Raw genomic sequence first — 72089 nt, 5'->3', positions numbered from 1 at the left:
TATGACATCCAAGAACTAAAATATGCCCAATCTTATATCCTCAATTATAATAATAACAGTTAAATATGTAAAAAGACATCCAAACTTAAAGACCAGCAATTTTGGGGTTAAGTGTTTTGCTCAAGGACACATCGACATGCTCCTAGCAGAGCGGGGGATCGAACCGCCGCTCCTCTGATTGAAGGGCGGCCCTGCACTCCACTTAGAATCAGAATCAGAACCGTTTATTGCCAAGCTGTTTTTCACCTGCAAGGAATTTGTCGTGGCGGAAGGTGCATAACATTCAACAATAAACAATAACATTTAACTATCGAATAACATTTAACGATCAAAAACAGTCAGTTCTAGACTATGGCTGTGTGGCATATACATTGACGTCTAAAATCTTGTTGGGAAAACTGGGTGTTATACAAGTGTCAAGAATATGTAGTGGGGTCTTTAAAACAACATCTGTGCCGGCATTGTAGGTAGAAATGGGGGAAATGCCATTGGAGTTGAGAAGAATCCAGATCATGATGACATATTGGGTCAGTTTACAAGGACATAACAACCATCCAACAATAAGTGCAATTGAGCCATGCTGGGAACATGACAACAGGCCAACAAAGAGCTTTGGTTGGGTTGTTCAGAAGTGAATTAGGTTATAGGAGTTATTCTCCAGCTGTGGTTAGCTGTTCCTCTTTGGTTACTGCCACAGCCTGAAATTGATCTTGGCCTCCTTGAACTGATGAGAGATGAACGTGGGGGAAACTGTGAGATCTTCAAGTCATACCTCAGTTACCACAATTAAATACAGATTTATGGATCTAAAGACCCTAAAACTGGTAGAATAGCAGCAGCAGTAATCCCAGAATTCCATTTGGAGTGTGGGAAGAGACTCTGTGATGATTTATCTGTGTTTACATGTGAGATGATGGCCATATAGATATTGCGTTACAGTGGGTAGAGGAGGTCAGGCCAGAGAGAGGTGATTGCATCAGACTCATTTGCAGTGCTAATGAGTTTGACATTTTGCCACTCCAGAAGCAGAGAGGATTTACTGTTTGAAATATTACAATCACTTTTAAGAATCCATCAAGTGTGGGTCCATGTTGAAGTCTATGGCAATGAGAAGGCGGATAAAGCAGCAAAAAGGGCTTTGAAGAGTAGGAAAAATAACGTTAATGTAAATATCAGTAAGTCAGAAGCTAAAGTGGTGATTAAGGGACAAATCAAAAAGATATGTCAGAACGAATAAAGGGAGATATGTTTAAAATAAACCATTGGTTGAGAGGACAGGATCTAGTGGACGAACTAGAAAAGAGATGATTATGACAAGACTAAGGAATGGCCATACTAGTCTGAACAGTTCCTATGTTATTAGAAAGCATATTAATGGAAAGTGTAAATTTTGTGGAGAAGAAGAAACCGTGGACCATGTTTTATTGTCCCGTCAGAGGTACGAGTCAGCGAGAGAAGTTTTGAAAAAAGGTCTAATGCTGCGTTCACACCGGTCGCGTTGATTTTTTGACGCGCGTCGAGATTACATACAAAGTCTATGCACAGACGCGATGAGACTGGCGCGCCGCGATGGCACGGCGCGTTGGACGCGTTATTGCAGTGCGGTGGACGCGGTGGACGCCGCAAAATCGGCAACGCGCGAGTTGAAATTTTTCAACTTCAGCGACATAATCGCGTGACGCTGTGGCGCGATAGCCTATCAGCGTTGAGTTGCTCCCCCTATCATCACTGGCTTCCTGCCGTTGTTGAAATCAGGAAATAAATCCTGTAGCCGTCTGTGTTCACCCAGAGCTCTACGATACCTCATATCAACAGAGACCGGACCAAACTATGTGTATGCATGTGTGTGTGTAAACCATACGGTACAAACAATGAATAGACGCTGCCGTATTTACGTCTACGTGACGTTATTGAGTGCTGGTGGAGCTGCTACGATGTTAGCATAGCCTAGCACCGATCCATCAGAGCTCCATTGAGAAGACCAGTAGCCTACAAATCGGTATCATTACGTAGTTATTTCGGAGTCCCTTTTTGTCGGAGAAGACAAGTACAAATCGGCATCATTACGTAGTTATTTCGGAGTCCCTTTTTGTCGGTTTATTGCCGTTGAATCACAGCCAAATCAGTTTATTTTGTGTTCCTACAGCTGTAGTAAACAGCGACCGGTGGCTTGCTAGACAGTGAATACAGCTCGATACAATCCACGGAGCTCCTCTGAACAATATTATGAACCAGACATGACGGCGTTTGGCTTTCCGATGTTTGAGGGACTTCCACAACACGTACAAAGCAGCAATTGTCCTTATTCCTTTCATGGTTGACAGCGGAAAGAAATGGCGGCCAGGTGAACGGCTTCCAGGACGATAAACCACGCCCCTTCTCCGGCACTACGAGATTTTGCGGCGTTTGGTGTGAACACGACCGGCGGCGCGTTGGACGCGATTGTGCAGTGCGTCAAAAAATCAACGCGACCGGTGTGAACGCAGCATAAGTGTTATGATGTGGTGTGTTCATGGACCCGAATGCAGACTCAGACAGCAGAGTTCTATTTCAAAACCACGATAATTTATTTCTCTCAGTCAAGGTAAAAGACAGGAAATGGACAAAGTCAATAGGAGGCGTCTCCACGCCTCCGCACGGTTCCAAGCCGAAAAGTGGCAAATCCTGCTGAGCAGCAGACGAAGCCGACAGAAAAACTGTCAAACGTCAGTACGGAGGCGCGTCCTTGCGCTCCGCTCGGATCTTAGCCGGGAAGTGGCCGGTCCGCGTCCGCGGCCGGCAGGCAGGCTGGATCGTCTGTGTGACACCCAAGGCTCGACACAGGAACGCCAAGACTACACAGTTGATCTCCGTGCAACTAACTGGAAGGCTTCTTCGTACAGGTGAAAACCCGAGGCTCGACACTGTACGGCAGGCAAGTTGAAAAAATGAAATGCATCGTTAGTAGCGGAGCTTCAGAGAGTGAACAAACGGACTACTCACGGGTCGGAATACCAGGTAGGTAAACGGACGGACTGACAACTGGAATGAGAGTGCCAGGAGTATTTATGTCAGCTGGAGGCGATCACAGGAGATGAGGCACAGCTGTGCCTACGGAGAGAGGCGCGGCAGTGGGCGGGACTCTTAGGAGGACACTACTGAGGGAAATACAGCAGAGCTAGACACAAATCCTCACACTAAGAGAGATTGGAGAGGAAGCTTTAGTGACAAATGTTGGAAACTTTTTCTGGAATATTTAGAGTCAAAAACACTAATGAATAGAATTTGAGAAAGAAATATATTATTATTTATTTTTTCAATTTTATTATTTAATTTTTTCTATATGTATATATATATATCTTTATTTATTTACACACGTATATGTATGTGTGTGTATAATATATGTATATGTATTTCTTTTCGTTTGGTTGTCGTATTAGAGTCCTTAGTCCAGATCAGTGGGAGGCGGTAATGCACCCGAAAGTTGTTTGTTTGCCAACCGCCAAAAAAAGCAAAAGAAAGAAGAAGCAGGCTGAAAACGGTCTGATTTGAACGCAGTTTTTTTTCAACGCCCCTTTCTATGTCCGCCTGCTCTCCATCTGCTTTCCAGGCGAGGCGCAGTTCAAATCGAACGAGCATAGCAGTACAAAAACATCGAAAATTATCCGTTTTAGCGGTACCGTCATGGACGCCAAGTGCTTCCTGTTTACAGCCGAGCTGTTTCTTGTGGAAGGGGGGTCAACCCACCTCGGGCCAGGGGTCAGACTTTCGGCCAATATAATTTTACGCTCGTTGATACGCGGCACTTCTTGCAACGTTACTCGCTGAAACTTCTGTCAATCAACACCAGCTTCTGCTACAATTACCCCACATCCTGCTACAATTATTAAAATAGAGCTTGTAGTTACAGAACTGTGGTCTCCTTAGTATGGGTATGCTATTTTCGAGCAGAGGCCTACAAATAGGGGCCGAGCTTAAGTTTAACAACTGTGAACCCTGAATGCACATATCCTACTATTGAACAATGCCAATTCATTGGTTGATGTAATTTGCCTTTTTTTTTAAAGTATGTTGTTTGTGCTTTTATGTAAAACAGTTTGAGCTGTAGCCTTGGCTTGGTTTTACTGAAAGGGGGATTTTAAACCTCAGTGGGTAATATATCCTGGAAAAACAGAGGTTGAATAAGAAAATAAGAAAAAAATGTACACACCCACCATTTTTGTGGGTATTGTCTGTGGGGACAAACTCATTATTTCCTGTGTTATTTTCCTCTCTTCTCGTTTCAGATCAATTCACTTCCTATTAGCCCATCGCTGCTCTTTCCTGTCCCGTAAACTCTCTTCAGCGGAGTCAAATTACGGCGTGGGTAACCGGGAACTGTTGGCTGTGAGGGGACCCTATTCTGTCCCCAGCATCCTGCCGTCCTCCGAGGAGCCCCTACTTGGGATGTCGAGGAGAAGGTCAGGTGGGCCTTAAGAGACACTCGGGTGGCGGAGGCCTGCCAGCCCAGTCATCGGTTTGTCCCCGTCTCTCTCCACTGCCAGGTTATCATTGGGCTCACACTTCCCTCATCTCTGTCATCCTGGCGTTCCTGTGAGCTGGATTTGTCATCTAACATTTCTGGTGGCCCACTATAGAGAAGGAAGTGGGGGAGTATGTGGCTGCCTGTCCAGTATGTGACTGCTACAAACCTCAGAAGATAACACTGCCATCCTCAGGGTAGTGGACAGATTCTCTAAGATGGTGCATTTCATTCCTCTACCCAAGTAGCCCTCTGTCACAGATAGATAGATAGATAGACTTTATTTCAGACTCGGGGTCCATACAGACAGATACATAAAAAGCCAGACACAAACAATAAAAGTACGGAGGCCTAGCAATGCCTTACAAAGAGACAGCTGTACCAATGTCGCTACAGCTGGGACTGGTAGCGTGTGGTGCTAAACCTTATGTTGGTTAAAACAAGTATGATCCCATTTACAGAGTCATTCAGTCGACAGATGAATTTGTACATGAAATTTCTTAAAACTGTTTGGAAAGTGTTGACTCGTGCAGCCACAAACATTTCACGAGCACTACTCCATCTCGGTCTCTTTAAAAGTATTCTCATGGCGTCATTGTATACTTGAAGTCTCTGTAAACTCTTTTTTTTGTAGTTTGACCACAAGTGTGCAGTGTAGAGTGGTGTACAATATGCTCTGAACAGAGACATCTTCACTCCATCTGTACACAGACCAAACTTGCGTGAGAGACTGTTTGCGTGTGCATACATCATACGACATTGCCTGGAAATGTCGTTATCATCAGACATGTGTTCTGTTAAAAAATTACCAAGATATTTTACTTCACTACAGACACCAAGATTATTGTCAGACAAGTTTAGACATTTGTCCTCTTTAGTTCGACAGATCAGGATAGCACTCTTACTGGCGTTGTATTTGATGTCATGTTCCACACCATACACAGTACATATAGTGAGGAGCTGCTGAAGACCAGCGCTAGAAGGACTAAAGATCACCAGATCATCTGCATACATGATGTGATTAACCAGAGTATTTCCAATCATGCACCCAGTATTACAGGCTTTCAGATGGCGGAGGCTATGTTGTGTCATGTCTTCCGTATCCATGGTTTCCCTATAGGGATGTGGTGTCGGACCAGGGTCCTCACTTCATCTCCCAATTCGACAAGGTTTTCTGCTCTCTTCTCGGCGTCTCTCATCCGGATACCACCCAGAATCTAACGGACACACCTAGTGGCTCAATCAGGAGCTGGAGACCTGCCTGCGCTGCTTCATCTCCCAGACCCATGCATCTTGGCGCAAGCACCTCATATGGGTGGAGTACGCATATAACACCATGCCCTGTTCTGTTTCTGGTCTCTCCTCTTTCCAGCGTGCCTATGGCTACCAGTCTTCACTGTTCCCAGACCTGGAGGCCGAGGTGGGCGTTCCTTTGGCTGTCCTGTCTCTTCAGTTATGTTTTACTTATTTCATCATTTATCAGTATTTCCTGTTTTGTTTTGTTACTTACCTCTCTTCTCATTTCAGATGACTTAATTTCCTGACTTTGTGTGTTTTCCCGCCACTGTGATTGTCTGCCCTGCCCCTGATTGATCCAACCTGTGTCTTGTCACCTATACCTCCCAGTGCATTGAGACCCTTTGTGACCATGTCTCTGTGCCAGTTCGTCTTCGTCCTGTGTCAAGCTTTCCAGTGATTTCCTAGTGTTTTGTTCCTGGTTTTGATATGTCTGCCAGTTTTTCTTTTACCATGTTTTTGCCTGATTTGTGTGCCTGTTCTGACTCCCTATGTAGGCCTACCGACCATCTGCAAAGTAAAGACCTACGCCTTTTCCTGGTCGCACAATTGAGTCCTGTTTTTTTCCCTGTGGTTCACCAGTTGGTACAAACCACAGACCATGACGTTTTTTAAAAATTCTTTTTTTTATAAAGACTTCTGAGAATCTGAGATCTGGGCAGCAATATAGAGGTCTGGAACCAGTGTTGCTTACTCTCTGAACTTTGAAGATTTTCCTTTTCTTTACTGACACACAAGTCATTGAATCTCTGCATTGCTTTTGAAATTATTGATTCTAAATATGGGAACCCAACAGAAGCTGAATTAGCAGCAGTAGGTCCAGTCAGCTTCTACAGATCTGTTACTGCTGTGTGCTGTGGTTTCTGAGCTCCACAGTGAACCAGACTTAACTCCTTACAGTTCTGTAAATTATAGAGGGCTGCTAATGGCATTGCCCACACTGTGTCCTCATAGTACAGAATGCAGTTTGGTTTTTGACACATTACGCTCCACTCTCAAGGGAATCCAACATTTACAGGCAGATTCTGGGATTTTCTTGAAGAACAATTATGTCCTCTTCTGACACAGGGTACCATGACTAACACCGAAGAGTTACAAAACTTGGTGTCAAATGGTTTTAGCTACTCAGTGAGTAGCAGGAGTCATGTGAGCCTTTTAAATTCATATAAAAAGTGCATTAGGGGCAATCAAAAAACATGAAACCAGATGGTTAGTTTCAGCATCTGCTGCTGTTAACGTGTGTAATTCACCCCTCTCTAAGCCCCGCCCCTCTGCTGCAACTCAGGGTACATCCCAAGTCTCTTAATTGCATCCACGTTTCCATCACTTGCGTCCTTTCCTTGCGTTATAGTCCCTCCCAACAGGGATGCATGGAGACAATGAGAGGAGAGAGGAAATGTTTTTTAAGAGATATGAGACGTCCTTTCCTTTGTATCGTCACGTGAAGCGACGTCTGTTTCTGATGACGGCGGCTCTGATCACAGCTGTCAGTAGGCTTTAACAGCTGGAGAGACTTTTGAGAAGTTTGTGTCTGTACACATGATCACTGTACTTAACTTAACTAATGACACTAATAACTAATAAAGACACACAGTAATCATCACTGTCAGAGTAGAGGTGTTTTCTCGCTGTAGCCTGTTACCTCTTTAACAAACTGTGTTCTGTGTTTCCGTTTATAAGCGCAGGATCGCTTTCTACCGGCAGAATGCATTTTACTTATTTATAAATTATTTCTGTCTGTACGTTTTGAAATTGTGACTGTCACGTCATTATTAAATAACCCAGAATATGATTATGGTTTCTCTTAAATTATACAATATATAGGTTGTTTGTGGTCGTTTTGTGGTTCAGACCTACAATGAACATATATTTAAACCAGATGGTGAATCAGAAAACATATCAAATATAAAACTAGAGTTTAATCTGTGATCCGTCTTCACTGTTTACATGTTGAAAAAAATCGTATCAGTCCGATCGGCTGCAGCGTCCAATCACATAACTGATGAACAATGAGGGGGCGTGTCACCTGGCCATCGAGACAATGCAAACATGGAATTCCGGTATTTTTAAACTTGGGCCCAAAGTTGACATTTGAATGTGTAAATAGCTAATAACACTATGACTACTACTACTAATAATAATATGTACAACATTTTTTGGAATTGGCCCACTAGAACATCTCAGCCAGCAGCCAGGCCATGAGCCGCAATGTAGGCGAATGTTTGGGGCAACTTTGACCATCAAATTACATCACAAAGTGCTTGTTTTGCCACTGACAGGCACAGATTGTTATCATAGGTGTCGGTCAACATTATGGAAAGGAGTCTACAGAGACAGATATTTTTGTCAGATAGTAATACCCCTTTTGTTTAGCCAAGCAAAAAAGATTTTCCTCTTGGTAACACTTTATAATAACCACATAATATGAAGCATTAGTTAAGTATGAGTAAACACTTAATTCATCATTTACAAAGCATTGTTCCTACATTAATAATTAATTAGTATGCAATTCAGTTATAAATGTTTTATTCTTGATTAATAAGCTTGTCTATTATGTTTCATACTTTATAAATGATGGATTCCCCATTTGTAAATGAAGTATTATATATGTTACAAATCAATTATTAATGAACCAATAACTAAACTAAACAAACAAAACAAAGCAGCAGCCTTGTCAGCCAAACAAGAGTCAGAGAGAGGAGACTGGGTTTTGAGGCAGCGATGGCCTTTCAGTGTCATTTATAAATGCTTTGTAAGGCATAGATAGTCCTCACTTTAAATGAGGTCATGCAAAACACTTTACTAACGAGTAGTAACTACCTTAATTAATCATGAATTAACCATGAATTGCAGTATTAATATGCGTTTATACAGCATATATTAACATAGTCCCTAACCATTAGTGCATATCTAAATCATTATATATATATATATATATATATATAAATGGATGAATAATGTACATCTAAATACGTTCTTAATCATTTACTTACACTTTATAAATGTGTATTTATTACTTTTAACTCGTTTTGTCTCCCTTCATGTTATGACACTCTTGTTAGAAGATGAGAAAATATAATATTGTGGCTTTTTTGATCGACATCACTTCACAGCTGAATGAACTGAATTTAAAGCTGCAGGGCAAGTCAGTGAAATTCATTTTTCTAAAATGAATTACTTATATTTTTCAACCGCTTTCTGTAATTCTTTAATCCAGCCATTATTTTACTTGAAATGAGAAGATATGTGTAATATTTATGTATTTCTATGTAGTATTTATAATCCATCCAGTTACATTTCAAAACTGAGAATAATAATTGTTAAAATATAATTGATGTGTACTTTCTTTATTTGATTTGACAGTTTGACAGTTGTTGACACAGAGATGTTGTTACTACTGCTAGGCTTCTTGAATATATATATATATATATATATTCTGTATATATATACATTATATTATATATATGTATCTTCACAGTAACAGCCCAACCGATGGAAAGCAGGAAATGGGAAGCGGGAAATGGTCGGTTTAATAACTTTAAACAGTAAAGCTCCAAAAGTGATGAATAAACAGTGAGGCTGATGGATGAAGGTACAAATAAGAACAGAGGAGCGAAAATAAAACTCCAGTTACAAGTTACAGACGTACTAGGTGAACACAGATGTCTGAAAACCCACACACAGCTGGAGTCCCTGCTTCGGTTTCGGAGAAGAGAGTGTCTCAGTTTGGCCCCAGACCTGGCTAGTGCTATGAGCGCAACATTCTCAGTGCTATGTCAGATACCAGAACACCCTTCTGCTCCTGACAAAGCAGAGCTAGCTCAACAACTCGTCAAAAAAGATAAGAAGTTCAAAAAAAGAATGTTCTTACTTGCACTGGAGCAGACTGGCATCTGAGCTTCTGAGGAGAGAAAAGAAAGAACACACTGATGAATACAATATTTTCATAATACAATTATAGGACTCATCTTTTAACGAATACTCGACTGATGTTTTGAATATTGGTCAGTTTAGATTCACAGCAGTTACAATAAATTCCAATGGTGATCTTCTTTCACAGCAAATAAAACATTCATGAAGACTTCTCAAACCACCACTCCGCTGTGCAGTCACATGCTCAGTTTGTTCCTCATAGTTTTTGTCAAAATATGGCTATAATCAGCTCTCTAGATTAGTTATGAGTGTGTCAGTAAGTCTGTGTTTCCTGTTAATTACTTAGACTGTGGCCCACAATAGTCGATTTTACTCCACCAGAGTACTTACATTTGAGTACCAGCCGATACCAAGTACCGGTATGAGTACCATTACAGTTCTGACTTTGTTGTTGACATTTTAACATTCAACATTATTTTCCTAATACAAACAGAGCATAAATAACTGCTTCACTATGCTATTAGTTAAACAGTAAAAATAAATATTTAATATATGTAAGCAGACAGAGTTGTTGCTAACTTCAGGGCTAACCCCCGACAGGAAGGTAGCTTGTGTCTCCTCCATAGATTGTATAGAAGTAGTGAAAGAAGTCATCGTGACGTCACGTGCTTTGTGGACCGCCGTTTGTAGGCCTCCAGTTCAGCATTTTGGCCGTCGCCATCTTGGATTATGGCAGTTGCCATCTTGGCTTTTTGCAACCGATGAATGGAACTGACGATATTTGAATGCAGAGGAATGGCATGGAGACTCTGGTAGGGTATCAACCTGTCAATCGCAAGGTAGCCCCGCCCTAAAGCACACCCTGCTTTATGATCTATTTGACTCTAAATGGACCCTAATTTACTGAATGAACATCATGCTGTATTGAAGAAGACTTGAAACTAGAGATTGAGACCATAAACTCATGTTTACAATGTTTACTGAGGTAATACATCAAGTGAGAAGGAGAGTAATTTTCTCAAATACTTCTATACAACCAGAGGAGTCGCCCCCTGATGGTCAGTAGAGAGAATGCAGCTTCAAGACACTTCCGCATCGGCTTCACTCTTCAGAACCGGAGGTTGCCGCCTGTTCTCCTCAGTCTTGAAGAGTTGTAGCATTTAATCACCAACAAATAAGCTGTACACACCCTAAAATGCTATGATAACAGCTGTAACGTTGCTGACTTCATACTCACCATCAAGCTCTCGCTACCTCTGACACTCGCTAACGTTGCGTCATGCTTGAAATACGGAGGAAGCCCTGACAGAGTGTACCAGGCAGACACACAGCTGACAACATCACCGCTAAACTAATTGATGTAACTTTTCTGGGCAAGTGAATTGAGGACTGTCAGTTCTGATGGATTTAACCAGTTTGTGTTTGGTTTTCGTTACAGCTGGCCGGCTCATCAGGCTCAACTGACGAGAGCTTAACGTCACATTGTGGTAGTGGTATCAGGTGCAGTTGTATCGGTCCAGTGCTGAGAGTACCAGTATGACTACATAAACAAAGTATTGTTGGGATCTGGCGACACCTCCTGGCTGATGTAGGTAAATGTAGTTAAAGTCATCTGCCCAGATGCCACCTTAGTCATCAGCCCAGATACCAATGAACTCTGAACTCTATGAACTCTGAACTCAATGACCACTGAACACTGACTGTCTAACCTCTTCAGGTTCTCAGGAATACATGGACAGTGCTCCCCACCACATGGATGCACGTGCCAGCCCTTGGTTTGCTCTAAAGACCGTGGCCAGCACCCCGCTCTTCAGACCAAAGGGGGGATGTTGGGATCTGGCGACACCTCCTGGCTGGCTGAGTAGCTCACATGCATTTTCAAGCACCGGAGCGTCCATCTTTTCCTTCCTTTCAACAAACGCCTGACCTGGGATCTGCCAGAAACTCCACCCAGGATGACCACACCCCCAGCTCCGGTCAAAACCTGATGCTGGGCCTTCATTGGCCAAGACAGGGCCACCCCACTGTTTGTGCCGACCTGGTTTATAAGCGCTCTCACGGCGAGAATCACTCTCTTCACCCTGGATTCGTCCTGGGACAAAAAGACCCACAAGCCTCTTCCCTCCAGCATCACGCTGGCAACAGAAGACCCACGAGGAGCCGCGGCCTCATCAAATCCTGTCAGGTCACATGTTACATTCGCTGGTCGAAAGCAGACTGTGTTTTATTTTGAGTTCTGGATCCTACTGCGAGAACGGATAGCTTCCATGCCCCGTACCTCCACCCTTTTTGTGTACACAGCCGGCAGAAAGACGATTAACCCTCTTTCCTCGCCGAAGATTGCCGGGAGGAACGAACCGACTACGTGCCTCAGCCGAAGTTAAATAGCCCTCTCTGCAGAGAGGAGATCGAGTCTGCGTCCACTCCTGAGAGCCACGCCACCGCCCCCCAGTCTGCGCCCGCTACGACAGCCGCGCTGCAGAGTCAACACTCGAGGACTGACCGATTCCCACCACGGGAAACGGGCCCCACCGAACGAAGCTTCTACAAGTAAGAGTTATGGTATCTGGGCCTAGCTTAGCATTAGCTTAATTTAGCCTATTCATTGATGTGTTGTTATGCCCGTATCTTGTTGTGTTGTGTTGTTGAGTGAGGTGTAGAGCCGTGGCTATCGCTGCATAAGCGCCGTCAGTTCAGAACGACGACAGTAGACTTGTGCAGGATAAGACCAGCTGTTCTCACTCTCACTACGACATCGCACGCAGAGCTTGATTTCACTCTCTTTTTCTCTCTCTCTCTCTTAACCTGCACACACATAGTTAGAGCCTCTGATTTTGGGTGAACCCCTCGCAATCTATTGTCCCTACCCACATGGTGCGCCGTCCCATGGGGTCACACGCAGCCACCTCTCAGCCACTTTGTCTAGGTCCCAAGGGTCCGCCATCTTGGCTTGTAGGTCACACGCAGCCACCTCTCAGCCATTTTGTCTCGGCCCCTAGAGTCCGCCATCTTGGTTTGTAGTTCTAGTTTGCCCCCTTTCTAGATTGCCCTCCTCCTCTTTTCATCACTGATGGAATAGGTTACACCCCCTCGTTTCACACACAGATTCTCTCACACACACACACACACGCACACACACATATATATCCTTACCCCATTTTATTCATTTGACTTTAGGTATTAGACACATAAAATTGTATGATAGTGTTTGTTGGTTGTAATATTACTTGATTTGATCATTTATTATTTTGATATAATAAACTGTTATATTTTAAAGAGCAGTCGTCTGTGATTACTTGTGCATATGTGTGTAATAATAACTGGATGTAGTACCCTGTGCTCAAACTTAAACCTTCACTTTCACTCTGAATGTGTAATTGTACTCAGACTTTTGACATTATGAGTGACCACTAATTATGAGACTTAGTTTATCGTTTGGTTATTGGTCCCTGTTCGCAGGGTGGTGCCCCGTTATTATTAACAATCATTAATAATTGTTACTTACATTAATAATTCTATTGATGTCAAGAATTCAGTTTCTTAGATGCTGATAACCCAAACACGCTCCTCTACGTTCCCAACAGTATCACATTAGAAGAGTATCGGGCTCGATGCCAACTGTATAACGGCCTTCTCTCCATGTTGAGGTTGTGATGAAGGTACCAGATAGACCAGCACTGAGAGGCTCCAGAAGAGTTTCTAGCCTCAGGCCACTAAACCCCAACCCAACTAGTTTTAATGCACAAAGTGAAGAAACTGGTGGGACTGCATTTTACTGGACTTGTACCATATATGATAACATGTGACAAATAGGATTGATTGATTGATTGACACCTGCTACGTTTCTCATTACTCCTGCCTTTCACTTAACCCGTGCCTGGTCTGGTGCATAGTGTCTTTAAAATGAATAAAAAAATAACATTTAATAACAATTAAGAAATCAAAAAAGCTAATGAAATATCTCCCAATGGTGTTGGACTCATGAAACAAATGTAACGATTATCAGAAGGTCGGGTTCAGAATGTAAGCTGTCCCACACAATGGGTGTGGGGAAGAGATTTAAGACTGCTCTGCAATGACATGCCGTATGGTTCATTTCAAACATACTGACACCTTTATTTTTCTACAAGGTGAAAACAGGAAGCGAGGCAAAAGGATTTGAATATAATCCAACTTTTTCATTCCAACTCAAAAAGAAAGAAGACAAGTTGGCAGACTGCATGTGTGCAGACGTCCATTAACGGAGACTTGGAAGCCTTAGGTGTGTAGAGGTGGATCAGTCCGTCCGGATGTGAGCCACTAGACCTTTGGAGCTGCTGAGCAGAGAGGAGCAAGATTCAAGACATGACTTTGCGTCCCTGCAGTCAGCGCCGCAAAGACAAGACCATGAACCGAGTTGATGGACATTTACCAGCTTGGGGGTCGACCTTCTTCCTGACACACCCTTGTCTTTATTTTAATAAGCTTGCTAATGGTTTTGTCAAGTCAATGTGCAGTGAGTCATGACAGACTGTCACTACAGGTCACGCCTTCATGCCTCTTCTCCTGTATGATGTCAGGACTAATACTGCATCCCCTAAAATTACAAATACAAGCAACTATTTTTCATTAGCATATATCACACAAAATTTATAAATGCACATCTGCAAAATGGAATTAATTTTGTACGGGTCACAAAACAAAACGTTTAGGAGCCTGCTCTACACCTTCCTCCACCAGTACACTGGTTTCTATAATCATCTCTTCCACCCAGCTGCCATGGCATCTGGTACTGTTTTTATTATTACCCTACATATTAGTCATTACATCATAGTTGTGAATATTACTAAGTTCCTTGCTTTAGATTTGTCTACTTATTTAGGGAATATTCAAGGTTGAAACTTTCCATAGGAATTAACAGGAATTTATGGGAAATATCAAGGATCAACCTTATTGTACGGTTCTGAATGCTGGAGAATGACACAAGAAGACCTCAACAGACCCTCAACCTTCCACACCAAGAGTTTAAGACGAATACTGCACATTTTCTGGCCAAACACCATTTCAAATGAAGACCTGTATGACAAATGCTAACACGAAAGCATGGAGACCATCCTAATGAGAAGAAGATGGGGATGGATAGGACATGTGTTGAGAAAAGATCTTGCTGATATCACAAGAACAACTTTACATTGGACACCAGAAGGGACAAGAAAAAGAGGCCGACCAAGAAACACATGGAGAAGAACTGTGGAGAAGGAGATGCAGAGCCTGAACCACTCATGGGGCACCATCCAGCGACTCGCCCAGGACAGACAGGAGGGGAAGACTTGTTGCTGCCCTACATGCCAAGAGGCATGAAGGGAAATGATGATGATGATCAAGGATGAAAAGGAAATAGGGATTATTTGCCTTGTCATATGCAGATAGAAGCAAACCTTTTACCACATCATGATCAGAAATAAATGTAAACTCTTGTCTTGTGTAATGTGATGCTGCTAAATGATCTGTACATGTGATGGAGTGTGCACTACGAATGCAGCGCATCGTTACAATTCAATTAAATGGGCATACTTTTAACCAAAACATGCAAGACCTAGTATTGCTTTTATGTATATTCCCCCAAAATATGTTCACTATTGAAAGGTAAGATTGTATATTGACATTTGGAAGAAAAATATTTCCACACACTTTCCTCTTCACTGGCAGTCAGACATGGTTAATATTACCAATGCTATGACACACAGGTAATTGAACAAGACAAAAGGAGGAAATACCTTAAATAGACATGGACCATTCAGGCACACTACAACCTGACATCACTCAGTCAATCAATTGAAATTGATTCTAGTGAGGAAAAAGGTTCTCTAGAAAACATTTTAGTCAAGCTCCAACCAACAGTTTGAGTAACATGTTGGTATAGCACGATGGGCATTTGAGCTATTTAACATACAATTTCTGGAAGAATATATGAGTTTATATATGTGGTGAGACATGAAGACTGATTGAGTAATGTCAGTTGGTAGTGTGACCTGATTGGTCTGTGTTGCTCTCCTTTATCTGGTAAAAAACCTGATGATGGTCTGTGGACTGAAACATTGTTCTAATGAAATATCTCTGAGAGCCATTGAAGATGACAGTGCGCTGGAGTCTTTTTGTTCTATGTTGTTGACCTATGGTCTTCTCCCACCTACCTGTCGACTTGTGCATACATTTCTGCTCTTTTGATTTAAAATTTCAAAATTCCCAAGCTTCAGTTCTCTTGGAAAATGACTACCCAGCTCCGGACCCTCCAGAAGCAGCTGTATGACATCACGTCTCTAAACAACCCGCTGCACCAGTGGTGATGAGGTTGATTATAGCAGAAAGGATGAATATAATTATTTTGTGTTTTTTATGTATGGGCCATGTGTTCACCCCACTCATCTAGTCACATTATTGGTCTGATCTGGCCTCTACAGCTCATCTGTTCCAAACAGGTTTCTCCACTGAAAACACCAACAGTCAGAAACAACGATCTCATGTACAACTATAATCATTCCTTCTAAAGCCACAACATGCTGTTTCATATACTGTCAAGTATTCCCAACATCTGAAAAACTATTTACAGCGGCTAAGCTTTTCATATTTCTAATCCTGGATGATCCACATTCATTCAGTGTTGATGCATGTTTTTCAGTTCTGACTTTGCACAAAATAGCGCATGGCAATTATACAGTATGTTTGCTGATCCAAACCAATCAGTCGAGGTTCACATAACTTATAACTTCTTCAACAACTGGAATGTGGACAGTAAGTGATGCTGAATGTAATCATGGAATCATTTGATGACTGTTATCAAATGATACAAAGTGCTTGTGACACTAAACGAATTGTGAGAATTTATTGATGCCATACAGTCCAAATGATCATTTATGTATGTGTTTTTCCCCAAATAGCAGAATGTCTACTCCTATTTCAGCATTAGCACTGGGCATTTTGGTTGTAATTAATCTGTACCGACATGAACTACTTCATTCATCAGCCAGGACTCGAAGCAGACTACAACAGCTCCCTTCTTGTTACAATTTACAACAAATGATCACTGCGTATGATCTATAATAATGAATACATATGAGTCTGATTCAACTCATCAAAAAGGACTCTTCCAGATCAGTTTGTCTTCACCTCGTCTCGAGCCCAGTTCAGCCTCCTTAAAACTAAATATTCTCACCTGGAACCACCTGAGCAGAGCCCAGCAGAGTAGGTGCGCCGCCAGGCTGAACTTGGCGGTCCGGTATCTCTCCGGTAGACAGCTGAGATCCAGAGAGCAGTCTCCGCTGCTGGACTCCTTTCTGCGGGCAGACCCGCTGCTCTCTGCGGCCGAGTCTGTGTCACTACCTCCATTTTCCATGGTTGTTCCCCGCCGGTGTGAGGCTGTATGCGGCTCAGGAGAAGTTCACAGATCGCCTAGATGTATGTCGGCCTTGTCTCAGAGCTCTGTCTAGTCCTGCGCAGAACGTCTCCCACACTGTCAACCTTTCTTTCACACATGCGATGATGCCACGTCACGCGCTCGTCGGATATTTAACTGACCCGCAACTAGAATCTGGAAAACGTAAAGTCCAAACCGGACTGCTTGTGCTGCCATTCAGTTTACTGGTTGCTCAACAGCGCCACCTGTTGGCCGAACCTTTTAACACGTTCACACACTTACAGCTACTTGTACAGCGCTTTTGTCATCATTCACACATTGATAGCAAGGCAAGTTTATTTGTATAGCACATTTCAACAACAAGGTAATTCAAAGTGCTTCACATAAAACCATTAAAACATAAGGCAAATTAAAGGATATTTAAAAACAATTATTCATTACATTCATTAAAACACAAAAAAGCAGTGTACGAAATAAAATACAGTAGAGAAATCTTTAAAATACCAAAATAAAGTTCAGTTCACTTTGTAAAAGACAATAGATCTGGAGGTGGAGTAACTGTTTATTCATGGTGACTATGAATTCAAAATTAGGGATGATCTATCTTTGAAGTCAGATAGGGATGAGGTGGAATCTGTCTTTTTAGAGCTCTTTGGTGGAAAGAATGTTAATGTTGGTGCTATTTATCGCCCACCTACCACAGATTTCAATGAAAGTCTGTTCAGTTCTCTTGACCTGATAAACAATGAGGATACACTTTGTTACATTTTAGGAGATTTCAATATAAACCTTTTTTTTTTAAATGGACTACATACTCCTACTGGGGATTTTCTCAATATCCGAGTTACTTTTCCCCTCTTATTCATAAAGCAACACGAGTTACAGAACATCCAGTGACTTTAATTGATACCATCTTAGCTAATTATTTGAGTGAAGGAACCAAATCTGGAGTCTTGTATTCAGACTTGTCATTCCCATTTTTCAGTACTCTGTTAATTAATAGAGCTAAACATACTCAGAAAATAATGCACAATAGAATTATGAGCAAGTCAAATATTTCAAAATTTAAAGATATTCTTACCAGTATTTCATGGGATGATCTACATATATGTGGAAAATAATGTTGATTTGGTATATCAGAAGTTTATGAAAGTTATTAACTTTAGTTTCAATGATTGTTTTCCAATTTGTAGTTCCACCATGATTCGAGTAAGCCCTGGTTTACAATACATTTACTGAAGCTGCTGAGGAAAGAAAACTACAGAAAATATGTTTCAAATCCCAGTCCTACTCATGGTGCTTATAAATCCTATATAAATAAATACACCCATACCATTAGATCTGCAAAAAAATTAATATTTCAGTGAATTCTTTGTAAATACTGGTCATGAATTAGCTAACAATATTCCTGCTTGTCATGGGAATCCACTGGATTTCATTCCAACAAATGTCCCTATTATCTCTAATTTTATGTCCCCTAATATTTAAGAAATGAGTGATTGCTGACTTTTGTGTATAAAACACTTGATGTACCATACAAAAGAACCTTACAATTACCAAAACAACAAACAATGACATATATGAACATATCCTATGGCAGGCTCCAAAAGTTTATATAAAAAAAAAAAAGTGCAGTAACATGTACAGTATTTTTAAAAACAAGCAGATTTAGTTTTTACTCTAGAGCAGGGGTCTTCAACACTTTTCAGGCCAAGGACCCCCAAACTGATAGAGAGATGGAGCAGGGACCCCCAACTATATATATATATATATTGTATAAAATTGCGTTTTATATTAAATGGGCCTAGTACCGTGTAAACCTCTTTATTGTGCATTTAATACTAAGCTATTCAAATAATACACAGGTTCATATATTCATGTCTTTATTTTAAACATGTGTAAGGTACAGTGAGCAGGGAGGCCGTGCCACTGCCACTTATAAACATACCTTGTCAGCTGATACCAATATCAACATTGTCTGTTAATTGCATGATAATCATGAAAGATATTCAAATTGATGTTTTAATTTTAAACGTGGAAACGAAAAATGAGTGATGGCCTATTAGTACTACTGCCATGCATAAAGATACCCGTTATCTTTCATACAATACTGAACTATTAAAATAATGGACACATTCATGTTTAGAGAAAGAATTTTTTTATTTTCTAATCAACCAAAAATTTCACGGACCCCCTCGGGGCCGCGGACCCCCTGTTGAAGACCTCTGCTCTAGAGGGCTAGCTTGCTCAACCAATCAGCTAGAACGTCTTTTAATGATAAAAGTAGCTTTTAACAACCACAAAATACAAGATTCTGATTATCCACTGCTGTTAATATGATACATTAGATGTTATTCCATTTGTTGAAATGGTGTATTTGACACTCCTGATAATGAATATCAAACTCTCAACTTTAAGCAAAAGAAAAAAATGACATTAATCACTTCACCACCACAATGAGTGTTGATACAAATGCAGTGCATCATGTTAGAATACATACCAGCACTAGTACAAATACTACACTGCATATTGCTGCAACTTTTTTACATTTTCATATGACATTAAATGTAATTTTATTCATCAATCTTTAAAAATTTGATTACGTATTATTTGAATGTTTATGCAGTTCTAATTTGTTGTCCTTGTTTTATATATTTTTTGTTTATTTGTATATTCTGTGTGTATATTCTCCAGTGTCGGTAGCTGCTGAACTCCAATCCACCTGGGCATGCAATGAATTTGCCACCTTTTTTACTGACAAAATTCAGAAAGCAGTCAGTGCCTCCACACCAACCACAGGATATGTGTTGTCCCGATCTCTGAATAACATCCATTCAAATATCATGACACAATTTCATTCAATCGACCGTAGAAGCCTAGAAGACATTATACAACATCTGAAGTCATCCTCCTGCTGCTTGGATATTCTACCAACACACTTTTTCAAAAATATTTCAAACTGCATGACCACTGATCTTTTACAAATTGTAAACACATCCCTTCTCTCAGGTGTATTCCCACAAGCCCTAAAAACTGCAGTTATTAAACCACTCCTAAAGAAGGTTAGTTTAGACTCCGCAACAATGAAAAATGATAGGCCAATATCAAACCTCCCATTTTTAAGTAAAATAATTGAAAAAGCGGTTTTCCAACAGCTGACCAACTTCTTGGCCGTAAATAACTGCTTTGATGCTTTCGACAGCATCGAAACTGCTCTTGTTAAGGTTTTCAACGACATCCACTTAAACATAGACAATGGCAGAAGTTCAGTCTTAGTGTTACTAGATCTCAGTGCTGCATTCGACACGGTCGACCATGCCATACTCCTAGAAAGACTAAAAATCTGGGTGGGACTCTCTGTCACAGCACTTAACTGGTTTGAATCCTACTTGAAGGACCGACAATACTTTGTGTCTGTAGCTGATTACACATTAGAGCTGACTAAAATGACATGTGGTGTTCCCCAAGGTTCAATACTGGGGCCTCCTCTGTTCAACATCTACATGCTTCCACAACTCAGATTATGGAAAACAACAAAGTGTGTTATCATAATTATGCAGACGACACACAAATCTACATAACTATGTCACCAGGGGACTATAATCCCATACAAGGGCTGGGTAACTGCATTTAACAAATCAACAACTGGATGTGCCAGAATTTTCTTCAATTAAACAAAGATAAAACAGAAGTAATTGTTTTTGGTACCAAGGATGAACAATTGAAAATCACCACTCAGCTTCAGTCACTGATGTTAAAACCCACAAACCAAGCCAGAAATCTAGGTGTAGTTATGGATTCAGACCTCAACCTGAACAGCCATATCAAGAAAATTACAAAATCAGCCTACTATCACCTGAAGAATATATCAAGGATTAGAGGACTTATGTCTCAACAGGATTTGGAAAAACTTGTCCACGCATTTATCTTCAGCAGACTGGACTACTGTAACGGTGTGTTTACAGGTCTCTGTAAAAAGTCCGTCAGAAAGCTGCAGCTGATTCAGAACGCTGCAGCTCGAGTCCTCACTAAGACCAGGAGGGTGGATCACATCACTCCAGTTCTGAGGTCTTTGCACTGGCTTCCTGTCCAACAAAGAATTGACTTTAAAATCCTGCTGTTGGTTTACAAAGCACTGAATGGTTTAGGGCCAAAATACATCTCTGATCTGCTGCTACCTTATGAACCATCCCGACCCCTCAGGTCGTCTGGGACCGGTCTACTTTCTGTTCCCAGAGTCAGAACTAAACATGGAGAAGCAGCATTCAGTTTGTCTGCTCCACATATCTGGAACAAAGTCCCAGAAAGCTGCAGGTCTGCTGAGACCCTCAGCTCATTTAAAGCAAGATTGAAGACCTTTCTGTTTGCTGCTGCCTTTAATTGAACCACATTCAATTACTATATTAATCAATTTCCTGCATTTTATTTCTTACAGTTTTTAAATTGTTTTTGAAATCTCCTTTTCTTTTGCCTTGTGTTTTGATGCTTTTAATAGTTTTATGTGAAGCACTTTGAATTACCTTGTTGTTGAAATGTGCTATACAAATAAACTTGCCTTGCCTTGTGTACATTGAGAGTAACGTACACACTGTAATGTCATGAAAGGTCAATATAGCAGGCAAGGGTGGGGTGGTGCAAGGTAATTCACAAAAACATCAAGATTCACAGAAAAAGGTGACATTTTATTCTGCTGTTACAGGTAACTCAGGTACTTCTCTTTATCAAACTGAAAAAAGTCAAAAATAAACAAAAAGCGTCCAAGAGGAGATAAAGCTTCGTTCCACGGAACAGTATAACAAAAACTCAACTTAGGGTGTCGTCGGTTTCACCGGCCACCTGGTCTTCTGCCCTTCAATCCTCCTCAGTATGGCTGTGTCCTTTCCTTTACGGCAGTGGTCACCAAACTACGGCCCGTCAGCACATTTGGCCCGGCCCTCTGAACAATACCAGAGACGCTATCGGATTTTTTTCCTATTTGGCCTTCAGAAAAAAAATCCTAGGCCCGGCCCTGTCAAAGAGAGAACGGAATAATGGCGAAAAGGTTAGGTAAGAGAAAAATTGATTCAGAATGCAGGGTATTTAACCTGCAGTGGACAAACGATTATTTTTTTGTTCAATGCAAAGAAAAGGCTGTTTGTCTCATCTGTCAAGAGGCGGTGGCGGTATTCAAAGAATACAATCTTCGCCGACACTATGAATCCCGTCACAAAGACAAGTACGATAGCTTGCAAGGCCAAATACGAGCAGACAAACTCTCAAAGCTAAAAAGTGGACTACTATCTCAGCAGAATACATTTGTACGCCAAGCTCAGCTGAACCAGGCATCCGTTCGGGCCAGCTTTCGGGTTGCTAAACTGATAGCAAGCAGCGGTAAGCCTTTCACTGACGGAGAGTTTGTTAAGAAATGTATGGATGCTGTCGCGGAGGAGGTGTGTCCCGAGAAGAAAGATGCATTTAATGCCGTAAGTCTGTCGGCGAGTACAATCACCAGACGCGTTGAAGAAATCGGGAGTAATGTATATGCCCAGCTGCAGCAGAAGACGAAAGAATTTGACTTTTTTTCATTAGCACTGGATGAGAGCACGGACGTGCAAGACACAGCGCAACTGCTCATTTTTATTCGTGGAGTTAGCGCAAACTTTGAGATATGCGAGGAGCTGGCAGCCCTCCAAAGTCTCAAAGGGACTACAACGGGAGAGGATATTTTTGACAAAGTGTGCCAAACCATGGAGAAGTTGGACCTGGACTGGTCAAAGCTAGCTAGCATCACGACTGACGGGGCTCCTAGCATGGTGGGCGAAACTCGCGGTCTAATAGGACGCATGAACCGGGAGTTGGAAAAAAGGGGTCTCACCGCCCCGCTACGAGTCCACTGCCTAATTCACCAGCAAGCACTGTGCTGCAAAGTGTTGACGTGGGATTCTGTAATGAAGGTTGTGGTGTCGTGCATAAACTTCATCAGAGCAAAGGGACTTAAACACAGGCAGTTCCAAGAATTCCTGTCTGAACTGGAGTCTACGCACGGAGATGTGCTGTACTACACAGAGGTCCGATGGCTGAGCCGGGGCAGAGTTTTGAGGCGTTTTTACGAGCTGCTACCCGAAATTAACGCATTTCTTCTTTCAAAAGACAAAACGGTCCCAGAGCTGATCGACCCAGAATGGAAATGGCACCTCGCATTTTTAACAGACGTGACAGAAATACTTAACAGCCTTAACTTGCAGCTACAAGGCGAGGGGAAACTCATTTGCGACATGTATTCACACATAAAAACATTTGAGGTGAAATTAGCGCTGCTTTTGGAACAAGTGAAAAAGCGCAACTTCGTCCATCTTCCTGCTACCCAAAACCTGTCGGCAGAGAACCCAACGGTCCCGTTCCCAGCTGAAAAGTGCGTGGAAGCACTGGAAATGCTGAAGGCGGAGTTCGGTGTGCGATTCCGTGAACTACATGTTCATGCAAAAGAAATCCGTCTTTTTCAGAACCCCTTTGTTGCCGACATTGATGAAGCCCAGCCTTCATATCAGTTTGAGTTGGCTGAGTTACAGAACTGTGATGTTCTGAAAGACGCATTCAAGCCCAACAGTCTCATTGACTTCTATGCCGCCCTCCCAAACGACACATATCCAAACATCAAAAAACACGCAATGAAAATGTCCACAGTTTTTGGCAGCACGTATATCTGCGAGAAAACCTTTTCTCGCATGAAACTGCTGAAAACTCCGATGAGATCAAGATTGACAGATGAACATTTGCATCAGTGCTTGAGACTGGCTGTAACTAGAATGGAACCTGATATTCAACTTCTCACCAGCCAGATGCAGGCCCACAGTTCACACTGATGAACATACATAGGTAAGCTCACTTGTCTGACTTGAATGAGTCATTCTGAGCATAAACAAATATAATCATAATAAAATCTACTGGGATAAAATCCATCTTTACAACCATACTGGTAGTGAAATGTATTGTGCTGTGTAGGTGCTGTATCACTTAGTTCAGTTTCTCAACCTGCTTCCTTTGTGGTTTTCACAGGGAAGTTGATGAGAGAGAGCTGCAAACAGCGGTGTCTACAAGCCTACTGGAACCTACAAAAGGATTATAAGGAAGGAACACAAGAACTTTAAGAGACTGCTCATATGTGTCAGAGAGATTCTGCTCTGACAACTGAGCTGAACTTTTATCTGTTAAGATTGTGCATGGCACAACAGAAAGTTAATGTTCCATGGCTTTTTTTTCTATGAAGAACCCAGAGAGAGTTATTTAGTTATTATTTATTTCATAAATGGTGTTATTTATTTCCTGTTTTTTCTGTGAAGAACTCAGAGAGGGTTATTTAGTTATTATTTATTTCATTAATAGTGTTATTATTTGTTTCCTGACTTTTTTTCTGTAAAGAACCTGGAAAGGGTTATTTGGTTATGTGTGGCTTTCTGGAAAACAATACATTTTTTAAGTTCCCCTACGATCGTCACACTTTTTCTGTTACAAACTGACACCGGCCCCCCATCAGAGAAGGGAAAAGTTATGTGGCCCTCACAGGAAAAAGTTTGGGGACCCCTGCTTTACGGCGTTCTCCAGTCCATGTTAGTTCTTGGCTAACCTTCCAGCCGTGTGCTCTCCCGCCCCTCTCTTCCTGCAGCTCTCCTGTCCTGTCTTAATCAGGTGACTTAAATACCCACACCTTGGTGAGTGGCGAGGCCTTCTGGGAGCTGTAGTTTGTGCCTCGGTGGCCATCTTGTGATGTGGCTGCTGATCATTAAAGGGGAAGTAGCACCCATCTACCACCTGGCCCCTGGTGATGCCACAACACACGCATGCATACATGGCCAATAAAGCTGATTCTTAGTTTTAAACATGTTGCTCTTATTCTTATGAGAAGATGTGTGATGAAAAAAGTATTTTGATTCACTTTAATGGAGACAAATTTCTGCAGATTGGTTGTAGAGGCTCATACAACTGAGTATTGCCAAAACTAACTGCGGAAGAGAAAATTCACTTCCATTACTATTAATAGAATATTAATATAGGATTAACGATCATGAATTCTACTTCGCATGAAAACAAACTGGTGTCAGATACTGCAGTATGTTGCTTTAGTGCAGGGATTCCCAAAGTGGGGTGCGCGCACCCCTGGGGGTGCGCGAGCTGCCTCTAGGGGGTGCGCGAGAGGAAAAATGTAATGGCGGTGCAGTCCTGTCTCCTAAAAATTACGTTCCCCCAAAACTAAAATGCATTCTCAATTACGTTTTACCACAAACGTATTTTCTCCCTGATTACGTTTGTGTTTGACGTACAAATACGTTTCTCATCAACATATCTTTGCCATACTCTAGTCTTTATTATTTTTCTGTGATCTGCCTCGCCTCTACCCCGCCACCCACAAGTTATTGCCCCGCGGCCTGTTCCGAGGGCTGACAGACCTGACGATCGGGTGCCTCACGGCGGGGGCGGCTGGAGACCTCGCGTCCCAGCGCCAACGAGTGAGCGCGCGCCACTCGGAACCATAAAACCAAGTCCCTGATTTCACCCGGGGGACATTCTGGAGGTATTGTGACCGGGTGATGTGCCTCGTTGCTGGGGAGGTATGAGCCGAGAGTGGCGGGGTGTTATGGAGGTATATATTACAACTCGGTGTTGTTCCCGTGCGTGGATGAGCGCATTTCTGCCGGAGACAGGCGGCGTGTTGTGGTAGTATTCTGACCGCGTAATAGGGAGGAGAGGCGGTGGTGGAGAGGGAAAAATGTTAAAGAGATGGTGGAACGTATGATTGGAGAGAGAGAAGCGAAAAAGTTGGACGTGATCCCGGTGTCCAACAACACTGTCGCGCGCATCGATGCTTTGTCCGAAGACATCCTGGCTACATTGGTCGGTCGCGTGAAGAAGAGTGAGTTTTACTCTCTGCAAGTAGACGAGCCTACAGATGTGGCCAATCTGGCCAATCGTCCGTTACCTTCGTAACGTTACGTCCGTTACCTTTTCGAAGGCACGAAAACAAACGCCACGCGCGAGCAAACTGTTCTCTCATTCGTCCGATTTTTATGCGGCTCTGTTGCTTTTTTTTTTTTAAGGTGTGTGTGTGGGGGGGGGGGGGGGGGGGGTTGGGGGTGCGTGAAGCCGGTCGGGATGTAGAAGGGGGTGCGTGGCCTAAAAAGTTTGGGAACCGCTGCTTTAGTGTATCAGTATGTGAAGTAGACAGTTGAAATGTGTCAAGTACTGGAGAGTGTTGAGAATGAAACTCATGTTGAGGAGAAAACTCAGGTGAACAGACTTAGGTCGAGGCGTTTAGCTCAATTCAAGCAATAAGGTTTATTTGTGACAGAAGTATTATGTCCAGCAGTTAAACGTGCACGGACCTAGAAGGTTCACTCTTGTTGAGAATAAATCTCATGTTGAGGAGAAAACTCAGGTGAACAGACTTAGGTCGAGGCGTTTAGCTCAATTCAAGCAATAAGGTTTATTTGTGACAGAAGTATTATGTCCAGCAGTTAAACGTGCACGGACCTAAAAAGTTCACTCTGTAGGAGTGAATGAAAAGCTAAAAGGCGCTTAGACAGAGTGCGCATGCGTTCATATATTAGGTCCTCCTTTTGGAGCCTATTGGTCAAAGCAATAGTAGGAGGCGGATTTGTTTCTAGCATTCAAATGGCCTGATGGAGCACTGAGCATCTCCGCCCACACTGGCTCACGTCCGGGATCCGCCTTCTCTGGAACGTCAGTGTGAGATGTTGATTCAGCAGCATATTGTTATGTTCGGCCAACTAGATAAGCTAGGCGCTAGATATGCAAGGGCGCCTCTTTCTATCTCTAAGATGGAGCAGGCAGTTGAGACTGGTTCTCTGTAAGACTATGTGACATTTAACTGGGGCAAAAGCTATCCTTCAGAGTTCTAGTAATTTCCACTTTGTTCAGGCGAGTGCGAGAGTGCCCCACCTGGCGTTTTTGACCTTCGTGTACTAGAACTCACATATCCGCGTATAAGCTGTGTTTAACATTGAATGAATGTATATTTTATTTACAATGAATGAGTTGATATACAGAATGTTTATTCAAAGGATTTCTGTCCAATTACAGTGAGCTCCCAGCTGATTAACAAAGACAGCAGATAAAACATAACAATCAGTGCATACAGTATCATACAGAACAGCTGATGACGGATTTTATCAGTTTGTTCATGTTGAGTGGCACTGCAAGTCAGTCAAACATCTTAAAACATGCTTACAATAAACCCAACACTATCTAGAGATAATCTTCACACATTATAAAACTGGCACTGATCCATAACTGTAAGTTGTTCATTAGCATAGATGAGACAAATGAAGAGAAACACACTTCAGTTGATGTCAACTTTGTGCAGATCCTCTAAAGTGAGGTACACCACCTGAAACAACACAAGCACAGCTACACATCATTACATGATAACCATTTGGTTCACAGGCTGAATATGTTTATTGCATAGGTCATTTCATTAGACTAAATGAGTTGTGAAAGGTGTTCATACTCGCCTGATCATGGCAGGGGTCGGGGTAGTCACAGATGTCCTGTGAGAAGACTGAACGCATCAACATTTTCACCTCCTCAGGGTAAACATACGTGGGCTGGAACAGATCCCCCTCCTTCACACCGACCCTGTGAAACATCTGGAATAAAAGTGAGAGGAGGAATAGTGAAAAAAAGAGGAAGAGCAGAGATAATATTTCATGATTGCTGGAGGCTGTAAATACGCTAGACTAATCCTTTTTCCATCCACTTTCTGTTATCCAGGTCCAGGTAAAGCAAGGTACTCCAGACTTTCCCAGCCACGTCCTCCAGATGGGATATATAATCCAGAGTGTTCTGGGTTTGCCCTTACCAGAATACTGTACATCTACATGAAGGTGTCCAGGAGGCATGGATTAGTTGCTGAACCACCTCCACCAATGGCCATTGGTAGTGGGGAATTTTGATAAGAATGATAGAAAGTAATCCTGCCACCAAGACTTGGACTGATTAGTATCAATCTTGAGTCTTCCAAAATCCCACTCTGTCTCCTCATACAAACATAGACTGTTCTTGCTGTAAGCAAGTCTACAGTGGGGGAATGAATGAGCACCCCCTAAAACCAGCAACCAAGCAGTCGCCTTATGTTATGTGTTATGTTAAGCTACTGCGAGGACTGTACTGTGTCCATATTTCACAGAGAAACTTCTGCCATAGTTATGCTGTAAAATGTTTGTCAAAGCTGGGGATTATCTGTTTGATACACAGGGGTAGAAAGTAACTCAGTGTCATAGACTGTACAGCAGAAGTGGACGCAGTCACCATAACGTCGCCCATTGGTTTGTGGACTGCTGTTTTTAAAGTTTATTTGTCAGTCGCCATCTTGTTTTTTGCAACCAGAAGTGACACAAGAGGGTGGAGCTTAGTACAACCCCAGACATTTTTAGGACCAAAATATTCCAATTAACTTTGATGAAGTGAAAACACTGTGAACGGGTTAAAGTTGTAAAATGAAAACACGGTCAACTCAATCACAAGGTAGCCTAAAGCAGTGGTTCTCAACTGGTCTGGCTGCGGTACCCACCATCACCCCTTAATGACAAGCCGGGACCCACGACTCAAATGATATGTATATAATCATTTTTATACAGATATGTATAATGATGTAAATGGTATATATACATATATATATATATATATATATATATATATATATATAATTTGTATATATATATATATATATATATATATACCATTTACATAATTTATACATATCTATATTCAAGACGTCTAGTAGTAGTAACGTCTCTGTGTAGTAAACAACTGTCAAATCAAATAAAAAAAGCACACATATTTTAACAAATATTATTCTCATTTTTCAAATTTAACTGGATGGATACATAGATACATAGAAATACATGAATACATGTTCTTCTCATTTCAAGTAAAATAATGGCTGGATTAAAAAATAAATTACGTAATGAAATTCAATTTAGAAAAAATATTTTCACTGAATTGCCCTGCAGCTTTAAATTCAGTTCATTCAGGGTGAAGTGAAAAATCCACAATATTATATTTTTCTCATCTTCCAAAAAGAGAAATTAGTGTTTGAAGAATTCACCTCAATGAGTCTGTCCAGTCAGAGTCTAATGTCTCTGGTCTCTCTGGACGTTTCTCTCTTTTGGAGATGCCCTTCAAAATAAAATCACAATTTTTTATAAATTTGTTTTGTCAGGCAAAGACCCACTGAAAACGGGTCTGCGACCCACTTTTGGGTCGCGACCCACCAGCTGAGAATCACTGGCCTAAAGCATCCCCTGCTTTATGGTCTGTTTGACTCTAAATGGACCATAATTTACTGAATGAACATCTTGCTGTATTGAAGAAGACTTGAAACTAGAGCTCGAGACCATAAACTCATGTTTACAATGTTTACTGATGTAATAAATCAAGTGAGAAGTTGGGCCGCCATACCTTTCTCCTGCCGAGGCATCTGGTTGTGCTGCCCTGGGGCCGGGCCTCTCGGTTGCCTTTGTGCTGCCCCGGTCTGGCCTCGCACCTAATAGCTATCTCAATGTAATCATAACTATTATGATGAATATTATAATTATTGCTTATATTAATATAAAGGTCATATAATAATAATAATGATTATTATTATTATTATATGATAACATGTCATTATATTGCTATTATTTACTTATATTGCAAAACCACCAACAATGGTCTTGACTAGTGCTATATAAATTAAAGTAATTCTCAATAACCTTATTAAGAGCATCACTGTGCAAAAGTAATGTCAAAACTTGTTCATGACATAAAAAAACAATGGCAGTAACATATATTTGCATTGTATTACATGAGCACAGACCAGTTTCCTCTGCAGAAGCCTGTAGGCCTTCTTGCGACGGGCACGGTCACTCTTCAGGCGTCTGGCAGCTTGGAGCAAGGATGCTATCCACACAGGAAGTCTGAGGAAAAAGGAGGATTTAGACAGAAAAGTGTCTTGATGATAGTGGATGCGGCCAGGTGTGGGCTGGCAAATAGTTTGACCATGCTCCTGGCATAAAGGATCAGTCTGCTAATTTCCTGAAGGGAACTGGGTAGATCCGACCAGCGAGATTTAGCGACAGCCACACACACACTACTTTATTGTGGTGGTGTGCGGAACAGCGCATCAGGAACCACGCCACCTCTCCACCGCCGACACAACCGCAAAGCATTCCTTCTCCGAGGCGGAATACCTTAATTCAGCACCCTGGAGAGCCCGTGAAGAAAAGGCGATGACTCTTTCGTCTTCCTCAATGGTCTGCATCAAGACCATTAAGTTGTTCAAAGAAGGTCTGACGGTGTGCAGACCAATTCCATGATTTCCCTTTTTTCTTAAAGTTATTGAGTGGGGCCACATTGTCAGCCAGCCTATGTATGAACTTGTGGTACCAGCCCACTAAACCCAGGAACCTCGGGAGACTTTTCAAATCTGTGGGTGCTGGGTAGTCTGTGATGGCACTAAGCCTTGCTGGGTCCACTTCCACTCCTTTACCGGACACTACATGCCCCAGGAAGATGAGTTGAGTCTGGAGAAGATGGCACTTTTCTACATTGAGGGTCAGATGGGCCTGGTGGAATTTTTGAACTGTGTCGAGGTCAGGCAAGTGTTGCTCTTGAGTTTGAGAAAAGACAATAATGTTGTCTATATAGACAGAGCAAATCTTGCCCTTCAGCTCCCCCAGGACTCTTTCCATCAACCTGTGGAAGGTGGCGCCAGCATTCCGCAAACCGAATGGCATGACCTTGAATTGGAATAGGCCTAGATGGGTGATCATGGCGGTCTTCTGCTTGCTCTCCACATCCATCGCCACCTGCCAATATCCACTCTGGAGATCCAGGGAGCTAAAATACTGGGCCCCCTGCAAGAACTCCAAAATGTCATGCACCAGAGGCACTGGATGTGTTTTAGCGTTAACTCCCCTGTAGTCCACACAGAAACGGAATGTCCCATCTTTCCTCGGGGTTAAAACTACTGGGGAGGCCCACGCAGAAGATGGTTCAATGAACTTATAGTCTTTTCCACCTGGCATGACATATCGTCTCAGGTGTGGCTTTAACACAATTTGGCTTGCACACATGAAGTCCAGGCCGAGCAGTAGAGGCATACATAGCATAGATAGTTCCTTTGTCCCCAGAACTCACGCAACCGGTCATAAGGAAGGAAATTCCCTGCTGCCATATGGAGGATTTATCGCCGCGCAGCTTGAAGCTCCGGATCCCGAATTTAACAAAGAAATTCGAAGAACCACATCGACCGCTACAAAGTCATCTCAGAGTAAGAAGCTTGTGTCACAGTGTTTGTTACCTTGTTTTGTTCTAAGTTTACTGTAATGTTGATGTGTTGTTGTCTATGTTTACGGACCGCCAAGTTCCGGCAGTGCTGTGTAGAAACTACTGTTGTATTCCATGCTGCTGTAATAGTATTGTGTGTAGATCAGTCACCGCGAGTGAAGTTGGTAACCGTGACTTTGTCAGTTAAAAGACCAGAACCGCAGCTGCCAAATCCGAGTTTGCCAGTCGGGTTTCTGTGTGATAGAGTAACATTTTCTGTATTTTACTGCGGCGGTGAGGATCTGCCTTGATTTGAGTGTTTCTTTCCTTTTCCTGTATTGTTTAACTAACCCATGCACATGTAGGCCTACTCACACTCACACACACATATACTGTAGGTCTTGCTACTCGTGGCCATTTTTTTTGTAGTTTTGCATAGCATGATCATGTACGAAACTACATCCAGCATTTTGGTAGTCCTATCTCTCTTCCGCCTATCTATTTTGTAGTTAATACTACATCCGCCATTTTCTCTCCAAAGTGCCATTTTGTAGTCTTGTGTGGCGCGGTTGTCACGTACGACTACATTCGGCATTTTTGTAGTTTGCTTCTCCCCCTACACACACACACTCTCTCTCTCACCACAGATTATTTGTTGATTTTCACTTGAGAATCCATTTACAATAACAGAATTCCACAATGCTCTCAAAAGTATGCCTATCAATAAATCACGAGGACCTGATCGCTTTCCTACTGAGTTCTATAAACACTTTTGGAATATTTTAGCACGAGTTTTGAACAGATTAACAGCTGAAATTATACAAAAATCCAAACTTCCAATTGGCAAAAATGCTGCTACAATGTCTGTTTTACTAAAACCCAATAAAGACCCCACATCACCATCAAGCTATCACCCCCTATCTCTCATCAACACTGACACAAAAATTATTAGCAAAGCCCTAGCATCACGACGAGAAAGAGTAACTCAATCCATCATCCACTCAGACCAAACTGGCTTTATTAAAGGAAGACACTCATCTAATGACCTACGTTGACTATTCAACTTAATCCATTATATATCTCATACAAACTCACCAACAGCCATAGTCTCATTATATGCAGAAAAGGCATTTGATAAGGTAAACTGGGAATTTGTATTTTCTACACTAAAGAAATTTGGTTTCGGTGAATAATTTATCCACTAGGGGAGGATTTTCTCCATCTGTATTTGCTATATTTATTTAACCACTTGCAGCAGCCATCTGTCAAAAAATAAACATCACAGGAATCCAAACAACAACAATGCACCATATGATCAGTCTTTATGCAGATAACATTCTACTATACCTACAAAATCCCTCCTCTTCATTACCCGAAACCATCGGCCTTACAAACACTATTCAGGCTACACTATTAGCTGATCATCTCCACCTCAGCCCTAACAGCTGGGATGTGGCAGTCCAAACACCACCCATTTCTCTGCGCATTGATAATATCACATATTTAGGAATCAACATTTCCCCCAGGCTGTCAGAGTTTGTCCATCTAAACTTCACTACACTAGAGCAGTGATTTTCAACCTTTTTTGAGCTGTATGGGTCCCTAACCCAGTCAAGGCATTCTGTGAAGGCTGAAGAGAAATAAAATGACAACTTCTCCTCCAGAGTTTTCAAATGTTTGCCAATCACCTCGCACATTGCAGCAGTGTTGCCATCCTGCAGTTTCTCGGTGAGTGGGAACATCTCAAGGTTGCCACGCTGCACATGTTGTTGCCAGAGCTGCACCTTTAAACGGAATCCGTTCATTTTGTCAGTGCTTGTAAGCAGGTTTTCATTTCGGCCTTGCATCCGTGTGTTCAGTTCATTCAGATGATGAAATATATCAGCCAGGTATGCCAGCTTTGCACACCACTGATCACTTGCAAGCAGCTTTGAGAAATCGGGCCTCTCGTCTGTCAGAAACACTTTAAGTTCCTCTCGGAGCTCATACACACGGGCCAGCACTTTGCCGCGCGACAGCCACCGGACCTCCGTGTGGAGCAATAACACTTTATGTTCCGCTCCCATTTCCTCACACAGAGACGCAAATAAGCGAGATTTCAAAGGTCGCGTCTTCACAAAGTTCACTAAGCGCACAACATCATCCAACACAGGACCTAGATCTGCTGGTAAGGTCCGACCATGGCTGCGGCTCCATCAGTGCAGACACCTGTGCAGTTTTCCCACGTAAGCCCGCTTTTGTCAAGATATTCCGACGTGACCCGAAATATTTCATCTCCTGTTGATTTTTCTGGCAGTGCCTTGCAAAATAGGAAGTTTTCTCTAATGGCTTCTCCATCCACAAAACGCACGTTGGCCAAGAGCTGACAATGTCCACTAATATCCGTCGACTCATCAAGTTGCAAGGCTAATTTCTTACTGATGCGCATCTTTTCCAAAACAACAGTTTCTATGTCCGCAGACATGTCATCAATACGTCTGGCAATTGTGTTATCTGAGAGAGGTACTTTAGCGATCTCTTTGGCGCGTCAGGGCCGAGCATCTCATTCACAATGGCTTTACAAGCTGGCAGTATTAATGTTTCTGCCACGGTGTGGGACTTTTTTGTTTTAGCTACGAGTTCAGCAACAAGGTAGCTAGCTTTGAGGGCTCTCTCGTTTACCTTTGTGGTTTTTCTCAAAACAGTTGCCTGTTTCTCATTGTTTGTACGTAAGCGTACAAAATAGTCCATCGACTTGTTTTGAACGGAAGGGTGTTTCGTTTGGAGATGGCGTTTAAGCTTGCTTGGCACCATGGCGCTATTGGATAGCTTCTCACCACACACCAAGCACAGCGGACTCGGTGCCGTTGCATCCCCGGTGAACGTTAATCCAAATGAAAGATAGCTTTCGCTGTATTGCCTCGAGCTCACCGTCTTGTCTTTTTTCTTTTGTCGACCACTCATACTTGGGCCTTCATCTGGGTCAGAATTTTGTCCAGGGCCCTGTTCGGCATTTGCATTTTCCCTTCTCAAAAACTTCTCCATCACTGTCACCTTTTTTTGTTTTTGTTTTTCATCACTGTCACTTGCTCGTCTTGCTTTGATCCCAAACTGTCACTGTCACGTGTCGCGCAGCACTAACTCTATTGTCTTTACAGGTATTTAAATCCCTCTGCTGCCACCCACTGCCATAGAAGAGTATTACATTATCTGCGACACTTTATTACAGCACAGACACCCGACAATGGTTAATTAGGTGATATTAGAAAATTACCCACGGCACACCTGACGATCTCTCGCGGCACACTAGTGTGCCGCGGCACACCGGTTGAAAATCACTGCACTAGAGGACAACCTTCAACATTGGATGAATCTACCAATATCCCTCATCGGCAGAATTGCTTCCATCTAAATGACCATACTACCCACGATAAACTACATATTCTCAATGATCCCAATCAAGCTCCCACTCTCCTGGTTCAAATCCCCCTAGACTCCATCATCTTGAAATTTTACTGGAAAAATAAGACACCTCGAATCTAACTAACCATTTTACAAAAATCCCAAACCCAAGGAGGTCTGGAAGCACAATACTGTCTCAACTACTTTGCTCATCAACTCAAATAAATTCACAAATGTACACATCCCAATCAATCTGACACATCCTAAATCCTAGACCGAAATAGAACAAATATTGTGTAAAGACATCCAAAGACTTACCATTCATAAGTCCCCAGCGCTACATCTTAAAGAACTTCCCAATTCCTAAAATGCTTCTCAAGGAGCACCTTTACAAATTTATTTTAGACAACTGTGACAAATAAAAGAGGTGTGGCACACATGCTACAACTTCTCAAGACCTAAGTCAAGTTCCTGTGTCTTGTTTCCCACCTGCTGTTTAAATTGATGGGGGATAGCCTCGAAGTTAGCAAAATCAACGGCCCAGGCTCACTTCTCTGACACTCTGCCGCCAGGCCTAAAAACTTCTGGAGGAAACAATGTGATTAATGCAGTAGATATGTTAGCAGGGGTTGAGCCACCATTATATTCTTTTGAAGATTTTGCAAGGTACCCACAACCTACCCACTCCAGATTTACTCTAATCTTAAATAAAACAAAGAAACTTTTACCTCTATAGTCATCTCAGAGTGCACCTGAATGCCTCATTTACATGTAAAAATTGTAAACTGCTTCACAGGGGTCTGCTTTCTAATCTTTCACCTCTTTATCCTGAGTGTGCAGGACTGTTACTGTGAAAGCGACAGTCTTTTGAACACATGATTGAAGCACATATCCATTTGTTGATAAAAGGGCATGTAGTTGGTAATCTAGACAGCAGCTGTGAAACGGTGTGTTAAATTGAGCTGACACTTGTCTGAGTAATAGTTCATGTTTAACATGTCCAACTCAATGCTCAACTTGTTTTTACTAAGTTAACCATTACATCATCTTAAAAAAAAGAAAAATTTCAGGAGGCTTTTAGCTTACCCAAATGAACAGCAGAGATCAACATACACATCCATGAGAAGGTTGATGGAGGCCAACTGGGTCTGTGAACCAAAACAAACAGTTTATTTCAACATGACTTACAGTATATGAAGGCTGCCACTCTACTCCAGGAATTTTAGATCAATAGAAGAAAATAAAGAAAATACAAAAATGCAGGGTAAACATCTCATAAAAACAAAGTAACCTGTGTGTGATTCTCATTTGTAAATTTTTTTCAGGTCGACAGGTCAGTAACGTTATCCTGAGCACAAACAACATGACTGATCATGGACTGGTGCATAATATACATTAGATGACATATCTCTCCCATCTCTCAGTTTTATTTTCAGATTTTTATAAATTTGTCTTGAGTCACACAAATCAAGCTGTGTATACATTAGAGATGGGGAATTATTACAAATCACTTCATACATCAGAACTACATAAAAGTGAGTCAAATTAATTAGAACACTTAAACCTACCATAAATGAATGATCAACAACAACAGGCTTTGAATAAGTCAATTACAGAGATAGAGAAAACTATTGATGACATCCCCTCTGGGAAAGCAGCTGTCCCAGACGGCTTTCCCCCAGAAATATATAAAGCATTCAAAGACATTTTTGTTCCACTCTTAAGTAAAATGTAAGAATATTCCTTCCTGAATTAAAAACTACCTGAATCAACACAGACGTGCCTTAATACCAAAGCAAGAAGGTAAAAACCCAGAAGAACCTTCCTCATATAGACCAATTAGTTTGCAATGTGTGGAAAACAAAATATTGGCCAAGCTCTTAGCTAAAAGACTCGACCCGATCCAAACCCACCATCATCGGGCCTGACCAAACAGGATTTGTGCAAGGTCGTCATTTCTACACTAATGTGAGATGTTAATTGGGGGTCATTCAATACGGCAAAAACAAACCTCTAGACTCTATGGTGGTTTCCTTAGATGCTGAGAAACAGTTTGATCGAATCGAATGGAAATATATGTTCAACGTTTTGGAAAGTTTCTCTCTGGGTAATACATTTATTAGTTGGGTAAAAGTACTGTACTCCTCTCCACAAGCAATGGTTATGGCTAACGGTGTCACTTCACCCCGGTTCACACTCGGGCGTGGCACCCGTCAAGGTTGTCCACTGTCCCCACTTCTGTTTTCCACTGCCATTGAACCTCTGGCCGAGGCTATTAGAATACACTCACATGTATATTATTTCATTGTATGCAGACGATATGCTGCTATTTCTTTGCAATCCTAAACAATCAATTCCCTCTGTGCTAGAAACAATCAATGAATTTAGTAATCTCTCTGGCTAAAAGATCAATGTGGGTAAATCTACTGCCCTACCACTAAGAGGCAGTAGAGACCCAGACAACGATATAATATCTCCATTTATTAATTTGTCTTACAATGGCTTTAAATATCTGAGAATTCATATACCCTACCAACTGGAAGATCTGAAGATGAATCTGTCTCCTACCTTAAACAGGTTAAATTGGATTTACTTCGATGGATGCCACTTCCAATTTCTTGGCTGGCAGAGATAGCAGTTATTAAAATTAATATACTCCTAAGAAGTTTATATCCTTTGCAAATGATACCTATTGACATCCCAAGTAGCTTTTTTAAAGATCTGCATAGGATTATATCTAATTTTATCTGGAAAAATAAACGTCCTAAAATGAGACTGGAGAAACTTCAACTGCCAGTGGTAAATGGGGGTCTAGCAGTACCAAACTTTTAATACTATTATTGGTCTATACAATTGAAAAATGTATCAGAAAGGGTGGCACAAATCAATATGGTTAGACTTTGAATTGCCAGGATGTAACACTTTCTCATTATCAAGTATACCATTCTTAAATAATGTTAAACACACATCAGGCATTATGGACAACTTTATTGTAGGTAACATTAGGGTGATCATATTCATAACACCAAAAAGGAGGACACTCTGCGGTATTTAGTGAAGCTGTGAATAATTGCATCGGACTCTGGCATGCTCCCCTCTACAATACAACTTTGTGTGATTGCTACATGATGTATATGTAACAGATTAGGAAAAAATAGTCTTAAAGAGTCAAAAAGTGTTTGTTCACAGTATCTGTATTTATTCAATACATTGTGGTGTTCAAAAACTGACCACTGTGCTGAGTGCCACAAAACATTTTTGGACTTAAAATGTACAAATTAAATCACAGGTCACATAAATAACAAATAATAAACAGATAAATGAATGTTTTGAAAGCATAAAGAAAACCAAACAAATTTGGTTAACATTTAACAGCTCAAAAAGTAAAGAATTTCTAAAGTGATTCAGTCTACTGGGGACTTGTGTGCAGTCTTTTTTCCATCAGACTAATTTGTACATCGGCAGTATCAAGTGGTAGAAAGGGGGATGCAGAATGTCTGTACTTGAACGCACCAGTTTGAATGTTATCTGTTCAACTGATGGTTGCTGTAAAACAAATAATTGATGTTGAAGTGGAAGAGGTATTCAGATCCTTTTCTGAAGTCAGGGTAGCAACACCACAGTATAACAAATGTAAGTCCTGTGTAATCCTACACCCAAGCTTTGTGCCACATATGGACAGAGGCGTGCTGGAGACATATTTCAGGGTGCGAAAAGAGACAACCAAAGCCAATAGGGCAAAAAAACAGACATATGTCCAATAGGGACAGTTTTTTTTTCAAATGGAGAGGAGAGAGGAAACCATGCAAGGATATATGTTTTAACAGACATGAGACGTCCTTTCCTCTGAAGCGTCACGTGAAGCAACGTCGGTTTCTGATGATTGGGGCCGACTGACAGCTGATCAGCTGTGATCAGCTGTCAGTCGGCCTCAGTGCGTAGATATGACGTAGCCAGCACACGGAGCCTTGTTTACGTTTTTAACCAATGATATAGGGCTAGAACCTAACCTAAGCCTATCAGGTATTTATTTGACAACGCTTTTAACCAATCATTTGTTGGACTGCGTTCCAGCAAAATATTCTGTTGCATGGCTCTTTAGGCCCAGTGGAACTCCAAAAAGGAGGACAAATACGCGTCCGGCTTGATGCTGCGCCGGACGCCGGACAGGGCATTGAAAATCCGGACTGTCCGGCCTAAATCCGGACGTCTGGTCACCCTAGTTAACATCCTAAGCACATGGATTAGGGTAAAGAAGGTATTTTCCATCAACAGAAGATTTTTTTTATGTGCCGATTGTTAATCACCCAGATGTTACTCCTTGTATGGATCCTTGTTTTAAAGAATGGAACACATATGGAATTAAGGTTATAAATGATCTCTATAAAGGTGGCACCATGAACTCGATCAATCAACTTCAGGAAGAGTACGGACTACCCAAGACGCACTTTTTCCGATTTTTACAGTTACGCAGTTTCTTAAACTCTGTAGCCCAATATAAGGAAGGTCATGGACCAGAGCAGATAGAGACAATCATTCACCAGGTCTGTCAGCTGAAGAGGAAAAAAAGAAGCTACATTTACCATAAACTGTTCTCTTTAAGTAATATAAGTACTCACAGCAGCAGGCAATCATGGGAACGGGACCTTAAAACTGCAAACACGGATCACCAATGGAAAGCAATCATGTTAAATAGCAAAAGAATATGTAGTAATTACAAATCCCAGGAAACTCAGTTTAAGATAATACATACATTACAAAATACCCCATATTGCAGGAGCAAATATGACAACGACTGCTCCGGAGTATGTGTAAGGTGTAAGCAGCATATAGGCCCCTACGTGCATTTAGATAGATAGATAGATATGTACTTTATTCATCCCCAGGGGTAATTTGTATGTTACAGCAGCAAGACATACAAGTAAGCAATGTAACAGAGTAACCAAAAATATTAAGTATTAAAAAATGCACAATATATACAATAGAATAACAGAGTCGGACAAATGAAATATCAGAATATAGAATATAGAAGATAAAACAACTAAAATGCACAGTATATACACAATGAAATAGAATAGTGTTAAATGAACTAACTAGGTGAAAAACAGTACTGCAAAAATCAACCACCAGCAAACAAGTATAGCAGTGTGTAGTTATGTGGAGGATGATCTGGCCAGAGGTGATTTATTGTAAAGTGTTATTGCAGTGGGTAGGAATGTTCTCCTGTATCTTTCCTTGTGACAGCGGAGCTGGATCAGTCTGTTGGAGAAAGTGTTCCACTGTCCCTGCAGTAGGTGGTGGAGAGGGTGGTCCGGGTTATCCAATATGGATAATAATTTCTTCAGTGTCCTCTCCACCACCTCTTCCAGAATGTCTTGTTTGGGTATCGTTTGGGTTTTTTCCGATACCGGTGCTAAAACGATACTTTTAAAACGATACCGGTGCCTAAACGGATACCCTTTTCTCCAAATTGAACAATATATTAACTGTTAAAATATACTATTGTAGGTGCGTGGAAACAAACAAGGAGGCGAGTATTCCCTTTGGCTGCACCATGTGGCTGTTTATTTCCATCCATCAAAACAAAACACATTCACTTCCTGCCACCCTTTAACCCCCCCTGTCACCAGGGTTACGCCCCTTTCCTTAAAGGGGCCCCGTGAATTTGGTCGTTCCCTACATGCGCCCCCCCAGAATTCACTAACCCCCGAGATTAGTCCCAACCATTAATGTCTCGGGGCCCGGATCAACCGACCAGCCCGACTCCGTGTCTCTGGGGCCGGAGGCAGGACCACCGTTGAAGGCCCCCTCCGGGTCTTGTCGTGCTGAGGTGGGAGGGCCCGAGGCCGCCCCCGCCGTGGGGGTTCAGCCACCCGTACCGGTTGGTCCAGGTCCAGATGTGCTGGTTTAAGGCGGTCAACCGACACGTATTCCAGCTTGCCGCCCATGTCGACCTTGCAGGTTTTGTCTCCGGTCTCCAGCACCCGAAACGGCCCGACGTAGGGGGGTTGAAAGGGTCCACGGTGGCCGTCCTGGCGAACGAACACATACTCTGCTGACCTGAGGCTGGACAGGACGTATGACTGTGGAAGGCCGTGCTGCGACGTGGGCACTGGTTTGAACAGCCTGGCTTTTTCCAGGAGCGTTTCCCGCTGCTGGGTTGCAGACCAAGGGTCTGTGACTTTGGGGATGAACTCCCCCGGGACCCACAGTGGCTGTCCATAAACCAGCTCAGCCGATGAAGCTTGTAGATCATCTTTGGGGGCTGTCCTAAGCCCCAACATGACCCACGGAAGCCTGTCCACCCAACTGCTGTCTTTGAGGCTGGCCCGGAGAGCAGCTTTCATCGACCGGTGGAACCGCTCGCATAATCCATTAGCCTGTGGGTGGTAGGCGGTAGTGCGATGGAGCTTCACCCCAAGGCTTCCTGCCACTGCATTCCACAGCTCTGATGTAAACTGTGGGCCTCGGTCCGAGGAAACGTCAGCTGGGGCTCCAAACCTGGCGACCCAAGCCTGAATAAACGCCCGAGCCACCTCATCCGCCGTTGTTGATGACAACAGGATAGCTTCTGGCCAACAAGTGGTTCGGTCTACCATCGTGAGGAGATGTGTGAAACCACGGGATGGGGGAAAAGGTCCTACCAAGTCCCCATTTACGTGATCGAACCTCCTTTCTGGAACCGAAAACTGTGCTAAAGGGGTCTTTATGTGACGGTGCACCTTGGAGCGCTGGCACACCACACAAGTCCCGGCCCACTTCCGTATATCCTTCTTCAGCCCGTGCCAGATGAACTTTGCTGAGACCAACTTCTGCGATGCCCTCTTGCCGGGGTGTGACAGTCCATGAATAGCATCAAAAACCTGCTGTCTCCATTCATCGGGAACAACCGGCCGTGGCTGGCCTGTGGAGACGTCACACAGGAGCGTAACGCCAGTTTCGCCAAACGGGACCTCCTCCAACCGCAGTCCCGTAACTGCCGTCCTCAACTCCTGGATGCCCGGGTCTGTAATTTGATCCTCTGCCATCTTGTTATAGTCCAAGCCTAACTGGACAGCCCCTGTGACAGCCCTGGAGAGACAGTCTGCGACCAGGTTTTCCTTGCCTGCTACATGCTGTAGATCCGTGGTAAACTCTGATATGAAGGAGAGCTGCCGCTGCTGGCGCGCAGACCATGGTTCGGTGCTCTTACTCATGGCAAACATCAGTGGCTTGTGATCCACAAACGCAGTGAACGGCCGAGCCTCCAGCAGGAACCGGAAATGCCGAATGGCCAGAAAGACGCCGAGGAGCTCCCGATCGAACGTGCTGTATTTCCGCTCATTAGGCCGCAACTGTCGACTGAAGAAAGCCAGCGGTTGCCACGTACCTTTCACCCACTGCTTGTGCACCGCACCCACCGCATAGTCCGAAGCGTCCGTGGTGATGGCAATCGGAGCCTTAGGTGACGGGTGTGCCAGCATTGTTGCGTTTGCCAGAGCTGTTTTCGCCTCAACAAACGCAAGTTCCCTCTCTTCAGTCCAGTCCACAAGCTGTTTGATAGCCTTGCCTTTCAGGGCTTCGTACAGGGGCCGCATCACTTGCGCTGCTCGGGGAATAAAGCGATGGTAAAAGTTCACCATGCCTAAAAACTCCTGCAGGGCCCTCACCGTGAGTGGGCGTGTAAAGTTAGTCACTGCCTCCACCTTTGCCGGGAGGGGAAGCGCCCCGTCCTTTGTGATGCGGTGTCTCAGAAAGTCAATGGTGGTCAACCCAAACGGGCACTTAGCCGGGTTGATGATCAACCCGTGCTGGCTGAGTCGCTCAAATAGAGTCCGGAGGTGAGACCTATGCTCCGCTCTTGATGAACTGGCCACCAGGATGTCATCCAGGTAGACGAACAGGAAAGGCAGGTCCCTCAGCACCGTGTCCAGTAGACGCTGGAACGTCTGCGCTGCATTTTTTAGGCCAAACGGCATCCTCAAGAACTCAAACAGGCCGAATGTAGTGATCAACACAGTCTTGGGAATGTCCAGCGGGTAAACGGGCACTTGATGGTAACCTCGTACCAGGTCCACTTTCGAAAACACCACACTATCCGACAAGTGGGTAGAAAAGTCTTGAATATGTGGAACGGGATAGCGGTCCGGGATCGTTGAATCGTTGAGCTGGCGATAATCTCCACACGGGCGCCACCCGCCCCAGGCTTCGGGGCCATGTGCAGGGGTGAAGCCCATGGACTGTCGGAGCGGCGAATGATGCCCAGGCGCTCCATGTTTTCAAACTCTATCTTGGCGATGGTGAGTTTTGTTGGATCTAGGCGCCGGGCCCGGGCATGTACCGGTGGGCCGGTGGTAGAGATGTGATGCTCCACCCCATGCTTGACCGTGGAGGAGGAGAAGGTGGGCTGCGAGAGGTCTGGGAACTCTGCCAGCAGACACAGAAACTCATCAGCCGCTGCAAGCATGTTAGTCAACCTGGTAGAGCCTGCTCCACTTAGTGTACATGGGTAAGAGCAAAAAGGCACAGCATTTATCAGGCGGCGGCCCTTGACGTCCACCAATAGTCCATAAGCGCATAGGAAATCCGCGCCAAGCAGGGGAATGGCAATTTTGGCAGTAACAAAGTCCCAGCTGAAACGCTGCCCCATAAAACACAGGTCCAGGCACCGTGTCCCAAAAGTGCGTATGGGGGTACCGTTCGCAGCTTCCAGCGGGGGGCCCTGCCCGTCTGTCAGCATGTCCACCTGTGATGCAGGCACAACGCTCCTCTGCGCCCCCGTGTCGCAGAGAAAGCGCCGCCCGGAAACGTCGTCCCTGATGAACAGCAGCCTGCCTTCCGAACCGACGCTCATGGCAGTCACTGAGCGCCGGCCCTGGCATTTCCCGTCCTGCCGAAACTGCATGGTGAACGGCACCTTGTAGCCCGTGGCCCAAACCTTGCGTGGTAATAGCACAGGCCGGTAGCTCCCTGGCATTGGCTCGCTGCTGCTGCTGCTGGTGGTGCGGCGATGATCGCTGTCTCCCCCGGCCACGCCGTGGCTTGGGCCGGCCTCACCGCGGCCGTGCAGGTTTGTTGGCCCGCCAGAAAGAACTTATCGGCCTCCTCGGCCAACTCCCGACAATCGGTAATCCTGGTGTTGGCTAAAGCGGCCCGCACCTGCAGCGGGAGCTGCTGCAGAAAAAGTTCCGTAAACAGGAACTCTGGCTCGTGTTTACCTAGCAGAGCTAACATTTTGTCCATTAGCTCCGACGGCTTGCTGTCGCCGAGGCCATTCAGAGCAGGCAACCGGCGAGCCCGCTCAGAGTCCGAAAGCCCGAAAATGTTCAACAGCCGGTCTTTCAGGGTATTGTACTTATCCCTCTCTGGAGGATTTTCCAGAATGCTCACCACTCTGGCTGCTGTCGAACTGCCGAGAGCCGCCACAACATAATAATATTTCGTTGCGTCCGCTGAAATGACTCTGAGGGCGAACTGTGCCTCAGTTTGGGCGAACCACACCGCCAAAACTCCGGTAGTTTCAGCTAAACTGCGTGTATCGACATCTTAACTTCTGGAAACGTCCAGGAGCGTCAGGGTCACCAATGTAGGTGCGTGGAAACAAACAAGGAGGCGAGTATTCCCTTTGGCTGCACCATGTGGCCGTTTATTTCCATCCATCAAAACAAAACACATTCACTTCCTGCCACCCTTTAACCCCCACTGTCACCAGGGTTATGCCCCTTTCCTTAAAGGGGCCCCGTGAATTCGGTCGTTCCCTACACTATAAACATAAATGAATACAAAACACTTGGTTTCAAACTACAGCTTCAAACTTTTAAACTTCAAACTATGAACAATATATTAACTGTTAACAGTTTACAGTATACTTAAATAAATATCGATAAAATATATACAAAACACACACACACTCTGTACACACACTACAGTTTCAAACTTCAGCAATTATTTTGCAGAAATATGAGCATATTTGCCTTCTCTTGCAAAATAAGACATCTCCTGACTTATTTTATTTAACCAGTTGGTGGCGCTAATGCGCCAATTCGTCGTTTGGCAACCGCCACTACACCTCGAAGAAGAAAAACGTTTCGCGTGCCTGTGTTGTTGTGCTTATGAGCGGCAGCGCGAAGTACCCGGATGTCGATGGAGGAAGTCAGTAGCCTGCCAGCCGTATGACAGATCTCGTTCTTTTCAATAAATCATGGCCAAAGCTTCGTCAGAATGATAGAGGGGTTTGTTTCTAAGCGCGCACGGCTCGTCCGGTTGTAATAATATTGAGTGAGGAGTGGAGGACTGATGCTATCGTTAGCATCGGTCCTAGGACGAGCTAACCTAGGACGGAGTCATCAGAGTAGTGTAAAAAAAGTATTTCAATCGGCTCAGGCACCGAAAGGAACCACCGAAATCTGCGTTGCATTTCGGTCCGGTAGATACCGGTCGTATAGGAACCGGTACCATACCGGCACCGGTTTTCGGTACCCAACCCTAATGATGGAGCCGTCCTTCTTAACTAGGTTGTTAAGTCTGTTGGTGTCTCCGGCTCCAATGCTGCTCCCCCAGCAGACTACGGTGAAGTAAAGTGCACTGGCCACAACAGACCGATAGAACATCTCCAACATCTTGCTGCACACGTTGAAGGATCGAAGTTTCCGCAAGAAAAAGAGTCGACTCATCCCCTTCTTGTACACAGCGTTGATGTTGGTCTGCCAGTTCAGTCTGTTGTCGATGGAGACACCCAGGTACTTGTACACCTCTACCATGTCCACATCCTCTCCCAGAACTCTGAGTGTTTGTGGAGTCGTCGTCTTCCTCCTGAAGTCGACCAGCATCTCTCTGGTCTTGGCCACGTTCAGAAGCAGGTGATTTCTACCGGCCCACTCCACAAAGTCATCCACTACTGCCCTGTACTCCTCCTCCCGTCCATCCCTTATACACCCGACCACTGCAGAGTCATCAGAGAACTTCTGCAGATGGCATGACCCTGAGTTGTATTGGAAGTCAGTGGTGTATAAGGTGAACAGGAAGGGAGACAGAACAGTTCCCTGTGGAGCTCCAGTATCACTGACCACCCCATCAGACAGCACACTGTCCAGTCGGAGAAACTGTGGTCTGCCTGTGAGGTAGTCAGTGATCCAGGAGATGGTGGACATGTTAACACCCACCACCCGCAGCTTCTCACTCAGCAGCAGTGGTTGGATGGTGTTAAATGCACTGGATAAATCAAAGAAAGTGATTCTCACAGAGACACCGGTTCCATCCAGCTGCGACTGAGCTCGTTGCAGCAGGCAGATGATGGTGTCGTCCACTCCCACATGAGGCTGGTATGCAAATTGCAGAGGGTCCAGTGATGATTTCACCTGCGGTCGGAGGTGGGCCAAGACCAGCCTCTCCAGCACCTTCATCAAATGTGATGTGAGGGCAACTGGTCGGTAGTCATTGAGGCTAGATGGTGTCATCTTTTTTGGTACAGGAACCAGGCACGACGTCTTCCACAGCACCGGGACTTCCTCCTGCTTCAGGCTCAGGTTGTATAGGTGTTGCAGGACAACATATAGCTTGATGGCACAGGTCTTCAGGACCCTGGGGCTGATGCCATCAGGTCCAGCAGTCTTGCCTTGGTGGAGTCTCTCCAGCTGTCTCCTAACCTGGTCAGTCGTCACGGAGAGGGGGGGGGGGTCATAGTGTCGGTAGTGGCAGAGCCCTTTGAAGTGGAGGGCTCTGAGTCCATGCAGCTCACCAGGGGGGACAGAGGGGGAGGTGTTTGGGAGGTGTGGTGTGTGGAGGAGACAGATGAGGGCTCTGAGTTTAGCTCAGTTGCCCTCTCCAGGGAGCCCTGTTTTTCTGCATCCAACTTTGAAGGCGGTAATCTGCTTCATCCCCATCCACACCTCCCTCACTTTGTTCTGCTGGAGTTTGGCCTCCAGCTTCCTCCTGTAGGTGTCCTTGCACTCCCTGAGCTTCACCTTCAGGTCGCGCTGGACTCTCCTGAGCTCGTCCCTGTCCCCAGACCTGAAAGCTGCTTTCTTCTTGTTTAGAATAACTTTCAGGTCACTGGTTATCCAAGGTTTATTGTTGGGGTAGCAGTGTACAGTCCGGGATGGAATAGTAGTTTGTTCACAGAATTTGATGTATTCTGTGATACAGTCCGTCATGCTGTTGATGTCCTCCCCATGTGGTCCACACAGCACATCCCAATCCGTAGACTCAAAGCAGTTCTGTAGGGCGTCATTAGCCTCCTCAGACCACCTCCTCACAGTCCTGGTGGTCACAGGCAGCCTCTGCACCAGAGGAACATACTTATGCTGCGTTCAACGCGCCGGCGGTCGTGTTCACACCAAACGCCGCAAAATCGCGTAGCGCTGGAGAGGGGCCGTGGTTTATCGACTGGTAGCCGTTCACCTGGCCGTCATTTCTTTCCGCTATCAACCATGAAAGGAACATAACTACGTAATGATACCGATTTGTAGGCTACTTGTCTTCGCAATGGAGCTCTGATGGATCGGTGCTAGGCTATGCTAACATCGTAGCAGCTCCACCAGCACTCAATAACGTCATGTAGACGTAAATACGGCAGCGTCTATTAATTGTTTGTACCATATGGTTTACACACTCACACATGTATACACATAGTTTGGTCCGGTCTCTGTTGATATGAGGTATTGTAGAGCTCTGGGTGAACACAGACGGCTACAGTATTTATTTCCTGATTCAACAACGGCAGGATGACAGGGGGAGCAACTCAACGCTGATAGGCTATCGCGCCACAGCGTCACGTGATTATTTCGCAGAAGTTGAAAAAAATTTCAACTCGCTCGTTGGCGATTTTGCGGCGGGCCAGTCTCATCGTGTCTGTGCATAGACTTTGTGGGGGGGGGGAAGGGCAGTAGCACTGTATACATCCTTTGCATTTGCATACAGTAGGTCCAGAGTTTTATTGTTCCTTGTGGGGCAGTCAACATACTGGTGTAAGGTCGGCAGGTCTTTATCCAGAGTGATGTGATTAAAGTCTCAAGTAATGGCCAAAAACGCACCAGCATGTTGACTCAGCAGTCCAGATACAGTGGAGTGGATTGTGTCCACTGCTACCTCAGCGTCAGCTGATGGCGGGATGTACACAGCCACAACAACGGCGGACGTGAACTCCCTCGGCCAATAATGACGCTAATAAGGACGCCATTTAATGTGGTTCTGTCTGGAAATTCACACATTTTGGGTTGAAATTAGTAACCAAGTATCCTCCATAGTACAGTGTCCTATTGAGCTCAATCCTCTACAATGCATTCTAGGCCTAGACCAGGGGTCGGCAACCCACGGCTCCGGAGCCGCATGCGGCTCCCTGATGTCCACACTACTCCGTTTCCATTTGAAAACACATGTTTTGCTACGTTTACACTGAGCGTCCACACTACGCCAGTTTTCGAGAAATCCTTGCAGATGAAAGTCACCAATTTTCTTTTTCATGTCACAATCAGGATTTTGGATTAATTCATTAATAATGAACAAGAAGATGTGTGGTACAGCTATTAAAGGAGTATTTGTTTATCCATTTTTATATGACTACTGTATCAAAACTCACTCACTGGTTATAAGAAGAAATAGAGGTTGACAAATAATTTCCGAATTAAGTGGTTTTTTTGGGACTGTGATTGTAAATAAAATATATTCATTCACTGTTAAATAATATGCGCTATACTTGTAAAGCTTATATTGCGGAGTTGTGAGGTCACTGTAAGTAGGTCAAAAATGCCGAATGGGGCATTCCGTCACCCGTTCGTACGATAGGAACAGATACAGTGGCGCTGAAAGTAACGCTTGCTTAAACCACCAGATTAGGGCAGAAACTGCCATCTTAGAGTAGGAGAAGAGCTCTTTTTATCTATTCACACAGAGACTTCGAAATAGTTTAGAACTGCAGCTTAAGTGTTAACAATATGCTGTACACCAACATTTCACACACACTGACATTCCAGAGAAGGCGGGTTCCGGACGTGAGCCATTGTGGGTGACGTTGCCCAGTGCTCCATCAGGCTATTTGAATGCTAAAAACAAATCCGCCTCTGCTTTGATTTTGACCAATGGCTCCATAAGGAGAACCAGATGGACACGCCTGCGTACTCTGTATAAGCGCTCTTAGGTTTCACTTTTGCACTATTTTGCCTTTGGCTAGGGTCCGTGCACGTTTAACTGCTGGACATAATACTTCTGTCACAAATAAATGTTATTGCTTGAATTGAGCTAAACGCCTCGATCTCAGTCTGTTCACTCGATCTTCATTCATAATATGATGCACCAGTAGACTGTCCAGAGTGAACCCCACGTTACCTACTGAGCAGTGTGGAAGGCTCCTGCACCAAACGCTCATCCTTCTCCGGAGAAGCACTTCAGTATAGATAGCTAGATAGATAGATACACTTTATTTCAGACTCAGGGTCCAGATAAGACAAATAAATATAGGATGGATTGTGTGTTTGAGTCTGTCTGTGAATTCAGTAAAGTAGCCTTAACCATAAGTCTGGGTTGTGTAAAGAAAACAGGACCCCTTCTTACATGTTTTTGATGTTATAGACATTCTGTTAGAACAGCGGTTCTCAAACTTTTTAGGCCACGCACCCCCTTCTACATCCCGACCGGGTTCACGCACCCCCAATCCCGCACACCTTAAAAAAAAAAAGAAGCAACAGAGCCTATTTATAGCCGCATAGAAATCGGACCAATGAGAGAACAGTTTGCTCGTGCGTGGCGTTTGTTTACAATATTTAGTCCGCTGTTAAATGTTGCAGTGTGAACACAAACCGAACAAAGGGGCAACTGCAACATTGTATCATATTAATCCCTGAATCAGAACAAAGCAAACGAACTGAAGGTGTGAAAATGCCCTGAAACACTGCAACAAAGTTTCAATAAATTTCAGTTACACAAGGCTCACTTTTAAAGAGCAATAAGGATGGCGAGCACACACGCACAGGCTCAGAGGCAGATTGCGTCACATTTAATTTACAATTAACCATACAAAGAATGAGACTGCAGTTGTTTTGGGCTGTTTTGTAACTCCTCCAATTTCGATATAACAAATGTAAGGGGCTTTTGACTTGCACTGGCATGCTTGGTGTTCAGGTGGCGACATAAATAAGAGGGCTTCAGACAGCTGTTAGCCAGAACCTCACTGCACACCACGCACTGTGGCTTTGGGCAATCTGCATTGGCAATCCAAGTGAAGCCCAGACCCAGATCATTTTCATCATATTTCCTCTTTTTTTTCCCAGTCTGATGCTCACTCTCGTTTCCTCTTCTTTCACCTTGACTCCGCGATGTGCTCCCGATTTTTCTGTGCTATCCCTTCCTCCTTTTCGGTCTCCGTCTCATCTTTCTCTGACTCGATTTCTTCTCCCCAACGCACCTCTCCATTCCTCTCGCCTCCGATTCCTCTCTCTGTCCCTCTCCTCTTTTATGACTGATAGCTTCAGATGTTCCACCTGACAGTTTCCCCGATTTCAGCCAGTTTAGCATATTTGCATGAATGTTGCTGAATGAATGAAGTTAGCTGTTAGCTGACGTTAGCTGCACAAGCTAGGCCAGCTAGTGTACGTAAAAGACAGTCTGGCAGCAGGAGCTGAAGTGCATTTATTGTTGGAATGCTGTTAAGCATTCCAACTATTGTTCTTCGAATCTTTATTCAACTTCTTCTATTTCTTCCGTCCCACCTCTTCTTCTCCTTCATTTTTTAAGCTACAGAAACCATTCAACTATCAAAATGTTCAACTCTTTCACCAGAGGGGGCTATGACTTTTCATATTTCTAACCTTATTTAACCTTAATTATTAAGCTTTTTATTTTCAATGGGATCTCTATGGAGAATATTTTCAAATGGCTTCAGGCACACAGGTGTTCGTGATTGAGCCAATTAGTGATGTTGATAAACACACAGACTCACAGACACACGCGCACATACACTCCTCTCCCTCTCTCTGTGTCTCTCTCTCATACAGTCATTCAGGTCTTAGGAATCTTTAGAGGTCTTTCTCCCCTCCTCCACCCCCCCCCCCCCACACACACATTATGATTCCGTCTCCTCTCCCCCTTCTCCCCCATACCCCATTTCAAAATAAAAGCCCCAGAGAGTGAATTCTAACTGAACTGCTTGTGATGAAGACTGTCATTTAATAACCTCTGTTTATGTGTGTCAAACATTATGATTATGTCTCCTCTCCCCCTCCCTCCCCCACCCAGCCCCACCCTTTCAAAATAAAAGCCCCATGGATTAACTGTATGTAAATATTAAGCTCAAAATTAGGCTTTTTTGTTGAAATAATGAATGCTCTTACAAATACTGCGACAACTACTACTGCTGCTAATATTTCTACGACTACTGCTGCTACTACTTCTACTACAACTTTTGCTGTTGCTACTATTACTAGTGATATTACTGCTACCATCAATATTATTACTACCACTACTGCTATTACTACCCACTACTACTATTACTTATACTACAACTGCTACTACTGCTGTTCATGCTACTACCAGTACTAATACTACTACAGCTATTAGTAAGACTGCTACTAGTACTACTACAACTGCTACTTCAAATACTGCCATTACTTTTACTACTACTACTGTTATATTAAATACTACGACCAGCTATTACTACTACTACTGATACTAGGCTACTACTTCTTCTTAATACGAATACTTCTTCTAAATACCAATACTTCTACTACTAATGATACTTCTACTACAACTACGACTTCTACTACTACTATTACAAATATCACGACTGCTACTACTACTACTTATTCTCATGCTCCTAATACTTCTACTACTAATAATACTTCTACTTCAACTACAACTTCTACTACTATTACTACAAATATCACTACTTCTGAAATTTGTTTAAGCTACAGAAATTGATCAAATATCAAAATGTTCAGCTCTTTCAGGAGAGGGGTGCTTTGACTTTTCAGCTTTGTAATCTAAACTTTTTGAATTAAGCTTTTAGCAACTTTATTTTTGAATGGGATCTCTATGGAGAATATTTTCAAATCCTCTTAAACTTCTTCAACTTTCAAATCGTTCAACTTCCTCATACTTTCAGCTACAGACACCATTTCAACTTTCACATGTTGAGAAAACCCTCAACTATTGCCAACATGATTCAGCTTTTTGATATCTTTTAAACTTTTGGAACTGCAGCAATTTAACTTTCATGATTTTTCAGCCCTTTTCTGACTTTATATTGGGTGTGTATTGCGCAGCTTAGAGTGCGTGATGTCACCGCTAGAGTGAAGAGCAGCTTGAGATTCTTGTGTAAAAAACATTCGTATTTTGCCACTGTGTCCACAATCTTCACTCTTCATGCATAATGTAGAAGTAGCTAATATTGTCCTTGTCGTAGAAAAATTACTGTGGAATCCCACAGAGTTCCACATTTGACACGGAAGCCATTAATTGAGAGGAAAACCAACTTTCTGCTCCATAGAGACCAATGTTAAATTCTGCTTCAAAAACATCTTCCACAGAACATGGTACCCCATTCCTAGATCGCCAGTTAAGCCACATTTTTTTACACTACAGACACAATTTTTACAGGATCTGTTCTTCAACTCATTCTTCCCCTCAATTATTAATATCGGAGCAATAGGAGCTACGGTTATGGGAGTTTTGATGATTTGTTTGAGAGGTGTTTCCCTGTTTTATCTCTGTGAAATGGCTTCAGGCACACAGGTGTTTGCGATTGAGCCAATTAGTGATGTTGATAAACACACAGACTCACAGACACACGCACACATACACTCCTCTCCCTCTCTCTCTCTGTCTCTCATACAGTCATTCAGGTCTTAGGGATCTTTAGAGGTCTTTCCACCCTCTCCAGCCCCCCCCCCCCCACACACACGCGCCATTTTTAAATAAAAGCCCCACAGAATGAATCCTAACTGAAATGCTTGTGATGAGCCTGTCATTTAATAACTGGTTTGTGTTTATCGAACATTATGATTCTGTCTCCTCTCCCCTTCTCCCCCACACCCCATTTCAAAATAAAAGCCACAGAGAGTGAATTCTAACTGAACTGCTTGTGATGAAGCCAGGCATTTAATAACCTCTGTTTATGTGTGTCAAACATTATGATTATGTCTCCTCTCCCCCCCCACCCAGCACCACCCTTTCAAAATAAAAGCCCCATGGATTAACTGTATTTAAACAAGCTCAAAATTAGGCTTTTTTGTTAAAAAAATGAATGCTCTAACTACTACTGCTGCTGCTAATATAGTATTACTACTACTGCTACTTCTACTATAACTTTTGCTGTTGCTACTATTACTGCTACTACTGCTACCATCAATATTATTACTACCACTACTGCTGTTACTACCACTACTACTATTACTTATACGACAACTGCTACTACTACTACTGCTATCCATGCTACTAAAAGTAGTAATACTACTACAGCTATTAGTACGACTGCTACTAGAACTACTGCTACATCTTCTACTGCCATTACTATTACTACTACCACTGTGATATTAAATACTACGACCAATACTACAGCTATTACTATGACTACTGATACTACGTCTTCTACTACTTCTTCTAATTGTTGGAATGCTGTTAAGCATTCCAACTGTTGTTATCCTGTTTCTTTATTCAACTTCTATTTCTTCCGTCGCACCTCTTCTTCTCCTTCATATTTTAAGCTGCAGAAACCGTTCAACGATTAAAATGTTCAGCTCTTTCACCAGAGGTGTGCTATGACTTTTCATATTTCTAACCTTTAAACTTTTTGAATGATTAAGCTTTTTATTTTCAATGGGATCTCTATGGAGAATATTTTCAAATGGCTTCAAGCGCACAGGTGTTCGCGATTTCCCATTGAAAATAAAAAGCTTAATAATTCAAAACGTTTAAAGGTTAGAAATATGAAAAGTCATAGCACCCCTCTGGTGAAAGACCTGAACATTTTGATAGTTGAATGGTTTCTGTAGCTTAAAAAATGAAGGAGAAGAAGAGGTATAATAGAAGTTGAATAAAGATTCAAAGAAAAATAGTTAACAGCATTCCAACAACTAGGTGGTTTTGCAGAATCATCACAGATAACCCGGTGGTTGAGGTGAATGTAGAGCTACCACACTATCTAAAAAGAACAATTAAGCAACTAACTATGTATCAGAACTAAACATGATCTATTCTCCTGGTGGGCGAATCCATTAACTTGTAGTTTAAAAGGCTGTAACAATCTGTTAACCTGTAGTTTAAAATGCTGTAACAATCCGTTAACCTGTAGTTTAAAATGCTGTAACAATCCGTTAACCTGTAGTTTAAACGGCTGTAACAATCCGTTAACTTGTAGTTTAAAATGCTGCAACAATCAGTTAACCTGTAGTTTAAAATGCTGTAGCAATCCGTTAACATGTAGTTCTAAAATGCTGTTACAATCCGTTAACCTGTAGTTTAAAAGGCTGTAACAATCCGTTAACTTGTAGTTTAAAATGCTGCAACAATCCATTAACCTGTAGTTTAAAATGCTGTAACAATCCGTTAACCTGTAGTTTAAAATGCTGTTACAATCCGTTAATCTGTAGTTTAAAAGGCTGCAACAATCTGTTAACCCAGGGGTTGGCAACCTTTTCTACCCAAAGAGCCATTTTGCCCTATTTTCAACCAAATAAAATTAGTCTGGAGCCGCAAAAGCTATTTGATTTCACAGCTTATACAGTTGTATATATAGTTATATTATACATACAAAAACTATAGTTTGTTGTATTTATGAAAATATAGAACAAGAATAAAGACAATTCTTGACATTGTTTTTGCAATTTTACCTGATATAACAATGTCAAACTCTTATGAAAAGCTCAGTTTGCTGCAGCAGCTGAGAAATCGCTCTCTTTCGCTCATCTCCAGCGTGACACTTTTCAGAACATGCTGTGTGCTTGTTCTGGAAGCACAGAGGTAAGCCAGCATCGTTGGCAGTGAAAGCAAATGAAGACGTCCACGCAGAGTTAAACTCTCTATTTTCCTCCGTGACTTTTATTTTTTTGGATTTATCCATTGATAGTTTACAGAGGGCGGGGGTCTGAAAATCAATCCGTTAACCTGTAGTTTAAAATGCTGTAACAATCCATTAACCTGCAGTTTCAAATCCTGTTACAATCCGTTAACCTGTAGTTTAAAATGCTGTCACAATCCGTTAACCTGTAGTTCAAAATGCTGTCACAATCCGTTAACCTGTAGTTCAAAATGCTGTCACAATCCATTAACCTGTAGTTCAAAATGCTGTCACAATCCGTTAACCTGAAGTTTAAAGTGCTGTAACAATCCGTTAACCTGCTGTTCAACATGCTGTAACAATCCGTTCACCTGCAGTTTATAATCCTGTTACAATCCGTTAACCTGTAGTTCTAAAATGCTGTTACAATCCGTTAACCTGTAGTTTGAAATGTTGTAACAATCCGTTAACCTGCTGTTTAAAATGCCGTTCGCCTACCAAGTAAATAGATCATGTTTAGTTTGTGTTGCTAGGAGTCCGCTATTATTAACATGTGGCGAGCAAAAGAAACCCTGTAAAGTCCCGGTTGTCCCGGCTGAAAGTTAAAGGCTGACGTTAATGATAGCCTACCTGAGACCGTGAGCTCTTGTATTGAAGTCTGTGTGTCTCTGGTAGCGGTCCTCTAGTTCAGTGGTTCTCAACCTTTTTTCAGTGATGTAGGCCAACCCCTTGTGAAATATTTTTTCAGCCAGGTACCCCCTAACCAGCGCAAAGCATTTTTGGTTGAAAAACATATGTAATACACAGCGCTGTACCATCAGTGTCTAATTCATTAAACTGTCAACACTGAAGATTGTATTGTTGCATTGAACTGAGTGCTTTTGCATTTACATTTCAGTGAGAAACTTGTGCTTGTGCTTCACTGAGGATCTTTGTCAGTCTTGGTGGCAGGGAGGCAACTGCTGTGATCAAGCTCTTCTCCAGGCAGTCGGTTTCTTTGCTTTGTTTTGATCACAGTCAATTGCAGAGAAGGAGGCCTCATATAAAACATGTGGAGGGTTAGGGTCATAGCCGCTCTAAAGCTTTCTGTCCCAGGTCAGGGTGCTCCTGCTTCACACACACCCAAAACTGTGTGAGTGTGGATGTGGCAAACTTCATCTGGAGGCCACGGTCAGATGACACTTCCAGCAGTTTTTCCTGATATGTCACAGGTAGCTTGCTTCTGTTTGCTTCGGACAAGAGAAATGGGTTTCTCACCTCATCCAGCTGTGCATTCATCAGCTTCATCAACTCATCATTCCATCAACCTCATCAGTCACCATCACCACCAGTGTCTGGACTCCACGGGGGAATTTATATTGTTGCCGCTCAGGGCAATCACAACTCGATCACAAATCTCCTCTTTGAGTTCAAGCGCCAAAGAATTTCTGTGTAACTCATTAACGCAGCATCTGTCATAATAAATGTTAACTACTGATCAATCACTTGAAATGCAGCAGCAGCATTGGGGATCTGTTAGTGGAATCGCATACGTTGCAGTATTGGGGTGTTAGTAAATGGTAAATGGACTGTACTTTTATCGAGCTTTTCCAGTCTTCCGACCTACACTACAACTAACACTACATGTCATCATTCACCCATTCATACACTGATGACGGGCTAACATGCAAGGTGTGACATGAATGTAAGTTAGTCCTGATGGGCAGGTGCCCATCAGGACTAACTTACATTCATGTCAGGTCCACATAGAGTTCCCCCTGGACCTGCTCTATACAATAAGTATAGATAAATAGATTGTTAAGACTCTGCCCATCTTTAAGTGTGCCTTAAATCCCTCGTAAGTCATGATTCCCGGTCACTCGTCAACAAGAACGACGAAATGAGGCTAAGGATTACGTCGCACAACATGAGCAGCTGTGTGATGGTAATTACAGAGACTTGGCTGGACAGTGCCGTTCCCAACGAAGCTATCGAGCTAGCGGGTCGAACGGTTTACCGAGGAGACAGGACTGCAGACTCCGGTAAGAGCAGAGGTGGAGGAGTGTGCAGCTACGTGAACAATGACTGGTGTACAGCTACGGACATCATTGGGAAACACTGCTCCCCGGACTTAGAATACCTGTCTGTGAAATGCAGACCGTTCTATTTGCCGAGGGAACTTTCTGCCATCCTGATCACAGCTGTTTACATCCCACCACATGCTAACGCGAAGCTAGCTCTGGAGGAGCTACACAGCACTGTTAGCAACCAGCTAAACGCTCATCCGGAGGGAGCTGTGATTGTGGCAGGAGACTTCAACCACGCAGAACTAAAGACTGTGCTGCCCAAATTCCACAGAAATGTAAGCTTCCCAACCAGAGACAAGAACACTTTGGACCAGGTGTACACCAACATCTCGGGAGCTTACAAAGCTGCACCATCTCCACACCTCCGCTTATCAGACCACCTCTTTCTGTTAATGACTCCATCATATAAACCAGTAATTTGCAAAACAAGACCAGCTGTCAAAACCATTATGGAGCAACGACGCCGCTTCACTTCTGCAGGACTGCTTTGAAAGCACGGACTGGGAAGTGTTTGCACAGGGAGCTGACCTGGAGGAGTACACCTCGGCTGTCCTGGCCTACCTACACTTTTGCACTGAGACAGTAACGACCACCAAAACCATCAAAGTGTTCCCAAATCAAAAACCTTGGCCGGACAGAAACGTGCGGTTACTGCTTGGAGCAAGAGACGCTGCCTTCAGGTCTGGTGACATACCGGCCTATAAAAGTGCCCGGAGGGACCTGAAGAAGGGCATCAGAGAGGTCAAGTGCAGATAGAAACAGCGCATTGAGGGACACTTCGAGAACAAGATCCCCGGAGCATGTGGAGAGGTATTAAAACCCGGACTGGCTACAAGAGCAGCACCACACAGATCAGTCAGGACAGTGAACTCCCCGACACCCTGAACCGCTGCTTTGACAGACAGCACAGCGGAGCAACAGCTGAGAAGACCCGGCCCAAGCAGGAGCAGACACTCTTCCTCCAGCACCACCAGGTGAGGTCCGCTCTGAGGAGCATCGATATCACCAAGGTAGCAGGACCAGACAAAGTGTCTGGCCGCACATTGAAGACCTGTGCCGACCAGCTAGCAGAGGTGTTCACTAACATCTTCAACCTCTCCCTGCAACAAGCTGCAGTCCCCACCTGCCTCAAAGCTACCACCATTGTCCCTGTCCCGAAGAAGACCGCAGTCACCTGCCTCAACGACTACCGCCCAGTCGCCCTGACCCCTGTCATCATGAAGTGCTTCGAGAGGATGATACTATCACACATCAAGGACATCCTCCCAGCAGACCTGGATAGCCACCAGTTTGCGTACCAAGCAAACAGGTCTACGGAGGACGCGGTCTCCATCACACTTCATACGGCCCTGTCTCACCTGGAGCACCCTAACACATACGTCAGGATGCTCTTCATTGACTTCAGCTCTGCCTTCAACACCATCATCCCCCATAAACTGGTGCATAAACTCAAAACCCTTGGACTTTCTACATCACTCTGTTCATGGATTCTGGACTTTCTCTCAAACAGACCACAGAATGTCAGGATAGGCAACCTGACATCAACAACCACCATCCTGAACACTGGTGCACCGCAGGGCTGTGTGCTCAGCCCGGCCCTCTTCACCCTCTTCACCCAGGACTGCTCCGCCACATATTCCTCCAACACAATAGTGAAGTTTGCTGATGACACCACTGTGGTGGGACTCATCTCCAACAACGACGAGACACACTACAGACAGGAGGTCCAACATCTGGCTGAGTGGTGCTCGGACAACAACCCGGTCCTGAACACCACCAAGACCAAAAAAGTCATAGTGGACTTCAGGAGATCCAGGAAGACCACACCCTCGCCACTCTACATAAGTGGGGAGGAGGTGGAGAGGGTGGACAGTATCAAATTCCACATTCCACATTCTAAAGACCTCACTTGGTCCCTGAACACATCACACCTGGTGAAGAAAGCCCAGCAGAGGCTCTTCTTTCTGAGGAAGCTCAAACAAGCTGGCCTGCCCCCTGCACTTCTGGTTAACTTCTACAGAAGTGTCATTGAAAGCATCCTGTGTCAGTGCTTTACTGTGTAGTATGCCAGCTGCACAGCAGCGAAGAGGTGGGACCTGGCCCGGGTGGTTAAAACAGCACAGAGGATTGTGGGAGTTACCCTGCCTGTCCTGGACACTGTGTATGCTGGCCGTCTCCAGAAGAAGGCCAGAAACACCTGTACAGACATCACACACCCGGGTCACTCTCTGTTGTTCCACTGCCATCAGGAAGGAGATACAGGACCATCAAAACCCGGACAAACAGGCTGAGGAACAGCTTCTTCCCCAGAGCGGTTTCCTCCATCACCCCCCCACCGCCACCCACCACCCGACCCAGCTCACACCGGACAGTGCTGCGGTGAAACAAACATAATATCAACAACACAACACTTTAACTAAGCACATTTTTCACTTTGAAGCCATTGATGCCTGTGCTTTATCTTGTTTTATCTTGTATATATTTATTTAATGTCTTGTTTTAAATAGTCTTGTCTTAATATTTTTATACACTTTTTTACTGTTGCTGCTGTACTGACTGAGTCGCCAACTTAATTTCGTTGTATGTTCGTACAAAGACAATAAACATCCTTATCCTTATGTTTGAACTGGTGTTGGAGCTTTTGCTATCACTTTCATTTTGTTGCCTGCTATTATCATAATCTGCTACTATTGCATCGTTAAGCATCTAAATTATTCCAAAATCATGCCTGCCCACATTCTCAATACATGCATATAACTGGTGGTGGCGTGTTAGCTCAATGGCTATTTTACTGCTCACTGTAAAAGATAACTCATCAGATCTGATTCATATATAATTCAGCTAATCACTAATATTCATGTGTTCAGCTACTTCTTCACATCCAGGTATTCGATTACTACATATTCATCTATTTTGTCATTTACTTAAAACCATTGTATTTTGCTAATACCAGTAACTACTTATGTGTATTCTGCAATTGTTCTTTTTTCATAATATTCTACTAATTTCCCGTATTAATTGGTCTTCTGATATGTGGCGTCATATAAATCATATCGGGTAAGTGGTGTTATATCGACGTATCTGTAAAGTAGCATCATATCCATTTTATTTGTACAAGTCGTTCATATAGTCTTGTATTCTCATAATTGTATCATAGGCTATCTGCTACATTTTCATTGCTTCTGTAATTGCTCACAATCATCGTATTCTAATTGACATGTATATCGAAGTGGTATCAGATCCATCGCATTGCTAATTCTCAGGTCACTGCTGACGTCTTTTGGTTAAATCCATTCAATGTCTTATGAGTGATGGATGATTCATTAAAAGTGCCATGTAATGGAGACTTACTGCTGAGCCAAATCTATATAATTTCATGCCTGTTATTCCAGTCCACTAGTCACGTAGTCTAAGCTCAGACTGTTGCTCTTCAGGTCACTGCTGACCGTTAGCCATTGCTGGCTAAGCTAATAAAAGTAGATCTCGTAGTTGCTCTGGTCAGTGCTGACCTAGTCATTGCAGCGCTTTTGTTCATGTTTACTGATTAATGGTAAATCGTTGATTCTAATCTCTTCACCTCACATTTCTTTCATGCTCCTTGTTATGCCTCATCTCTTAGCAGTTTATGCTAGTTTATATCATCGATCATTCATGACCAGTTTCATTCCCATTTGGTAAATAAACATTTGGGGGAATATTAGGCTGTGGTTTATTTTTTTCCTTTTGGAGGATTTATCTTCTGCTGCTCAGGGCAGACGCCCCTCCATTACAAATCTCCCCGTAGAGTCCAAGCGCCAAAGACTCTGTCAAGTCTTTATAATCACATATCATGTTTATAATAAACTATTATCTTTTCTACATCAAACTTGTCTCTCCTGATTGAAACAGAATTGGGTGCTGTCTGTCCCATCTCTTAATGATTTCCATTGAGCCCTTGGCTCAAGCAGTGCACATTGTGTTATCTGGGGATGATGTCTTTATGTACTTAACATTACATACACATATTCCACTCATGCACTCACCCACACTGCTGAAATTGCTGACTTCACACGCCACTGTTGATGTTTGCCTGTTATGTTGCCTTTTAGTGAATAAATAATTAGTTAATTTGCTTGGTTGTGTGTGTCTCACTCGTCTGTCATGGCCGTGCGGCCCGGTTTGTGACATAACTTCCAAACAAACAGCAAATGGAATCAATAAAATTGTCAATCATCTGATTATTGTTCACTCTGGCTTTGGATATCATGACTAGCTTTCAGATCGCCATATCTCAAAAATGTAGCCAATGTGTATGATGTTCTCTCTTATAATATCAACAAAAGCACAAAATACATACCGGTAATAAGAGCCTGTTTCTTCCCTTTGAGGATTGGGGTGCTGTGGTCAGGCTTCTCTTATCTCTCATACAATTATGATCATACACACTTGACAGTTATACATTATACGTACATAAAGAAAATACAGGTAATGATATAAACAATAACAATATCTAATAATTTATTCTTTCAAAAACAAATTATTAAAGGAGAATACTGTGATACATTTTGAAGGCGCTGGTTTGTAAAATCTCTGTTCAACTGGCCCATCACAATCAAGAGACAACACAAGCGAGACCTGAGACCTGACAGCTTCGAATGATACGGGACTCCAAAAAACACAACACAAGAAATAAGGACAAAAACAGAATGAAATCAAACTAAACAAATCAGTCAAACAATCATGTAGATACAATACTCCCATTGTATTGAGGTTAGACAGATGACAGATGCCCATCACACAGGTTGCTTTAGAAACAGTTTCATGTTATTGTTTATTGAGGTTTATGACTGTTGGACTGACACTACATGAAATGAGTTAAGAGCTTTTTGTTTGAAGGAAAACGTCCCGTACAACTGAGATCCTGTTTTGTGCAGACTTCATCATGAATAGTCAAGGTCCTTAACAAGTGGACACCCAAGAGCACAACTGTATATTGACAACACAATATCCTTTTCTTGTCATTTTATTATAGACTACAGATGGTCACTTCCACACGACCTGAGTTTGAGGACAGGTCAGGCCTTGAGTCAGTGTAACCAGCCAAAGCATGGTAGTGGTATCACCACAGTGTGCCGGTGTGTAGTAAATGTCCGCGCCATGTCTCTGCGTTACCTTGCTGACTCTCAGTATGGTTTGCCTCCGATAGCAGCGAGCATCTCTTGCCTCTCTGCAGCAGTGGGCATGTCGGGTCGCACACCGTCTCTTCTCCTCTGTTGCATTATGCTGTGCTGAAGGAGGCAAACATAAAATGCTTAGCTGTCCATTAAAACATATGACTAACTGTACCTTATTGGACATTGTGCATTATTGGTAGAAACTCTTAAAGATATAGTTGTGTTCCATATAGGACCACAATCCTCACAGTTGGCATGGAAGAAAACAACAAAACCTCTTCCGAAAAAATATTTGTAGAAACTTATCTGAAATCTAAGAAGAATCTCCTCTACAACTAATGATTGGCTCAAACTGATTAGATATTGTGTCCATAACAAATGTTAATTAATGGATAGATTTATTACAAGAGGTGCATTTAATGTTGTGACTCTGCATACTGAAGCGTGTGTGCTGCTGTGACAGCAGGGTTTCAGAAAGGTTGCAGCTCCGCCCTCGTCAAAGGTGACTCGTTGTTTTTCTTAAGATGTAAAATTGTGTCAAAATGATGTAACAAAGAGGTTTAAAAGACAAGATATCTCGGCCTCTATTGCTTCACTTGTGATTATTCTTTTTAAGGGGGGGTGCCTAAACCTATTGGTAAATTCAGAAGGACAGCGAATACTTGGGACTCTTTTTCCCTTTTTTTTAATTAAATTTCGAATTAACATTAGTGGACTTTCTTCTGTTCTCTACCTGAACACCTTCATGAGGCACGGTGCCGTGAGCGGCTCCTTCTCACTCCCTTCTGTCCTTCACTGTGCCAGCACTCTGACCAACCAGAGGGTGCCGCGACTGCAGCATCAAGGACAACCTGTGCCGTCTTCCCACCCATGAACAGGGGTCTCATATATAAAACAGAGTGTAGGATCCACACTAAATGTTTGCATTCCTGTGATGAAGGAGGAACAAAATATTCAGATTTATAAAACCTTGAGTATGCTTGCCAGTGAGCTATTTCCTGTAACAACCTGTAAATGTGTGCAGCTGGCTCAGCCTCACATTCCGCCCTCTACACACCATATATGCTCAATACAAAGCACCTTATGAATGTTGATGCATAGAAATGAGTTGCTGATCAGTGGGTCTCTACGGTGAATTACAGAGACCACCAAGAGGAAGACTAAGAAAAGGGTTTTTTTGAGTGTTTGTGAGAGATCTGTCACCTCTCACTTTGCTAATTGACAGCATCTCCATGTACAGGTGGTGAAGATGTGCCAGGTGAGGTGACTGGAGAAGGTGTGTGAGTGACTCTCCAGTGAGCTCTGATACTTCTTTTTACAACAAACACTTGAAATGATGAAGGCACTTGCAAATGACAAGGTAGTACAAAATGTAAACCATACTTTGCCGTTTCATTTTTAACTCTTTACTTAAGATGTCATCATTTTTTTTCTTTTTAAAAAATGTAACAAAACTGGGGCCACAATGTGTCCTTCACGGTTGACAGGTTTTGCTGTTCCAATCAGCAATGTGCTGTTTACTATGCTGCATGCATCTCTCCCTATGGAATAAACCACTAATTAACAAATAAAGTTGTGTGTGATTTTACTCAGCAACACTTCATGAAAGCTCATTTTGTACTTGGTGATAACTGCACAGTATTAGAAGATTATTGAAAACTAATGACGCTCTGTTCTGCAGTTCTTTAAGGTTAGTTGACGTTATTTTACAGATGATAATCATTTCACCAGCTGCTCCACAGCTGACCACAAGGTAGTTCAGCCCTTTCTTGATGAAATATTGAGCGAAATTTGATTTGAGGTTTGAGTTCGTTCATGTCTTTTACAATTGAAATGTGCTTATATCGGCTTACTAGTACAAGCACAAATACAACGCTCCGCTTTTTATCAACTCTTGATTCTTCAGTTTGTTGTCTTTGACGCTGGAGACATACACTCACCCAGTATTTCCGACAGCTCTTATATCTCTGGAAATAAGCTGAGCACATGCGCGAATCATAGTTGTAGGCCCCCAAACACTTCTGGGAGGCATCACTTTCCTGAAAGAGAAGAAGTTCCACCAACAGAACAGAATGAGACACTTATGCTGTGTTTACCCCAATTGCGACGCAAATTGTCTGCGCGACGAGATTACATACAAAGTCAATGCAAAGACGCGAATGGATGCGAAATCTGAACTTTTTCAACTGACATCCTGACGTTGTTGAATCAGAAATGGAGGAAACAAATATTGTAGTCGTCTGTGTTCACCCAGAGCTCTACGACACCTCATACTAGTAGAGACCGGACCAAACTATATAACTATAGGTGTGTAAACCATATGGTACGAACAATGAAAAAGACGCTGCCGTATTTACGTCTAGATGACGTTATTGTGAGTGTTGATGGAGCTGCTACAATGTTAGCATAGCCTAGCACCGATCGATCCGAGCTCCACTGAGAAGACAAGTATTTTAAAAGTTATTTGCTTGTCGTCTTGCGGAGAGAACGAACTAAACATGAATTCAGACTTTTTACAAATCGGCGTCATTACATAGTTATTTCGGCATCCCTTTTTTGCAGTTAAATCACAGCAAAATCTTTTTATCTTGTGTTCATACAGCTGTAGTAAACAGCCGACGTGTGGCTTGCTAGACACAGTGAATACAGCTCGATGAAATCCACGGAGCTGCTCTGGATGATGTTATGAAAGGCGTTTTGTTTCCCGGGATATCTGGGACTTCCACAACAAGTACTAAGCATTCCATGGTTGATGGCGGAAATAAATGGCTTAATAATGGTTTCCATGGAGATAAGCCACTTCTCCTCTCCGGCACGTCTAGTGCGAACGACAAATAAACACAAATGATCCCGAGAGTAACTTGGCGTTTGGTGTGAACGCAGCATAATGGACACTGTCCCGTCCCTGCAGCAGACAGATGTTTGACAGCGTGCAGGATGTAAAGGGCCGGTTTGCTTACTTCGATGCATGGGTTGCTATCCTGATTTCGAACTTTCCGTACAGTTTTATCCATTCAGACCTGTGTAAAGATAGACATATAAAACAGGTTCAGTTATTGCACATGGTCTCTTCTGTGTGTGAGTGTATTTATTACAAATAGTTATCACATGTAACTGATTTATACAGCTCAGTTCATTTTATATTTAGTAAAATCAGCAGATATGTTGTTACGAAGGCAACTTTCAAATAGGTGAACCTACTGTAATATTGTAATTTTGCATTCTAAACATGACATCTTTAGAAGCTAGAGGCTGAAATCAATTCATAGAAACCATTTTCTGATGCACCACTACCAATGTGAACACCAGTCAATTTATCATTTTGTTGATGATAAGGAGAACTAACAAACTTGCTATCTAATTTCGGATCGATTAATCTAAAATCTAAATCATTTATAAAGGAAAAGTTCAAAATATTCGCTAGTGTCTGTTTGTCCAAAGTGAGGATGTCCTGCTTTACCCTGTTTTAGCTCACAGTGAAGTGACTCTCTCTGGTTGGACAACACAAGATTCTGAAGACTTGGACTCTGGGGAACTGGGAGGGACATTATTTGGAATTTGGGAGAGTGAAAAGTGCAGCTAGCCTATTAATGATAAAACATAGATTGTTGAGTGTTGATCATCAATGATTGGCAATTAGTATTGACGGCAAAAAAAAAACTTGATAGGGGATCTCTAGTGGTTGTATTTGCTCTTTTTCTTTTGCGCCATTTCAATCCGTGAAACCGATCCATGAGTCTGATCTGAGATCCGATCTGAACCTTGAGTTTATGATGAGTTGCACCACTAGTTACAACTCAGCCGGCCTCTCATCTGTGGCTCAGAAGCAATGGAGCCTATATACCACTAGTCGGTGGTAGCACCCAGTGCACCGGGCAACACTGGTCGACCTTGTTAACCTGGTAACTGTCAGCTGAATGTGTGGATGCTGGGACACCTAGCGAGAGAATACGTAGCTGTGCTCATGAATGCATCTTTGTCTAGTTTTTCATTACAATGTCAAAACATATGTGATTTGTCTTTGGAGGCTTGTGTAAGATTCATGTTGAACAGGAAGAGAGCAAATGTATCTTCCTGTTTGTTTCTACATTGGCCTTCTGGTTTTTTGGAGAATGTTAGAGTAAACATGTGTCAATTAGAAGAACGTATATTGTGCAGCTGATGCAGAATCTTCATACTTCCTTATTTCCACATGATTACATTTGATTCATTGATTTGCAGCACTACAATCACATTTCTAATGAACTGGCTTTAGGTGACGGCTAATGTTGGTTGAAACAAGTAAAATACCAACACGGTGTGAAGGCTCTTCACCATCAAATGTAAAGACCTCATCCACATTTTCAGAATCATCTAAATATATTTGAGATAACCCCAAGCTACGCTTTCTGTACACCAATACTACAAACTGTGAGCGGCTGGCACTCATGTCTCCACCAAGACTTCTCCTTGAGAGCCAGTAACATAATAGGAACAATCAGAGTCTGTCAGAGGCAAAAACAAGCACTTTAGTGAATGTAAAACCAAATATTATGAAACATCCTATTCATAAGGTCTAACTGCTCCACAGAGCCACAGTCACATTTTACTGTTTAACTTTCAGCTTATTTTTACGCCTTTGCTATTACTAACCAGATTGTGTTTAAGGAGAGTATAAAAGTGAAGTTAAAATGATCATGAAATGGATCATATTTATAATTAATACCGAAACAAAGTCAGCGATTGTATCCAGAAATGTAATGCGAAATGTATCCCGAATTGAAGAATGTCTCTTTCTTTCGTAGGACATATCGTTAGTCGTATCAACCCGTGGTGTAAACTTAACAACAACACGTGTTACTGATCTGGAGGACGTCCTCCACTATATGTAACGCTGCTACAGTGTAACACGTTGACCTTCACTGATATTACCAAACGGCTAACAGGACACTTTGTAGCAGCTTTTCATTTAGACGGAATGACAAACGTGACACAGTTGATACCTACATACCTTACACAAACAGGCTACACACTTTGATCCAGCGCGAGTGGAGCGTAATGACTGCTCAATGCGCCTGATATCAACACAGCAGTGAAGATTATCCAGGTTTTGATAAGACCAAAACAAATGCTAATAACGGCGATTCAAAGATGGTGCTGTCATTGCTGTCCCATTGGGTTGCTAGCAAAAGGCTATTGAACAACAATACTCTTAGCACACATGTGGCTACCTAATGAAGCTACACGGTATATAACCTCTCCGTCATGCTCGAGACAACTCCACTCTCGTTGTTGCAACAGCGCACCAGGAAAATCAGCTACACCGTCACCGATAACTGACGGCAACTTCCGCCAATAGGAACCCCTGAACACTAAAAACGCAGACTGACAATAAAGAGAGCCAATAGAATTACTCGGCCGACAGTTTGTCTTCCTATCGTTTTAAATTGTGCTAAACCAAATTTAAACGATTGACAGTACATCGAGCAAGTCAAAAAACGGAGTTTCACTGAACAGGACTGTAGGTGACATTGAAGTGGAACTGGCAGCGCCTTACACAAATCAAAAAACACAAGTAGGCGGGACTTCAAATGGGCGTGGCTAAATCATAGTGCGGTTGCATCGCAGCGCATACACACAATGGCTGCTCGAAAGAGAGGAAAGCAAACAATTTTCAGGCCCGCCGCGTCTAGCAAAAAATATGAGAAAAAAATTATTAAAAATTCGGAAAATAGTTGAAAGTGAAGAAAAACCCAACAGAAAGGATGTCAAAGCGACTGGGGTAAGTTTGGTGTAAATTAAGTCAACGGTTACTCAGTTCTTGAATTAAAATATCGGGGTTATTTAAATTATGAGAGCGGGGTGAGCTGGGGAAAAAGTTTGTGTCAATCAGTACCCACTTTGGGACCACAGAGAAAACAAGGGAAGGCACACGTTTGGATTTTAAATAACATTACATTATGTCACCGGTGATATTGTGTCACGGTACGTGTCCACGAACTTTAAAGACTACAGGAAACAGTAGAATAGGAAAGTGAAGTTAACTTGAACAGAGCCTCCTCGCTTAGTATATAGATATTTTTAATATAATACCAACGGCAGTGCAATGAGCACCGACTGGAACAGGCGCACTTGGATTCAGCAATAATGTCATTTTCCCTGCTATTTGCATTCACATTTAATTTTGCCCCATACACACAGTGCCAACATATCCTTATCGATTCAATCATCTCCTCTCCAAAACACGATGTACGACCACGTAGCGGCTGTAGTGACATAGTCTTTCAGGTTACGCTATAGCTCTTAACTGCATGTATTGATCACGGTGTCATGCGGATGGCAGGTCTGCTATCGCCCGCTGTAAGGCTTCAAAACAAGAAGCGGCTCGATTGCTTGTCAATAAAGGAGCAAAATGGAGGGAGAACTAAAGGCAAACTAATTATGCAATGCTTGATATTTGGCTGTGCAGCCTGCATCTTGTAAGACCAAAAGTCAACTTGTGCTCAGTTTGACTGCTGTGGCAGGTTGCACTGAGCACATTCGTATTTCGAATTGACAAGAGCTGGTCCGAAAGCTGCTGCTGAAGCTACAAGCGTGCAGGAGGAGCCTGTCATGTTCAACACTAGCTGGTGGCTCTGAACGCTGGAACAGTTGTGAGATCAGAAGCTTCTTCCACGGCAGATTTGTTGAGTGGAAGCAGCCCGTGTATTGATGTTGAAACAGTTCCTGAGAGGAAGTGTGTTAGTGTTGGCTCAAGTCTCTGCACCTGTCCTATACCTTACTAACAGACATCTGATATGGAATTAGTCTGCCATTGTTCTGTAACTGTAACATTATTTGGACTCTGATCTTGTATAGACCGAAGTGTTACTGATATCAGTGTGGCTGCTGATTGCATGCGTTTTTATTCATCAATATAGAGGCCTGATGTATAATGCTAATGTAAATTAAAAAAAGGCAGCGAGAGACAGATGTTTGCTGTTGGCTTCACCTGAGACTTTGATTGCTGTTTTAAGTTTAGGCTAAAATGTAATTTTCTATATCTTTAATGTTGTTATAAGATGGAGGGAATAATGTTGACATGAAAAAGCTGGGGAGGATGTGATATGCAAAGTCCAGCATGCATTTGACCAATTCACTGCTCATCAACTGTCCAGGAATTGAAACGTTTATACCTTTTTAAATGCTTGCTGAGTTTCTTAAAATTTGAACATTCTTAAGAAGATATTTTTATGGAAAATTAAGTGATTCCATATGTTCAATAACATTTGAAAGAATTTGAATGTTTTGATAGTGACACATTAAAATAAGCTGCAACTGTTGTTATGAAGGCAATATAAAAAGCCTCCTCCTTCTGCCCGGGTTCTTGTCGTATAAATGCTCTGTATCTAAAGCATTTGTACTTCCTGTCCTGACATCAGAAGTCTCTAGCAGCTGTGATTAGGCAGAAATGTTTCACGTGCACTACAATCCTGCTGCTGTGAACCTGTGTTTAAAAAGTTTATTAACATGTGCAAAATAGTTAGCTGACATCAACATATTCATTTGCACTAATTTATTCTGTTAGAAATATATGAATCACTTCAGAGACAAGTGCTTGTAATAAACATAAATTTCAACAGTGAAAGGCTTGAGGATGGATTCCTCTAACGATCATAATGTTACAGAACATTTTGAATTCAATTACTGTAATGCAGATATATCTTCCCTTTCCACAACCACAATGAGGCAGTGGTTAATGTCGTACTTCAAATAGATGTTGTTTTTTTATAATAATAATAATAATAATAAGAGCAGATCTTATCTGATCAGATAATTCTGTGAAATTTTAGTTTTCTGTGAATTTTCAATAATAATATACAATATGAGAATGTGTGGTGGCGGATATCGTGTGTATTTCTTTGTTTTTCTCTGCTGAAGGTCTCCTGTGTTGAGGCAGCACAGTTTAATTTAGTGTTCATGTGTTTTCATTTTAAAACATGGTTATGTTAGGGCAAGAGCTACAATTCTACAAATGTCTCTGTTGCAATAAGGAAAAGGCATTCTATGTAAGGGGATGTATGTGTGTAGAAAGCTTTGGGGCATTACAGATTTTGAATGAACCACCTCTGGTAGCCTTTTCTAAAATATTCCCGTTGTGGCAGCAGTAGGATGGAGAGCTCTGTGTCATGGAGGCTTCCATGTGATCACCTTGAAAAGACATGTCTGACCTAGCGGCTGCAGGGTTTAGCTGGGTGATCACTTCTGCATGCTCATCATTACAAATGTATCAAAATTTAAATACAAACTGTGTAACAGTGTCACATGACATTGCTGTAACTAAACTCATGTGTTTCATAAGTTGTAGACCATTTACTTCAAATTGGAACACTATTTACGCGGTATTAGTAGTAATATCTGTAGTATAACCATACTTGACACCTCTGTTATTAGTACATATACCTACATGTACCTGTATTACTTGTATATATATTAAATGTACAGTAAATATCTATATTAATTCCAATGCAGCACCTTACCATACCATATTATAATCATAATATGGTATTGTCATTGCATATATCTGTGATGGTTCTAGTTGTAGTTCAATTTGTGTTTCCAACTTTGGTGGGAAGAGAGGCAGAGTTAGAAGGGAGTTCAATGCCAATGAGGCAGCACAAAGGGAGGTGATGGTGTTTGAATACAATTTACAGTTACATTATACAACTGAAGAATAATGCTGAAAAACATAAATCCAAATTCACTCTGAGGTTATTGAAAATTACTTTTTACCAGGATGTGTAACACAGCTGAGTCGACTGTGGCTCAGGGGTCCACTGATTTCAGGGCTGGTGATTCCAGACCCCCAAATTGCCCCCCATGGCAAGGCCAGGAGCTACTTACATGGCAACTGGCTGAGTGCTTGTGTGAGTGTGTTTGTGTGTGAATGGGTATCACATTAGGATAAATGCATGATGTAAATGCAGCCATTTATACCTGCTGTCAGACTGTATGGCCATATTGCTTGATACAGAGAAAAGGGTAGGTTAGTTACACTACACTTATTGACATGAATGGGGTTGACACTGACATAATACAACTGAACAGCATCACAAACTACAGCCTCCAAAACATGAATTGAATCTACACCCCTCAAACAGTTTCAACAAAGATGAAACCTTCTAACCTTCATGAAGGGAGGATGTATTGCAGGACTGTTGTATCATGTGTAACTAATAAACTGTCAACTGAGCGTCCAGCTTCAGTATCATTTTTACCACCTTTCTAACAAAGTTTTCTCTGTGGTTTGGAGTTTTGGTACACTCCCACTGTTCCATTGACATCCATCTAACATATAGCAGACTCCCTGTTGCTTTGTTGTCAAGTATAGTGAAAGGAATTGCTGTTAAGCAATTCTTACCATTAATAACCTTCCACTAGATCGACTGGAATACTTTTTGTTTTGTGAAACAGCTATAGGAAATGCAGTCTGGTTTGCTGAAAAACTCCCACTTTTCACACTTTTTGTAGTAGTCTTGACTTTAGGGTTTGTCTCTTTGTTAAGTTTGGCATTACATTACATCTACTTAGCTGATGCTTTTATTCAAAGCAAATTCCAATAAGTTTGTGTGGATGAACCCAAAAACTGCAAGAATCATGCAAGTACATCAACTTTATCAAATATGCTGTATACTTCAAGTGTTACTTAAAAACAATAAAATATAGAGAAACAGTTTTTTATAATTTGCAGTCTGAGCAGATGAGTATTCAGTCTGCAACGAAAATGTATTTCTGAGTTCTCTAGAGTACAGGACAGCAAGCAGTTGTGACTAAGTTGAGCGGTAGCCGGGCCCATCTCACATTGGGAGAATTAACAGCCGTAGTACAGAGAGTGGTGGATGGGCTGGGGTGTGTGGTTTCACCATGTCTTGGATGGAGGATGTGTCCGAGACATTCTCAGCACAGTAGGCCACTACCAGAATCTGCATGAACGGGTTCAGGAGCAGCGAGAAACAGATTTCACATTTTACAGTAAAAGATATTTGTCGAAGACGCTCAGTGTCTGTAGAGTGATGACTGTGTATCTGGGCTCAAGCTTTCTCTGTCGGTGCGTAATTTTAGCGTAACAGAGAGCCTGCACTTCTGAAACGCACTGTGGCGCTATCAACTTCAGTGGCCGAGTCGCAGCTAGAAAGCAGCGCAG

At 42.7% G+C, this 72089-nt stretch overlaps 1 protein-coding gene across 1 annotated transcript; it reads right to left on the bottom strand.

Annotated features, from left to right (window-relative positions):
• Window positions 1-26531: 26531 nt before the first annotated feature.
• chchd7 (coiled-coil-helix-coiled-coil-helix domain containing 7) lies at window positions 26532-67199 on the bottom strand. The gene is made up of 8 exons (XM_079291761.1): window positions 66918-67199; window positions 64888-64947; window positions 63868-63966; window positions 61926-62036; window positions 35832-35893; window positions 29914-30013; window positions 27569-27703; window positions 26532-27444 (listed from the first exon to the last, which is right to left on the bottom strand). The coding sequence occupies exons 2-8, from the start codon at window positions 64939-64941 to the stop codon at window positions 27397-27399; spliced, it is 609 nt and encodes a 202-aa protein (XP_079147887.1). The 5' UTR covers window positions 64942-64947; window positions 66918-67199; the 3' UTR covers window positions 26532-27396.
• Window positions 67200-72089: the final 4890 nt, after the last annotated feature.

Source organism: Melanostigma gelatinosum, assembly GCF_949748355.1.
Source record: "Melanostigma gelatinosum genome assembly, chromosome: 20".
Classification (NCBI taxonomy): Eukaryota; Metazoa; Chordata; class Actinopteri; order Perciformes; family Zoarcidae; genus Melanostigma; species Melanostigma gelatinosum.
The sequence above is the reverse complement of the archived record's forward strand: the minus strand, read 5'-3'. Positions and strand labels throughout refer to the sequence as shown.

Bases quoted from the DNA above. Each gene is read 5' to 3' on its own strand.
- chchd7 (XM_079291761.1), bottom strand. From the start codon at position 64,941: ATGGATAAAACTGTACGGAAAGTTCGAAATCAGGATAGCAACCCATGC. The intron at 63,967-64,887 runs GTAAGCAAACCG...CTTCTCTTTCAG, and splicing joins ATAGCAACCCATGCATCGAA to GAAAGTGATGCCTCCCAGAA. The intron at 27,445-27,568 runs GCGAGTATGAAC...GTGTTGTTTCAG, and splicing joins CCGACCCCTGCCATGATCAG to GTGGTGTACCTCACTTTAGA.